The sequence below is a fragment of the Panicum hallii genome, chromosome 4, assembly GCF_002211085.1.
Source record: "Panicum hallii strain FIL2 chromosome 4, PHallii_v3.1, whole genome shotgun sequence".
Lineage (NCBI taxonomy): Eukaryota > Viridiplantae > Streptophyta > Magnoliopsida > Poales > Poaceae > Panicum > Panicum hallii.
Genome location: NC_038045.1, coordinates 20,350,360 through 20,421,350, shown reverse-complemented (window position 1 = coordinate 20,421,350; position 70,991 = coordinate 20,350,360). Strand labels below are relative to the sequence as shown.

General features: G+C 47.9%; 4 protein-coding genes across 5 annotated transcripts; 3 read left to right on the top strand and 1 right to left on the bottom strand.

Moving 5' to 3' along the window:
• Window positions 1-7,602: 7,602 nt before the first annotated feature.
• On the top strand, window positions 7,603-8,998 carry LOC112890676 (glycine-rich protein 5-like). The gene has a single exon (XM_025957524.1). It carries the CDS (start codon window positions 7,667-7,669, stop codon window positions 8,672-8,674), a length of 1,008 nt encoding a protein of 335 aa, XP_025813309.1. The 5' UTR covers window positions 7,603-7,666; the 3' UTR covers window positions 8,675-8,998.
• A 4,299-nt stretch (window positions 8,999-13,297) lies between these two features.
• Window positions 13,298-22,829, top strand: LOC112889857 (KH domain-containing protein HEN4-like). 2 transcript variants are annotated; one of them, XM_025956638.1, is made up of 7 exons: window positions 13,298-13,909; window positions 14,813-15,235; window positions 15,462-15,731; window positions 16,231-16,512; window positions 17,871-18,004; window positions 21,793-21,901; window positions 22,474-22,829. In XM_025956638.1, the coding sequence occupies exons 1-7, from the start codon at window positions 13,307-13,309 to the stop codon at window positions 22,606-22,608; spliced, it is 1,956 nt and encodes a 651-aa protein (XP_025812423.1). In that variant the 5' UTR covers window positions 13,298-13,306; the 3' UTR covers window positions 22,609-22,829. The 2 variants fall into 2 exon arrangements, 1 of the variants encoding a protein (XP_025812423.1); XR_003228215.1 differs by lacking the exon at window positions 17,871-18,004.
• Window positions 22,830-47,709: 24,880 nt separating this feature from the next.
• On the top strand, window positions 47,710-49,920 carry LOC112890896 (inositol transporter 4-like). The gene is made up of 3 exons (XM_025957768.1): window positions 47,710-47,842; window positions 48,093-48,163; window positions 48,269-49,920. Exons 1-3 carry the CDS (start codon window positions 47,710-47,712, stop codon window positions 49,796-49,798), a joined length of 1,734 nt encoding a protein of 577 aa, XP_025813553.1. The 3' UTR covers window positions 49,799-49,920.
• A 797-nt stretch (window positions 49,921-50,717) lies between these two features.
• On the bottom strand, window positions 50,718-61,775 carry LOC112888999 (protein PHOSPHATE STARVATION RESPONSE 2-like). The gene is made up of 9 exons (XM_025955454.1): window positions 61,619-61,775; window positions 60,103-60,762; window positions 53,812-54,013; window positions 53,657-53,733; window positions 53,528-53,567; window positions 53,363-53,420; window positions 52,494-52,563; window positions 51,394-51,598; window positions 50,718-51,303 (listed from the first exon to the last, which is right to left on the bottom strand). The coding sequence occupies exons 2-9, from the start codon at window positions 60,652-60,654 to the stop codon at window positions 51,284-51,286; spliced, it is 1,224 nt and encodes a 407-aa protein (XP_025811239.1). The 5' UTR covers window positions 60,655-60,762; window positions 61,619-61,775; the 3' UTR covers window positions 50,718-51,283.
• Window positions 61,776-70,991: the final 9,216 nt, after the last annotated feature.

Below are 70,991 nucleotides of genomic sequence, written 5' to 3'. Positions count from 1 at the left end.
ATAGGACACATGTAGGATAGCCGACCTCCCTCCCGGGATGTAACCCCGGGAGGCGAGGCATCCCTTCTCACACGCAATGTAGCCCAGCCCACCAAGTATATAAGGTGGAGCTGGGACTTAGAAGGCTTCGACGTTAGAGCGCGCGCACACTTCTTCCAAGCGTCCCGTTATAAGCACACAGCAATCGAACGTGAGGAACATGAAGAACACCTTCACCCTCCCCCCCCCCCACACACACACACAATGGACGTAGGGCATTCGCCCAAACTAGTCCAAATCATTGTTAGCCATCGAGCCATAGAGAAGCGGCGCTAATTACTAGCCGGTGATCGAAACTCCGACACTTTAGTACGTGTGTTGTATTGTATAGTATGAATGTAGTATATGTGAATGTCAAAGCAATTTGAACATATGTATTGTGATGGTGATATTTTGACCATTTGATAAAACACTTTGAGATATTCGAGTATATCTTGTGTGAGTATACAGAGATATATGTTTATGTTTTCAAAGAAAAGAATAAAAAAATAAGTAAATAATTATAGGTGCGGGGTGATGGCATCACCTAACAAATAGATTAACGTAAGCGTGCGTATTTCGTCAAAAAAATTATACCGGTTTATGGTGATGGCCGGTTGGCTGTGATATTTTTTCTTTTCTATTAGGCGACGCCATGACTGACACTTAAATATAGACTTTCATATGCGGATCAAAATCCGCTCCTGCAAATATACGAAAAGTAGTAGCGGATTTCGAGCCCGCCTATAAATACATTTTTATCCTACCTTAAAAATATTCTTTTAGTAGCGCTCTTGGACATCTAAAAGAACTGGGATGGCCCTAGCGCACGGCACGGTTACCTGGGCGACGTGGGAGAGAGAGCGCGGAGACCAAGTGTTGCTAAAATAACTTCTGCTTTTTTACTCCGTCTGAGCTCCACCTCAGCTGGCGAAGTCGCCAGGGCTGCTGGAGGCGGCGTACATAAGCTGGTCCAACTCTAGCTTCAAACAGGGATCAAGCTCAAGACATGGGTGCACACAGTATGGCATTGCCAGACCACCAGTGGATACTGGGCAGGCAGTGGCTAGTGGCTACCCTCGATCGCTCGGGTAGGGCCTGGCAACCTTGCCGTCGCCGGAGATGTTGACCACTGTGGCAGGGTCAGAGGCAGCGAGCAGCGGCAGCTTTTGTCATGAAACTGGTGGGCCATCAATGGATGCACTGTAGTACGTGGTATAGGGAATGAGATTGATAGGTTGTGAGACCAAATTAGTTTAGGAAATATGATAATTGAAAACAAAAATTAAATGATAATAGATTATAAAAATATTTTTAATGACAAAGATAACAACATCATCAATCTTATGTTTTAAATTAGAGTTACATCATTTTCATCTATTAATTGACAAAGGTGTAAATTTTTTGACTTAGAAAGGCTATAGTGACTCATATATTTTTTGGATGCGATGAAGTAGCACTTTTTTCACAGTTACTTTCACATTTTTGGACACCCACTGAGTGTGTTCTTGCATACACAAGTACATAGCACAACTGCAAAGCCCAAGCGTATGTATATATAAATGTTGATTTTTCCTCGCAAAAAGAATGTTGATTTTAACTTTGGTGAGAGTGAAGTAATTAATTCCTTCACATGCATCTCTCTTAAAATAGTACATACGGCTCTCAGCATTATAACTTACTACATCTCTTTTGCATGAGAAGGAACTCGTCGAGAGATCCCCGGGCATTTTTTTTCCTTCAGAAAATCATACAGCAGTAAGGTGGCTGCGTTGTAGCAGCATTAATTAGATCATACTCCCTTTATCCTAGTTGTTTCGGCTTCTAGATATATATAAATTTTGCTATATATCTAAACATAATATATATATATATATGCATAGCAAAAACTATGCAGCTAGAAAATTCAAAACGATTGATAATTTGGAACGAAGGGAGTAACTAAGGGACCGTTTGGATTCTTAGATTAATTTTTAGTTCTGTCTCAGTGATGTTTGGATATAAATTAGAAGTACTAAATATAGCCTAATTATAAAACTAATTGCATAAATAGAGACTAATTCGCAAGACGAATCCATTAAACCTAATTAGTCTATGATTTGGTAATGTTATGCTAGAGTAAACATACGCTAACAATAGATTAATTAGGTTTAATAGGTTCGTATTATCATTTATGCAATTAGTTTTATAATTAGCTCATATTTAGTTTCTTTAATTGATATTCAAACATCATCCCTTATATGGATTCAAACAGCCTCCAACTGCCGCCAGATCGGGAGAAAAGAAAAGACGCCGGTCGCCAGCGGCGGCGGTCATGCGTGGTTGGCCACCGCCAGCGGGTTGTGGATGAAGGCCGGCGCCATACGTGTTCCCTCTGTTTGCGATGAAAGGACAGCGAACGCTCCTGGGGGGCCATTGATGCCACCACTCTCGACCTCAGCTCCAGCTCAGGCGCACGCATGCTTTTCTTATTTCCGCCCCGGACACCAAATAATAGCTCGAGCTCATCATCAGAGGGTACCGAACGTGAGCGGCCCGCGCACAGCTAGCTGGATTTTAACGAGGAACTGACCACTGATGAGAGCCGCGATCGATCGATGGATCGGCCAGATTTTCCGATCCCTGCTTAATTTTTTGGAGCCGTGATCGACCTTTTTCCCCGTCACTTTTGAGCTGGCATCTGTTTCCGGTTAGACCCACTGTATCAGGAAGATGGACTGCTTGAAAGTAGCAAGGACAAAGGATATAGTACTCCATACTCAGAGAGTAGTAGTGGCCGGTAGTAGTGCAGTACTACTGTACTAGTACATACCGCCTGTAATAATAAGCTCTGTAATGTTGTACTAGTGTATACTGAGACTAGAACCATGGATGGACGTGGAGTAGTGGTCATTTCGTCTTCCTTGATGAGGCTGCAAAGGACTCGGGGGTACGGGCTTATATTTTAGTGTGTATATGTATAGTAGCTACGGACTGCGCGTACGTAAGGAGCAACGTATAAGTGTGCGTACTGGTAGATCGATCCACCGGTAGTCTGTGATCGATCTGAGTTGCACACACTCAGATCGTGGGAAAATCTATTCATTGTACAGTGCTACTGCGTGCGATTTTATCGCAGAAGGGGGCGCGGCCGCCGGCGAGCTATGGGAGGGGGAGGGAAGTGGCTGGAGCGGCTGCCGCCGAGTTAGAGGAGGGGGTGGAGCGGCCACCGGCGAGGGGTGGGAGGTGGGCGGAGTGGCCAGCGGCGGCCGGGGTGATGGTCGAGACGGCGGATGTTTAGGGTTTCGGGTTGCTAGGGTGAGGGTGGCTCCATAATCACCAACCCTAGAGGAGGAGGTTGGCGGCAACGGTGGCCCGACGGTGGTGGCAGTTCGGCCGGCGGAGGGTGAGGCGGCATAGGAGCGCTGCCGGCCCGGGCGGGGCAGGACCCTCAGTGGGCGGTGGCCATCGGCGGGGCGAGGAGAAGGCGGCAGCGGTGGACGGGCGGCGTGGTGGCGAAAGTGGTTAGCGGCAACAGCGGCGGAGGGCGGCGGTGGAGGCACCACCAAAGCCGGAGGAGGCGGGGGCACTCAACTCCTACGATTGGATCGATTTCAATCGCACGCAGTGAGGAATAGACGCACACCTCGATCGCGCCCGCTTTAATTTTTCCTTTCGAAAAGAAAAAAAGAAGAAGAAGAGTAACCCTCTCAAATCTCAACCAGCAGCTATAGTACAGGGAGTACCCTACCAAGCAACGTCCTGCTGGTCGCCCTCTCGTTACCCGCCAGCACATGATCTGATGCAAGGTGCACACGTTACGGCCGCGTCCTGGCCGCTGTACCAACCTTCCCGGTGTAACCAGACCGGCCGGTCTGCATGCGCGGGCAGCACGCGCGCAGTGAGGTACGGTGATGATGCACGTTATAGATACTCCGTCACACCGGAGTCTCGATGTATCTTTTCAGCACCCGCGCTTTCCCCATGGCCCATGTCGTAGCTACGCGCGCCCACCCGCGTGCCCGCGCCCGTCCGGCTGCCAACTCATTGGCCCCTCGCCAACGCTATGGCTGCACACGTTTTCTTTCAGCAACCTGCATAACTCTCCTCTTTTCTGTCTGTTGGATTGCCATGTGCAAAAGAAGCATCCTCAGCAGACTACCTATTACATAGGTCATTTTAAGAGCTTAGGAGGGCTCTATTCTTAGAGTCCCCGTTCCATCCTTAATAAGAAAACTTTTGGTAACTATCTATGATTCCTCACGCCTAACACTTTGTCCTGAAAGATCTGCTTAGCTCCAGAGCAGATCCTGAATCTTAAGGTTCGTAGCGTGCCAGTTAGCTGATCGGCCGATAGATGTAGCAATACCAGATGATGTCGATAGAATTTTAAACAATCTGCTACTTATCTGATACAGATCCTGATAAATAAATAATAATATAAACCAATCGGCTGATATTGGTATAGAATATTAAATTTAGGCTCGATATTTAAAGCACACATCGGTTGGGGATCCGATAAGCTTTGAGCAATTACTGAATATTTATCTTATCATAAAAATAAAGACAAGGAGCCCATAACAATTAATCTACCGTCACCACCAATCGGATCGGACCTAACCAAGACAACGTAACATTGGTAGCAGGGCGATAAATTAAAGGCTGGATCTAGCTAGATACATGTGCAGTAAACACTCAAATAAGTTCAAGATAAGAAACTATCGGCTAATAAGAACTAATCTAGTGCTTTCAATAAAGAAATCAATCTTCTGCTAACAGAAATGCAACAGATTCAAAAGATATAAGCCGATAGATCTAAACAAGGTCAAGATAACCGTGATAAATCAGATCTAGCAAGAGGTCGAACGATGCAGCCTTACAGATACGATAGGAATCGATAACTGGTAGGCAAATATACCAATCGAATGAGAGCAATCCAAGAGATCGAAACGATGCAACCTTGAACCATACCAATATAGCTAATACAGTTGCCAGGGGCAGCGGAACTTAAGACTTACCCCTTCGCTGCAGATCGAAGCAATGCAGCCCCACGTCAGGTGCTAAGTTCCGCCGGTGATGAAATCCTCGGAAAAGAGGGTGGCGATACGATGAAAGTTGTGTTGTGCTGATCAAGAGAGGTCATTTTACAATGGTCAAGGGTACATATTTATACCCTGGACTAATAACTGCTGGTTGAGTCAAACTTGTCTAACAAGAAAAATCTAAACTAAAATAAAATATTAAGATACACGGACTCTAACTTTCTTTATGTAAAGTTCTTGCTAATTAAGCTTCCTTACTATCGGCTTCTTTCCATACACTACGTTGGTCATAAAATTACCAAATTTTGGTGCGAACACTATCAAATCCCCACGCCTTCTTCCTAAATGTAGGGGGCTGCTCAACCATATCGCCCCCCACCGTGCATTGATCCATACATACATGGGTATCGAGACCGCTATGGCAGAATTTTACACAATTTCCACCCTTGAATTATCGTGATAGGCCGATTTTCAACATTTAACTAAAAAACAGACAAAAGAGTCATCCAACTTTTGAAGTCGGACAAATTTTGCACCTTGGGCAGTTTCAAAAGTAGTTTTGTATTTTTTAAAAAAATTTAGTTGGATCTAAAGAAATAGAAACTAATTTATTTTAAATTAGAAAAATATGAGACTGGTGCTAAAAGTTTTATAAAAATATAATATATTTGTTGCTGCTCTATTTGAATCTTATTTTTTTAAAAATAATAGGTATAACTATAAAAAAATAAATATTAGGAATAATAAAAAATTATAAAAAATAAATTATATGAATTTTTTAGTTTAAATTTGAATATTTTAAATTTTTATAAATGAAAAACCATCTTTGAAACCATTCAAGGTCCAATTTTACCTAGTTTGAACAGTTGGATAGCATTCGTTATCTGATTTTATATTTGAAGGTTGAAAATTAGACTTCTGTGATAATTCGAAGATGTAAACTGAACTTTTCCCATTTTCATATGGCAATGAAGCGCTCAGGCGAAATGGGACAACCAGGTAAGTAATCTTGCATGTATAGGTACATAAGTTTTATATGCAGGCAAAGAAGAAAAAAGACCACGAGTTACAATGAGCACAAAGGACCACGAGTTACAACAGGCAAAAAGGGCCACGAGTCGTTGAAAAGTAAAAGAAAAGGGACTTCTTAGATATTACCATCGCAATTCGCAAAGTTCACGGACATGGAAGATACCAGGCGAAGTTTTCGAGCTGACAAAAAAAAACACAAACAACTTTGATTTGCAAAGTGCCATTATATTGCCGTCATTTCTGAGGAGCTCCAAATTAACAAAATGGACGGAAAAGACCAAAATGCCCTTGTGTTGTAGTTATCCATTAGCATTACCTGGCTGCTGCAACCGTAATAAATTTGGGCATGACCTTTGCATATTTTTGTTTTACATGAACTCGACATTAGTAGACATAAAAATAGACATAAATAGAGGAGAATAATAATAATATATGATCTTTTACAGTTTCACACATACAAGTTCAACCATGCTGAGCAACACTCTAATGTCCAGCGACTAACCAGGGTACATATACAGGGTCTATATAGGGTCTGCTTAGTAGAGCTCAAACCAGTTCTGATTCTTTATGAAAGCTGATTCTCTGACAGAATCACGTGGCTAAAGATGATTTTCTTACATAAACTTTTAAAATTAAGATGAAGAATCACTTTACAGAATTAGGAGAAGCTATCTTTTTCAGCTCCTAACTTTTCAGTTCATTTTAGAAAATCACTTTATAGAATCAACAGAGAATCACTTCTCCCCAGAAAACTATTTGGCAGAGCTCCAATCGAGCAGGAGCTCCACTAAACGCACCCATAGTCTATCAAAACATCCAGGTCTTAAAACTTTGCGACGGTACCTTTCCAAATAAAGTTTATGAACATTGAAAAATAGGGCAGGAAGCTTTTCGGCTTTGCTGCGTGTGAAAACCACGAAACAAGTGCATATGCAGTCTAGAAGAAACTCCTCCGTCCCAATGGGGTCACAGAGAATGTACGTCGAGTTCTGACACTGCAAATCGAGGTGAACATTTCGTCGTGCACAGTACGCTGCACATTAACATTATGCACTCTTCTGCAACTGCAAGTCGATCCCATGCTTTGTTCTTTTTTTTAAGGAAAACAATGCATGGTCGAAATGCCCTGGCAAGCACGATCGGTGTGCATGCATGCACATGCACGCGTCGCCGATGGCCGCCAAACAGACGAATCCGTGACAGTTTTAATGGCAAGCCATGTAGCAGCGCCCTTCTTCTCCGTCCATCCCATCTGCCACTTTGTCGACCGACCCCTCCCGCCATTGCAGTAACCCTCTTTACTCCTCTCCCTCATCCATCCGTCCACCCACCAACCCAGCTGCACCCTCCTTAATGGCGCCACCGCCGTGGCCGCCGTCCTCCCCCATCACATGGCCAGTCCAGTGAACAGGTACCCATCACTTAATGCTCAGCTCAGCTCCTCCACCCCTAGCTTTTCTCCACTGCCGCTGCGGCTACGGCTATATAAACCGCCGAGCTGCGAGCCCACTGCACTGCACCACAACGGGCTCGAGCCGGAAGCAGCTTCTTCTTCTTCGTCAGGAGTAGCTAGCTAGCTGCTGATAGGAGCCATTATGGGGAGCAAGGGAGCGGCGCTCGCGCTGCTGCTCTGCCTGAGCAGCGCGGCCGTGGGCGCTTGGGCTCGCCCGGTCGCCACCACCAAGGACGCCGCCGCCGACGAGAAGTTCCTCTGGCTCAAGAAGCACTTCGGCAAGGGCCTCGGAGGTGGGATCGGGAAGGGTGGCGGCGGAGGCTACGGCGGAGGCGGCGGCTATGGCGGAGGAGGAGGTGGAGGGGGCGGGTATGGTGGAGGAGCCGGCGGCGGGTATGGCGGTGGCGCTGGGATGGGCGGTGGCGTCGGCCACGGCATCGGCGGCGGGTTCGGAAAAGGTGGCGGGCTCGGCGGCGGTGCTGGGCTTGGGCACGGCATCGGCGGTGGGTTCGGCAAGGGCGGCGGCCTTGGTGGCGGCTACGGGAAAGGCGGGGGGCTCGGCCATGGCATTGGCGGCGGGTACGGCAAAGGTGGTGGCCTTGGAGAAGGGATCGGCCACGGCATCGGTGGCGGCTACGGGAAGGGCGGCGGGCTCGGCGAAGGGATCGGCCATGGCGTCGGTGGCGGCTACGGGAAGGGCGGCAGCGTTGGCAGCGGCATCGGTGGCGGCTATGGAAAGGGCGGTGGTCTTGGTGGTGGATACGGCAAGGGCGGCGGGCTCGGCGAAGGGATCGGGCATGGCATCGGTGGCGGCTATGGGAAGGGCGGTGGTCTTGGTGGTGGATATGGCAAGGGCGGCGGGCTCGGCGAAGGGATCGGCCATGGCATCGGTGGAGGCTACGGCAAGGGCGGCGGCCTTGGCAGCGGGATCGGCCACGGCGTTGGTGGCGGCTTCGGCAAGGGCGGCGGAATCGGCCACGGCGTTGGCGGCGGCTTCGGCAAGGGCGGCGGCCTTGGCGGCGGAGGCGGCTACGGCGGTGGTGCCGGCAGCGGCGGCGGGGGCGGCTTCGGCAAGGGCTTCGGGTTTGGGTTCGGCAACGGCGGCGGGTTCGGCGGCGGCGGTGGCGGCGGCATTGGCGGTCACCACTGATGGAGATACGCCGGCACGTGTTTTCCGCAGTTCCAATACGTGAGCTCTACATATCTCAGAACAGATCGTGCTTTTGCAGTCGTGAGAGTGTGCAGTGCTGGGTTGGTCGTCGTGTGTGTCCTGTCCTCCGGTTTGTTGGAGGGATTTGTTCGTGCTTTTTTGTTGTATCGTTTCGTCATTAATCCGGTGATGCTGGTGCCGATCACAGTAAGTATGTACCTACTCCATGTAACGTTTCCTGAATGATTCGGGAAATATAAATGAAGCCAAGCTTTGGGCCTCGTTTAGATCGCAAATTTGTATAACATTTGGAACTTTTTGCTACTGTAGCGTTTTCGTTTGTATTTGACAAATTTTATCTAATCATGGTCTAACTAGGCTTAAAAGATTCGTCTCGTGATGTACAATTAAACTGTGCAATTAGTTATTTTTTTTACATACATTTACTGCTCCATGCATGTGTCCCAAAATTGATGTGATGGAGAGAGAACGTAAAAATTATAACATTTGCAATGCATCTAAACGGGGCCTTGGTTGAATGATTCAGAAGTCCTGCAGTACCGTCCGTGTATTTCCAGTACGTTCTTTTCAGTTCGAATGGATCGAAGATTGCTTCATCCACATTTCCATGGGGAACTACTGATCTTGTTTTATAGGCTACGCAAACGGTGCAGCATCTGCCTTGCTTATGTTTTCATTTACCTGCCGAGTCCTCAAGAAAAAGGCAAGAAAACCCACGACTTGAGCGCCGGCTTTGAATTCGAGAACGAGAAACCACTAGCGTTGTACAAACTTTCACGGCTTGAGAGAAGAAAAATATTCAAAGGGTGTGTTCGTTTCCGGGTACCTGAATTTTAGAGGGGTCACATCAAAGAGAATCTTATCATTTAGAAGTATTAAATAAAGTTTAATTACAAAACTAATTGCAGAACCCTAGTGCTAATTCGCGAGACGAATCTAATGAGGTATATTAGTCCATGATTAGCGAATAATTACTGTAGCATCACTGTGGCAAATTATGGATTAATTAAGCTCATTAAATTTGTCTCGCGAATTAGCACCTAGCTGTGCAAAAAGTTTTATAAACAGATTTTATTTAATACTTCTAAATAGCAAGATTCTCTTTGATGCGATGAGTCTAGAGTTTAGATAGCAGGAAACGAACAGGCCCAAAATACTCTTTCGTTTTTATCAATCATCTGCAAGGCTTATGAGCGTACCCTCTTCAGTACGATGCAGAGTGACAGAGCTAACGTGCCAGGAGTTCTAGTGCCTACTGCTTTGTTTGTCCATACACTAGCTGCTAGAGCCTACTGCTTGACACTTCTCAGCAGTTCTGTGCTGATCTGGCTGCTCTCTCCGTCATCCACCCCTGTTTTAGTGACAGAGTCCAGATTCGGGGCACAGGGGGCCGTCAGCCTCTGTTTGCGCTGCCTCTTCGTCTAACCTCACTAGCGAGAGCAAAGACGGCTGCCAGCGGGCCCTTCACTTCCGCTTCCAAATTTCAACAATTCTGCACTGTCATCCGTGTATTTTACAGCACGTTTCATGGGAGGCCGTTGTTTTCAGTTTGAATGGATCGGTAGACGGATGGAATTGGCCTGCGCGCTTCATCACTTCATCGACAGTTTTACTGGGAATTGCTGAACTAGTTTTTGGTAAGCGGTGCTTGCAGCATCTGCCTTGCAAATGCTACTTCACCTGCTCTCAAGAAAAGCCACAACCTGCCTTTTTCATGGCTTGTGACCGTGTCCTCTTCAGTACAATGCAGCATCAAGTCATCAACTTGTGACCGAGCTAACCAGGTTTTGTGTTGTGCAGAAACCAATCACGGAAAATTCAAGGCCGCCACCAAGATTGGGTTCACTGCTGAAACCCACTTTTGCCGAGCTTGCATTTCAAGTGAACAAATGTTGGTCTGTTCCTGTGCAGGATCCAACCAAGCTAGCTAGCCATTTGTTTCTGCTGAGCTGCAACCAAAGCATTGTTCTAAATAGTACAAAAGAAAGCATTGGTCTGAATTGGGTCCCTTATATATATATTTAGAGGTGGTAAAAGATCTTAAAATTTAGCGTAGATAATATAAGGGCCGGGCTGTTATCTTATACAATTTTAAGATAAAAATATATCAGAACCAAATTAGATTGTGAAGAGACCACTGGAGCCATGATCCATTACCACCCCTGCTTATATTGCTGCACGTGTTGATCAGCCTGATTCTCAGCATTTTGTTGTGGTTCACCTGAGAGAAAAGGGCCCTCAGAAGGCTAAGGACAAACACTGTTTAGGACCGATTCATCCTGATCTAGCTCATTGTTAGAAATGTAGACTGAAACTGTCCAAGCCTACAAGCTCCCACAGTGACTAGTCCTAGTCACATAACTAGACTTCTCGGTATTGTGGTTGCACTAACATAAGACATTTGACAACAACATGAGCTTTGTTCCTGGCATTGAAATGCCAATGAACAAGTTTTCCAAAAGAAAAAAGAATAGTAGCACTAGACTTCTAGGAACTGTAGTTGCGCTGATATACAGACATTTGACAAAAGCATGGGCATTGTTTCTTGCATTAGAATGCCAATGAACAAGTTTTCCGAAAAAAAAACATGAGCAGAGTCGAGCTGGCTCATTATCAGAGCAAGCCTTAAACTAGCTATGCTAGCTCAATAGCCACCCCTAACTCAAAAGTTTTCGATGTTAAAATTGCCAAGTTGGCATATCCAGAGTAATATTCCCAATCTCCAAATTGCATCGATCTCTAAATTTAAGCTAATGGCTTTGTACTTTCGCCTCTCCATAGACCCCCATGCTTTGGATTGGGATAGTCCCTGACTTGATCTTATTATACAAATTCTTTTCAATAGGCTAGGCGAAGAAAACTTACATGACCACGCATTTGCTCGTACCTAGGGGCCATTTTTGATCGACCACGTTCGTCGATTTAGAGAAAAAAGAACACAATACTCTCACTCATTTCCTCTACAATAATTGGGGATGGGGGATGGGCATGCATCAATCCATTGATCCACTCTTGTTCTTCTTTAACTACCTTTCCAAATTATTTAGCTCAAACCGAAAAGTTAGTTAACTAAGATGCCATCCTTGACAATAATAATGTTGAAGTCCCACCTCTCCCTATTAGGTTAAATTTTGGGTTGAATTGACTGGTGCATGCAACTCAACATGGTATTAGGGCCAGAGATCTCGAGTTCGAATCCTAGCGGGCGCGATTAAATAAAATAACTGTAGCCGATTCCAATTTTCACGTTTGAGGCCTGAGGGAGCCTGCACGCGAGGGAGAGTGTTGAAGTATAAGTGAATTGCCCACCTCTTTTTATCAGCTTAAACTTTTGGATTGAATTGGTTGGTGCATGCAACTTAATATGGTATCAGAGCTAGATGTCTCAAGTTCGAATCCTGGCGGATGCAATTAAATAAAATAATTGCAGCCGACTCCTAATTTTCACGTTTAAGGCCTGAGAGAGCTTGCACGTAAGGGGGAGTGTTGAAGTATAAATGAGTTGCCCACCTCTTTCTATTAGCTTAATCTTTTGGATTGCATGCAACTTAATAAATAATATGGATGGATAAAAGGCTGTAGATTGTCCTTAATAAGAGAAAAACATGTTTCTCCCATTGGCTATTACGGTTTCTATGTTTGCAGCTGCTTTTGTAACATTTGGTCTCATGCCATCATAAAACATGTATGCACGCATACTGCTCTTTTAGTACGTATGAGAACTTTTCGACTCATTTCATTATTGGGAATGGTACCAAAGTAGGTAGAACAGAATTTATATAGCAGTGCAGTGGATATCTAATTGATACCAGTGAAACTGTACATTGGCCATTCATACCTTGGGCAACCACCCATTCTTATTTTGTGCGCGTATGTAATTTGAGAATATCTTCCCTTTCTTTCTCCGCCATGCTCAGTAAAAAGAACTACAGTGTCGTCATTTCTCATTCAACTTTCTATTTAGCTCATAGGCTAATATTGTGCACACATGGTGGAAAAGTTTAGTGAGAATGAAAAAAATGTAGTTAAACGCCTAATGCATTTGCATCAAGTGGTCACTTATGAGTTTATATGACATTAGATAACAACATGTGGTGTTCGCTTGGTAGGCGGAAGAGAAAAGAGATATTTGATTTCTGAGAGCTAAACTTTATAGAAAAGATCATATCATTTAGAAGTATTAAAAATAGTCTAATTACAAAACTAATTGAGAACCTCTGGGCTAATTCGCGTGACGAATCAAATAAAGTATATTAATCCATGATCAGTAGATGGTTACCGTAGCATCACTGTTGCAAATTATGGATTAATTAGGCTCATTAAATTCATTTTACGAATTAGCACCTAGTGAAATTTTTTTAAATAAATTTTATTTAATATTTATAGATGATAAGAGTTTTTTATATGATAGGGTTAAAGTTTAGCCTCTCGAAGGTGCTGGTGCGTGATGAACCCAGCGAAGACAAAATGCGCTAAAGGTCGCCGCCGGAAAATCCCCAGGCTGCCCCTGGAAGCCCGCACGCAAACGGCAGCAAAACCCCCCACCAGCTCGTCCATATTCCCCACTCTCGCTCACTTTGTACTCTCGGCGGAAAACCCCACCGACCGGCGATGGCCGCGGCGAAACCCCATTTCCTGCCGCACGCCGCCTTCGCCACGGCCTCCTCCTCCTCCTCCCGCTCCCCCTCCGCCGCCGCAGATGCCGAGGCCGGCCTCGCCGTCTTCCGCCTCCTCCTACCGCCGTCCTTCTCCGACGCCGACACCATGCGCCTCTACGCCGCCGTCAACCCACTGCGCCGCCGCACCGCCGCGCTGCAGGTCCGCGTCGAGCCCCTCGACCCCGCCGCCGCGGGAGGCCGCGTCGTCGCCGCCGTCCTCGGCCCTGCCGCAACCGTCCGCCGCGCCGAGGCCTCCTCCTCGTCCGCGGAGCCCCTCGTGCTCTCGCCCGCGCAGGAGGCGCTCTTCGCTGTGCTCGACGCCGAGGGGGCGCTCTACTGCGCCGACCAGGAGGGGCCCCGCGGCGGGAAGGGCGGCGGCCCGTCCGGGTGCGCCACGTGCCTGCTCCTCGTGGACGCCGACCGGCTCCAGGCGGCGACCGCCGGCGGGGGCGTCCTGGGGAGGATCGCCCTGGAGGCCGGCGCCTACGTGCGCGTCGTGCCGTGGGAGGAGGCCGCGCCGCAGCCGCAGGGGCAGCCGCCCGAGGAGGTCGTGGAGGTATATCACCGATCTCTCTTCTACGATTTATTTAAGCTGGTAGCTCTTGATGCTTCCCTCAATTGCTATTGTGCTCCGTGCATTGCAATGCCTCCCTTTTATTGTGGGAGATGTGTGGGTTACGTACGGGACGTGAGCTCACGCGTGCGACCTAGTGCAGTGTCATGGGGATTTTAAAATGTTTCAACAGCTTTGTTTTACATGAAGGGAGAGGGGAGACATAGCTGTAACATAGACATGTGCACCTTGTTTAAAGCTGTAGCTTGCTCTTTGCTTTCGTACAAGTAGGAACTGTTGTTTGCTGTGCAACACAATGAACTTTGTGGGATGATCTGCTGATAATTGCAAGATGTGAAGCCATGGAATTGATTTATCAAACAAAGCGCATGTATGGTGTGCACAGATGCTAGCTATGCTCATGAGCTTCTTTTGTGAGATGTCCATTTTTCCTAGTGTGATTTCATTTTCATGATCTTGATCCATTTTGTTCTCATTGCATGGTTTCTTATATGTTGTTTGGTTATGTATTCTTTCATCTTATCACCTGGAATTACAGCACGAGTCCATTTCTATATTTGTTTCAATTTTGCCAGAAAAAGGTATGGACCAACTAGAAGGCTAGCTAGTATAGGTTTGTAGAATCTAGGACAATGAATCACATAGATAAGGAGCAGCCTGCTCTTGCTTCACCTAAAAACACTGTAGCACTGAGTAAATCCATTTGGCTTCTGGTTCTTTTGCTGCAAAACGAACTAAATGTAAAATGGTTAGGCACATTATCAGGGATTCCTGCAATGACCTGGTCTGTGCATAATATCATCTGACTCTTCTGAGAAAAGAATTATTGTTGTGATTTGCTACTCTACAGGCTTAGTTAGTGTCTTGTTTCTGTTTACTTTTCAGATAACTGGAGATAGGACTGCTGTAAGGAAAGCTCTAGTTGCTTTGTCTAGCTGTCTTCAAGGTGATCAGCCAGTTGACGGCTCAACAACTTCTGTTAACAAAGAAGGTTCAATGCTCCCATGGGCATCTTCAGAAGTGCCTGAGCCTAATGTGGGAATATTGTTCTCGGAGGCATCCACAGAGTTTGCACAAGGCAGTGTCCCTAAGGCTGATTGTCCAGAATGTAATACAGGACATGTTCAAAGCAAAGGTCTTCAGCAAGTTTCATTCAGACTTCTCTTGCCTACCTATCTTGCTGGAGGTTTGATTGGCAAGAAAGGCTTGATTATCAAAGGTATTGAAGAGGAAACTGGTGCTTGTGTTGATGTTGGTGCTCCTGTTACTGGTTGCAGGGAGCGTGTGATAACAATTTGTGCCCTAGAGGTTTGTTTTTGAACACTAAAAGTTCCTTTTACCATTACTATTTTCTCGTTTAGAGCCATGTTTAACTGTTTGGTAGATAAGATAAAATAACAGTTTTTGCAATGATGAAGTGTCTGTTGTACATTTCTCTATGAATCTAGAAACTTTGTTTTGCTTGTATTATACTTCTCGTAAATCATATTGTACATTTCATTAACTGTACATATTTGATTTTGGTTCCTTGCAGAGCCCAGACTCGGAATATCATATAGTGCAAAGCGCACTACTGCTCGTATTTGACAGAATGATGGAGTTGGAAAGCAACACGCGCTCTACATTTGAGAAGACATCTCAATTCTCGGCCAGGGCCCTTGTGCTCAAAAACCAATGTGATTGTTTAGTTGGTTTGGGGGGTTCTATAATCAAGGAAATGGTGAATGCAACAGGAGCAAGAATTCAAATATTGAATGATACAGATGTTCCTGAATGTGCCTCAAGCTTTGAACTAGTTGTACAGGTAAGCTTTTTTTTTTTTCTGAAACAAAAGCAAAATAAATATATGCAGCTTTGTAGTGCTTGTTTCTTCTGTGCCTTGTAATTCATTGAATTATGAACAAATAGCAGCTATTGTTAATGAACTCAACCTTTTGATTATCTGCTTTGCTCATTTGGTTTTTCTGGCACGTAGTTTGCAAACGGAATGCTGACATGTTTAAAATTTCATAAATTCGTAATTTGCACGTTGTGATTTGTTTCTCCGTACAATGAATATGATATGTAAATAAACTTCTTTTGGACAACCAGACTATAAGAACAATACAATGCAGTAGTTCTTGACTGTTATTGGTGTTTATGTTTGACATGGGCAAGATCTAAGTTTTCCATGAGTACTTGGTTGCGACCCCCCCCCCCCCCCCTTCTCAACTCATGATCTAGGCTGATTTGTGATTCTGCTTTGCTGCTGATATGTGTTGGACACCTTTGTACTTTTTGAGATTTATCTTTGCACCCTACAGATCACTGGGGAGCTAATGAATGTCAGGCATGCTTTATGCCTTGTTTGCTGGAAACTGCGTAATCATGTTTTCTGCTCCAATGGAACCGACTACAACAATGGATATATTCCCTCCTCAGGTATTGCTGAATCAAATGCAATCAGCCAGGCAAATATTTATTCAACAAGCCAATATTCAATGGACAATGCCCATAAGGTTGATCATGAACCCTCTCTCAGTTACGGAATGGACTCTGTGGATAAGACTTTCAGTTCCCTAGAGCTCAGTTCTTCAGAAATTCAGGTTACGTTTTAATAAAACTTTATTATATGCTTATCCATATTTGACTATTGCACCATATTGAAATTTCTCTTCTGTCTGGATTTGCTATATGCATGTCTATGCTTCCTGTTTAGTTGGTTGCAATTATTGTGAGTGGAAATATAGGGGATGCGGGGTTATCGAGTTTCTTGTTTGGTTCCTGAAGCTTGGGAGTTCAGGTGTGATGGGGATTGGAAGTTAGAAGATCCAACTCCAACCATTTTAAAACTCATGGGAAGGCTGGTTATTGTAGGGATTTGCTATTCAAATAAAGATGAATAATTCTTAGCCCTTCAGGGAAACTTATGCTTGCTAATTTTTTGAACTACGAATCAGATTTCCTATAATTTCCCAACTCTTTTGTCAAACAAAGTTTGAGATTAGAATTGTATACCATGGCTAGTTCCACCAGGAACTCCTGTTTTGAACTCCTGTTCCCCATATCAATTCAGGGTATGTGTTTATCTTCCATGGAAAAAGCAATGCCCAATGCCTCTCTTAGATGTACATGTCGTAGTTAGCTTCTTCTTTATCCCTTCTTTTCATATGCACACACCTGTATACAGTATACCTGCTCATTTGGGCCTTGGAATGGAATCTGACCTGCACGTTGACGATGACAGCATCATTACATAGCTTTGATCCTCACTGACAGGCAAATACATGTTGGACATATTCTCATATTTTAATCTTTCTGTTGCATGATAAATCTCCATTTTTTTTTTCATATTATGACTTCTCTTCATCCTTATGGCAACCTGATTGTTTCACTATTTCTTCTTGAATCTATAAAACTGAAGCTAAATCAGTGTGAACTCAACCACTTGTCACACAGTATGCCAAGTCAACCTAACTAATCTGGCCAACAGCAAGTCTGATTGGTAGCTGTGTTAAATTGATATGCTATTGTAGCTCCAACTTCAGTTCTGATTGATATACAATTTATATTTTCATTCCCTTGACATCTCCTGAAGTAGTGGAAAGGTGTGGTTGGGTGGGTACTTTTATGGTATATTCATTTACAGCGGTGATGATACATGGAAACTACTTACGTGGGAAGTGATAACATGTTACATGTGTGATCTATCAGATCAAATGCCCTTTTAAAGCCTTTCCCTCTCAAAATAATCATTATTTGTTTCTGAAGAAGACATTTGAAAATCTCACGCAGTTATGCGACAAAGCTTATACTTTCTGTTTCTTCAATGCTACTAGAGCTCTCCTTTCACTTGGCATGATTATACTCTACTGTATGAGTTATTTGTATTTTTGTATTGGTCTCCAGCTATGTTCATATTCACTAATTTTTGTGGCATTACTGAAAAAATATTTGATAGCAGAAACATGATAACTGGAATGCTGCCATGATCGACAATTCAGATAATGGGATTCAGAAACCTACTGAGCCGAATGACATTGTAGTCAACAATTTGAATCATGGAATTATATTTCCAGAGGAAAACAATCTTGCGAGGTATAGTGTTACCTTTGTTGTTTGTTCTCTACTTATACAGTACTGTGCTATTACCTCTGTGGCGCGCTACATCTGCGCCCGGGTGTAGTGAAAAATGAGCAAGGGTCTTCGCATTCCTCTCGACGGGTGCGAAGGGTAAGGAAGCTAGCCGAGCCAACTAAGATTCGTCTAGGTAGTTGGAACGTAGGGTCTCTAACAGGTAAGTTAAGAGAGCTAGTCGATGTAGCAATTAGGAGGCGTGTAAATATTCTATGCGTGCAGGAGACTAAATGGAAGGGCCAGAAGGCGAAGGAAGTGGAGGGTTCTGGCTTCAAGCTTTGGTACACGGGGACAACCTCGGGTAGGAATGGTGTAGGCATCTTGATCGATAAGAGCCTTAAGGATGGAGTTGTAGATGTTAGGAGGCAAGGCGACCGGATTATCCTAGTGCGGTTGGTTATTGGAGATTTGGCTCTGAATGTGATCAGTGCCTATGCCCCTCAGGTAGGTCTTAGTGAGAGCTCCAAGAGTCAGTTCTGGGAAGATCTTGATAGCATGGTTAGTACCGTGCCTATCAGTGAGAAGCTCTTCATAGGAGGAGACCTCAATGGCCATGTGGGTGCGACTAATGTAGGATATGAGCGAGTACACGGGGGTTTCGGGTATGGTAGTAGGAACGAGGGGGGGGAGGATGTTTTGAATTTTGCGTTGGCCTACGACCTGCTGTTAGCGAATACCCTCTTTAGAAAGAGGGAGTCCCATCTAGTGACCTTCCATAGTGGACAATACTCGAGCCAAATCGATTTTATCCTTGCTAGGAGAGAGGATAGACGTGCCTGCTTAGATTGTAAGGTGATACCTGGGGAGTGTGTTGTCCCCCAACACAAGCTTGTGGTGGCGGATTTTCGTTTTCGGGTATGTGCCCACCGGGACAAACGTGCCAAGATTGCGAGAACGAAGTGGTGGAAGTTTAGAGGGGAAGAGGCTCAGACGTTTAAGGAGAGGATGCTAGGCGAGGGGCCTTGGGAAGAAGGAGCAGATGTAGATGATATGTGGCTAAAGATGGCGATATGTGTTCGGAAGGTGGCCTCAGAAGTGTTTGGTGTGAGTAGGGGAGGCAAGCAGGAAGTGAAAGAGACTTGGTGGTGGAATGACGAGGTGCAAAGGGCTATTAAGGAGAAGAAGGAGTGTTTCAAACGCCTTCACCTCGACAAGAGCGCAACCAACATCGAGGGATATAGATTAGCGAAAAGGTCTGCAAAGCGAGCTGTAAGTGTAGCGAAAGGTCAGGCTTTTGATGATCTGTATCAACGGCTAGGTACGAAGGAAGGAGAGAAGGACATTTATAGGATAGCTAGGACCCGCGAGAGGAAGACAAGGGACATAAACCAAATCAAATGCATCAAGGATGGGACAGATCGACTTCTGGTGAAGGATGAGGAGATCAAGGACAGATGGCGAGAATACTTCGACAAGTTGTTTAATGGGGAAAATGAGGGTCCTACCTTCGAGTTGGACGACTCATTTGATGATACCAACAGACGCTTTGTGAGGAGGATTCAGGAGGCAGAGATCGGGGAGGCTTTGAAGAGGATGAAGGGAGGTAAAGCGATGGGTCCCGATGGCATCCCCATTGAGGTGTGGAGATGCCTGGGCGAGAGGGCGGTAGTATGGTTAACTAAGCTTTTTAACCTAATTTTCCAGTCAAACAAGATGCCGGAGGAATGGAGGAGAAGTATATTAGTACCGATCTTCAAGAATAAGGGAGATGTTCAAAGTTGTACTAACTACCGGGGGATTAAGCTGATGAGCCATACGATGAAACTTTGGGAGAGGGTTATCGAGCATCGCCTAAGAGGATTGACAAGGGTGACCCAAAACCAGTTTGGGTTCATGCCTGGGAGGTCGACCATGGAGGCGATTTTCTTAGTACGACAGTTGATGGAGAGATATAGAGAGGAGAAGAAGGACTTACACATGGTCTTTATTGACCTAGAGAAGGCGTATGATAAAGTACCGAGAGACGTCATGTGGTGGGCCTTGGAAAAACACAAAGTTCCAACTAAGTATATTACCCTCATCAAGGATATGTACAAGGATGCGATGACTTGTGTTCGAACATGTGATGGCGATACCAGTGACTTTCCAATTAAAATTGGACTACATCAGGGGTCAGCATTGAGCCCTTATCTATTTGCTTTGGTGATGGATGAGGTCACAAGGGACATACAGGGTGATATCCCTTGGTGTATGCTCTTTGCTGATGATGTGGTGCTAGTTGATGAGAGTAGGGTAGGGGTTAATATGAAATTAGAGCTGTGGAGACACACGTTAGAGTCGAAGGGGTTCAGACTGAGTAGGACCAAGACCGAGTATATGACGTGCGACTTTAGCCCGACTAGGCATGAGGATGGGGACGTTAGCCTCGAAGGTCAAGTGGTGGCCAAGAAGGATACTTTCCGGTATCTAGGATCAATGCTTCAGAAAGATGGAGACATTGATGAAGATGTTAGACATAGAATTTCAGCCGGGTGGTTGAAGTGGCGGCAGGCTTCGGGCGTCCTCTGTGACAAGAAGGTGCCACAGAGGCTAAAAGGTAAGTTCTATAGGACGGCGATTCGCCCAGCGATGCTATACGGTGCTGAATGTTGGCCTACAAAAAGGCGACATGTTCAGCAACTGAGTGTAGCAGAGATGCGTATGCTGCGTTGGTTCTGCGGGCATACAAGAAGGGACAGAATCCGGAACGAAGAGATTCGAGATAGGGTCGGGGTGGCACCTATCGATGAGAAGTTGATTCAACATCGGTTGAGATGGTTTGGACATGTACAACGGAGGCCTCCCGAGGCGCCGGTGCGTAGTGGAGTTTTAAAGCGGGGCGATAATGTAAAGAGAGGTAGAGGTAGACCTAGACTAACTTGGGACGAGACGGTTAAGAGAGACCTTAAGGAGTGGAATATCGCTAAGGAATTAGCTATGGATAGAAGCGCTTGGAGATTAGCAATTAATGTACCTGAACCGTGACCTTTGTTACTTTTTCTTTAACCCCTAAGTCTTCCTTTGGCTTGTGCACTTTTTGTGTTTCTTATTCTTGTTTTCTGTGGGTTTCATCTCTAGCCTACCCCAACTTGCTTGGGACAAAAGGCTAAGTTGTTGTTGTTGTTGTATTGATATTTGCAAGGAATTATGATTACTTTATGACAGGAATGATATTGGTACTTCGCTTTTAAATCAAAATCAATAATGTATTCTATGCATCAATGTATTACGTTTAGAGATTGATATCTGCACTATTCTTGTTTGTGTTCTTGTAACCACAAAGTACTTTTCCTGTTTAGATATTTGTTACCTAGAAGAAAATTGTGTCTCAGGAAACAAATTTAATAGTAATAGCATCTAGATTTCCAGACATGCAGAGCTGTACTTGTTTCTGTTATTCTACTCACAAAGTGGTGTTTCAACTTTAGCATTTGAGTGTAATATCTATGTAATAAACAAGTATTCTTCTGTATTTACCAGTATGATGGATACACCGTACATTTTTCCTGAAGTTTTGTTCTCAATGCACTGATAATTCTTCAATCATAAAAATCTTTACTTCTCTTCATGATTTTCTACTCTAGCATATGTACATTGATTATTACAATCAGAAGTGATCAACAAACCAGAGGTTGCTTCAACTTCCAAAAGTTTCTCTATATCTGGATTGTTTTATTGCACCATTTGCTTTGCCCATTATCAACACGGGCGAGTTGATGATTATTTTTGACGGCTAGTAACTTTTAGTAACTTGGTGATTCTGGTTTCAGGGAAGTTCAGCATGCTGCGATAACAAGAATCACATATGAAACTGCTGTTTCTGGGAGCATCCTAAATCTTGTCTATGGAGATGGAAACAACCTGGCCCAGCTTACAGAGGTCTTCCTGTGTGACTTTTTTAACCTTATATGTTTGTTATGATTGCATTATATTCGACTCAGAGATTTATGTTAAACCTTCATTGACACTTTTGAACTTTGTACGTTGAGTTATAAAAAAAATCAGATGATTTCAAGATGAAGAAAGACAATACAAAATTCAGAGATTTATAGTTGAGCCTCTTGATCATGGTTTTTTTCTTTTCTGAAGAATATGCCTTGGCATTAATATTACCAGTATTTTTTCGTTTCAATTTGTTGAACCACGAAGTGCATTGGGCTCTCCTTGATTTACAAAATTTGACCCATGAATAGAAAACTACTTACATTGCTGTTACTAGCAGTTCATAACTGATTCTTTAAAATATGGTTGGTACTTCAGTCTATTCGATTTTATACCTATTTCTTGCATCTCTGTGCTGTCTGTTCCATTATCTGATTTTGGTTTCTTATTGTTGTTTTGGAAGTTATAAAACCACTAAATTCTCTACTCTTTGTAATCCGCATATAGTTTACCATCCTAACCATTGTTTTTTGAATTTCGTAACATTTGTACTGTCCATGTGAATTCAGATCTCTGGTGCAGACATTGCCGTCTACGACCCACCTTCTGAGGGGAATGAAGCTATGATCGTGGTATCTGGACCGCCAGATCATGCACAGTCCGCTCAGCGCATGCTCGTTGAGTTGATCCTACAGGGACAATGATGAGCGACTGGAACGACCGCCAGCAGACCTTCGCGATGTCTCTTGATTGGGTGCGATAGCTAACGTTGATGGGAAATAGTAGTTCCAGACGTACACATTGCTGTTTTCCAGTGTATGGCGAGTGGTGTATACAACGATGGTGGAGAGGCAGACTGTTTTTTGTTGGGCAACTGATGTTACGATTGGAATTTGGAAAGCGTATTTAACTATTTGTCTCTGCATCTGCATTGAGAGTTTAGACCATTGCAATCAGATATGGACCCCTTTATATGTAGAAACAGTGTGCCACCTGATAAGATATCCATGTGTCCTCTGAGCAGGTTCCAGCTGCACAGATGTTACGAATGGAATAATTCTGCGGGAACCCATTTTTGGCAAGAGCATCTGCCGTGCTGCTCGATGCTTAGTTTTTTTGACTAAGGGCCTATTATCCGGGACTAAAACTTTAGACCCCATCGCATGGAATCGAACAATTACATAAATGAAGGTTAATAGGCTAACTATCAATTACATAAATGAAGGTTAATTCATGAGATTCAGAGAGGCGTGCATTCTTGTCATGCATGATACACGTCAGTGTTAATATACCGTTGCATCTCTTGAGCAGGGATGCCACCGTTGATCCAAATGCGTGCCCGTCCCGTGAGATGTAGAGATACAGATCGAAGTGGCGAGGAAGTTTCATGTGTTCCATCAGTATCTTGTGGCCCAGTGCATCCTGCGTCATCAAACAACAAGAGAAATGATCAATCTACAGAATCAAAAAGGAGTTATGTTTTACAAAATAAGTTTATGGCATGGACTGCTATGAACAGTATGGAAGGTACGCACTTTTCCCTGGTCTACCTAATCTAATAACATCGAATGAAAGCTTGGAATGTGTATATAAAGGGCACTATTCGGTATATGTGATGAACTTATGATGATGGCACAATCGACATTGAATTAACTTATCATTGCCACATAGATTACTGTTTGTGCTATAGTGGGCCATCTGGACCAGGCCAAACGGGCGGCACGAAGCACGGACCGAAAAAGCCCGGCACGAGCCCGGCCCGGCATGATGGAGCAGACCGTGCCTGGCCGCCACCCCAGCCCGTAGTGCCGGCCCAGGCACGGCCCGACTAAGGCTAGGCCCGATGACAGCCTGGTACTCTAACCTGCTAGCAGTTGCCCCCCCCCCCCAGCCGACCTGCTAGCGGTTGGCTCAGCCCACTAGCCGTTGGGAGGGAGGGCATACCCCACCAGCCGGCCACGTCCCAGCAACCGAAACCCTAGCCTCCACTCGCCTCCTCGCCTCCTCGACGCCTCGCCTTCTCGCCTCGCTCTCTCTGCTCCGCTCCCGAAACCCTAGCCGCTCTTCTTCCAGCTCTCCGGCGGCCGGTAGTGGCCACCGCCACCTCTCCTCCGCACCCTAACCGACTCCTCGTCTCCAGCTCTCACCTCGCTCTCTCCGTTCTGCTCCTACCACTGGATCTCGAGCTCACTCGTATTCTAGATCTGGAGCTCCCTCATCCTCTCGATGACTCGGTGGCCGCCATGGTGCTCCGGTGATCCGGTCTCCCAGTTTGTTGCCAATCTATGAAGCCATGAGGAACCAGAGGCTCGGTGGTTTGTTGACCCCGCGGACCGCTCTGGTGCTCCGGTCTCGCAGCAGGTAGAAGTCAGACCCATTTCCTTGGTCTTGTTCTTGTGTTCTTGCTCTGGCGCTCCTTCTCGTGGTCTCGTAGATCCTGGTGCCCTGGTCCTGGTGCTCCATGTCGCGGCTGCTATGGTGCTCCGGCTGCGCAGATCGGTTGCCGATCTGTGAAGTCTTGAGGAACCAGAGGGTCGTTTGGTCGTTGACCTCGTCGACTGCTCTGGTGCTCTGGTCTCGCAGATGGTAAACCCTATTTCCTTAGTCTTGTTCTTCTATTCTTGTTCTTATGTTCTTGTTCTTTTGCAGGCTGTTGAGGGACCAGAGCAGCGGCGATGGCCGCCGCCGACGAAGGGCACTCCATCAACTATAATCTTCGTATGATGGGGCTCCCTAGAGATGACGAAGAGGACCTTGTGGGGGACTAGGAAGCCCTGTTCGGTCGCAGCAACACCTTGCCAATCAATCTTGCTGCTATGATGGTGACGGTGATGGCGCGGGTGCTGCGGATGGTGCTGGTGCGGAGCCCAACATCGTGACCACCGGCACCAAGAGGAAGCACCCGTGCACCTCTGATGTCTGGAATGATTTGGACAAGGTCTGCAAAATTGTGGACGGTAAGAACATTCGCTTCCAAGCTGTGTGCAAGCATTGCAAAACTGTCTACTCTGGTCTGTCTTCCAATGGTACTGGTCATTTGCAACGGCAAAGAGAGAGATGTGATGTTAGAAATGCTAAGTCTCGTGAGTCTCGTATGTCTCAAACCATGATCCAATTTAACCTTGATGGTAGTGTGCGTCATTGGGAGTATAATGCCGAGGTTGCTCATACCCAGCTTTGTCGTTTGCTTGCTAGACTTGATCTTACTATCTGTTTGGGTAAGACTGATGCTTTTGAGGAGTACATTAGGATTGCCCACAACCCTAGATTTGTTCCTTGTATGGTCTGAAGCAGGCGCCTCGTGCTTGGTATAGTCGATTTGCTGCACACCTGCTCTCTTTGGGGTTCGCTGAGGCAAAGTCAGACACCTCCCTATTCATTTATCGCCGCGGGACTGACATGTCATACTTACTGTTGTATGTGGATGATATTGTCCTCACTGCCTCCAGCCCGGATTTCCTTCGTTGCATCATCTCTGCCCTTCAGAAGGAATTATCCATGAAGGATCTTGGTGTCCTCCATCACTTCCTAGGTGTGGCTGTCCAGCAGCGTTCCGAGGGCCTCTTCCTTTGACAGCGGCAGTATAATCTGGATGTGCTTGAGCAAGCTGGCATGACTGATTGCAAACCCTGTAGTACCCCTGTCGACACTCATTCTAAGGTCTCCTTCACTGTTGGTGTACCTGTCAGTGATCCCACTCAGTACCGCAGCTTGGTTGGTGCATTGCAGTACCTCACCTTCACTCGGCCCGACATCTCTTATGCTGTTCAGCAGGTGTGTCTCCACATGCATGACCCTCGGGATGTTCATCTCTCCGCAGTTAAGCGCATCTAGCGCTATCTGAGAGGGACGCTAGGTCACAACCTTCTTCTGCGCCCGTCCTTAGCCTCAGCTCTGCTCATCTACACGGATGCTGATTGGGCTGGTTGCCCGGATACTTGCAAGTCTACTTCAGGCTACGCTGTGTTCCTTGGCGACAACCTGGTGTCATGGTCCTCTAAGCGGCAAAACATTGTGTCCCGCTCCAATGTTGAGGCTGAGTGTTGGGTTGTGGCCAATGGCGTGGCTGAGGCTTGCTAGCTTCGTCAGTTGCTGCAGGAGCTGCACAGTTCCTTGACGAAGAGCACCTTGGTCTAATGTGATAATGTCAGTGCTGTATACCTATCAACCAATCCAGTTCAGCATCAGCGCACGAAGCATGTCGAGATCGATCTTCACTTCATCCGCCAGCGTGTGGCTATTGGTGATGCTCGTGTTCTTCATGTCCCGACGATGTCCTAGTTTGTTGACATCTTCACCAAAGGGCTTCCCACTTCAGTTTTCTCTGAATTTCGCTCCAGTCTAAACGTCTGCTCTATGGACGTTCTGACTACGCCGGGGAGGGGGGGGGGCGTTAGAGAGTTTATCTCTTTCCTTGTTTAGGTGATCCCTTCCCTGTTTAGGAACGGTTGATTGTTTCCCGTCTAGCTATTTCCTTGTGCGCCTGATCGCCCAGATCTCCTCCCTAATCTTGTTTCTATAAATCAGGTAGAGGATGATCCTAGGTAGAGGTCTATATATTGTACTCCTATCGTTAAGTTGAATGCAAGCAATATTCGCGCTATCAATACACATAGACACAGCACCTTTAGGACCATCAATTCAATGCGCCCTTTCAATTTCCATGGATTGGCAATCATTTGTTTTGAAAACAATCATATATTGCAATACTACTGCCTTCATTTCAAATTATAGGTTGTTTTACCTTTTTCTAAATACATATCATTTTCTATGCACCTAGATACATATTATGTCTAGATATATAGGAAAAAATTGTATCTAGAAAAATTAAAATAACCTATAATTTAAAACGAAGGAGGTAAAATATAAGAAAACCAATTTTAGAGAGCTCTATCTCTGGCGAAGCTCCTAACTATTACGAGTTGAAGAACAAGACATAAATCAAGTAACTAAGAACAATATAGAAGTAAGAGTAAAATCAATAGCAATTTGATAGAAATAAAGAACATTTTGTTTCCTCTCTTTGGACACACGTTATCAGCATTTGTAATGAAACCAAAAAGGCACATACGCATGATGTATGCTACGTAACTCTTAGGAGTCGAACAACAGGACATCAATCAAGTAACTAAGAACAATGTAGGAGTAATTCAATAGCAATTTAACAGAAACGGAGAACATTTCATTTCGACACACGTTATCAGAAGTTCTAACAAGAAACAAATTGACACTACGGGAAACGGTGACTTTGCCGAGTGTAAAAAACACTCGGCAAAACTCAAAAAACACTCGGCAAAGGCTTTGCCGAGTGTTGCACTCGGCAAAGGGCACACGGAAGAGAGATTGTCGGCAAAGGGTTCTTTGCCGAGTGCATTTCGTCGGGCACTCGGCAAAGTCTTTGCCGAGTGCAAAGCGCCGCGCTCGGCAAAGTTTAAGCGCCGTGACGGAACAGGGATATGACGGCTGGTTTGCCGAGTGCCGAGCGTTTGACACTCGGCAAAGGATGTCACTTTGCCGAGTGTTAGATGCACGGCTCTCGGCAAAGGATGTCACTTTGCCGAGTGTCAGATCCGCAACACTCGGCAAAGGAGGTCCCTTTGCCGAGGGTCAGATTCACGGCACTCGGCAAAGCGACCTCCTTTGCCGAGTGTCTGATGCTAAGCACTCGGCAAAGATTCTTCACTCTTTGCCGAGTGTTTACACGCGGCAAAGATTCTTCACTCTTTGCCGGCAAAGATTCTTCAGATTTCCCATTTTAATCTGTTTTTTCGATTTCATCCACACATATACATATATATCAGAAAACATTATATCATCACAAAGAACACCAATATCACATCTATATCACAAATATCACATATATACTACAAACACAATTGATTCACATACATATCCCAAAGTTCACACACGTACTATTATTACAGATCATAAATATGCATGTCTCACAATATAGTCCACAGATGTCCAAAAACATAAAAAGTCTATCGAAACAGGATAAGTGGTAAGAATCATGATCAAGACCTCCAATCCGGCGACCTCCATACCGGCGTAGTTGGAGAAACATGAGGGTCATTTGAGGCCGCCGATTGATTCTGCAAAGAGGAGAAGTGATCACATGTATGAGACAAAATAAGTAAAGGTCAGACATGGCTAAAACTTATCCATACTCACAGGAGTAGAAAACTCCGCAGGAGGTCGAGGTGGTGTAGCGAACAACGAAGGTGGTGGAGCTACACCCGTTGCGGCACCAAGAGTCTGCATGTAGGCAAACATATCCCTCATCCTATGCTCGTTCTCCAGACGTAGCCTCCTCTCTTCTTCTAATTCGGCCTACAAAATTTTCACTCCAATGTTATGATAATACAAAGAAATGGTATACAATAATCAGTGAACGACGAATAAGAAATGACCTGGAGTGCCTGTATGCGGTACTGTGAAGTGTCTTACCGAGGTTGTATGCCTGGGCTCGCACTCGTGCTCCTTGCTCTAATCTGAGATAGAGTAGGAGTAGAGGACGAGTCGATTGCGCTGTCGGCAATCCAATACCGCCCATAATTCTTACCTCCTCCAACCCTCATGACGACTTCTCCGTCAAGGTCCTCGGTGGCCGGATCAAACTCTGGACCATGGACCTCCCTTGCCATTGTTGTGTACGCATTGAGGCGGGTATGGACCATGGGGTTGCTGTATGCCTCGGGCCCGTCCTCCGGATTGTAGTTGACGTCAGACGTCGCCTTGCCCTTATGGGACATAGCATATGCCTTCAAGAGGCCGCAAGGCTGACCACCATGTGACGACGACTGCAACAAAACAAGCAAGACGATTAAAAATCATGCATAATTGAGTGTTACATTAAATAAATTCATTCGCGTACCCATGCTTCTGCGTATCCGCTGAGGCTGCGACTGCCTTGATGGTGTGTTGCACGTGGCATCAACAAACGTCGCTCCCGACAAGCATTGTGTGACTCCTCCCACTCGTCGGAGCACCACTTCTGCACCATCTGTCGCCAGCACTCTTGATGCCCGAGGCACCAATAAGGAGTCGTCTACAGGGCATCAAGTATTTGAAATATTCGAAGATGAAATTAAGCCTGCTTAATGTAAACCAGAATGCATATTAATTTTCTTTATTTACCTGCAAATACTGCTCCTCAGTCAAAGACATGGTTCTTGCTTCCATTTTGGTGACCCTCTGCCCAAGAACGTTGCCGTGAAAACTAATAATGGCCTGGATACGCGCCTCATAGTGCATATCCACGACTCGCTTCTTACATACTTTGGTGGCCACCACATCAGCTTTGTCCTCAAATCCATGCTCACATCTGAAGAAATCCTGCATGGAAACATGGAAACACGATGTATACCATTCATTTTTTTAAGAATGTGAAATGAATGCAATGTATTTAGCACTTACCCACAGCTCTTGTTTCACCCGCTCCGCCTTGTTGTTGAATACCCTGCCATCCCGATCTTCAGCATCAGGGGCGGCGGCGTAGTGGTCGAACGTATAGGCTGGCTCCGTCACTCCACCGTACTCAACCAGGCCAGGGAAGTGTTTCCTGCACAGAAGACCGAGGATGCCATTGACGGAGCGTTTGTGAGCAGCACCTGCACTCTGCACAATCGTCCAGGACCTGCACAAATGATTAAGACCTCTTAATAGTTTCAAATTTGAATTTGAACATATAACAAGAAGAAGAAATGAAAATATGAAAAGTTACTTACTTTTCCCCTTCGGGTCGAATCAACGGGCGCCTCTCACGAGGTATCGGTCGTCTAGGGAGACTGGCGGGACCTGTACATGTGATTAAGAAAAATTGTTAGTTTCAACTTTGATTATGAACATATAACATAAAGAAGCAATGAAAACATATAAAGATTCTTACCTCGCAAGTAGACGCTCGACGAACCAGAGGCACCAGAAGCAGAGGCGGTCTGCTGCGCCTCGTCCTCCTCCTGCACCTCCTCCTCCTCCTCCTCCTGCACATGCCCCTCCTCCTCCGTAGCGTCTTGCTGCCCCACCTGCGCCTCCTCCTCCTCCGCCTCCTGTGGGGGCACCTGCGGCGTCCCCCTCCTCCCCCTCCTCCTCTCAGACGGCCCAGATGTAGCTGACCTAGCCCTCTGGTAAAGCGACCTAACGGTCCTCAACCCACTGCCTACCATCTTTGTTCAATCACCTGCAATTAAGAAGAGTAAAGTAATTAGTACATATAAACAAGAAGTACTTAGAAAGAGATGCAAAATAAATTAAACATAAATGCATAATAATATAGTATTACATTGATTAAAAATAATCTTCATAATCGGGATTAGCTGGATCATAAGTCTCATCATCACTATCAATCAAATCATAATCAACAGTATCCGAAGGATCAACGTCATCATTAGCATTGCCTAAATATAATCGTTCTAGCATTTGTAGTTCTTTCACATTTTGGACCTCATCCTCCTCCTCATCAACAACCGTTTCAACATCCATTCTGTCCGCTTCGGTTAAGTCTATCTCAAATCGCCCTTCTAGCCCCTCTTCTTGAAAGAATTCTCCGTCATATGTGTTTGGGTCTAAATTGTAGTCTTCATCGTTTGGAACAGGTACTTTACCGTGCGGTGATACCTTGTGCACAATATACCAACCCTTAAGATGCTCTTTGGTTTGGCACGCATATGGGAGATAATAAATTTGTCTAGCCTGTTGGGCCACAATATACACATCGTCTCCAGGGAAGACGGAATCCTGTCGAATTTCCACTAGTCCAAGATTAGAATATGTCCGTCTCGTTACTTCAGGATCAAACCAATGACATTTGAATATGACAGGATTAAGAGGTTTGCAACCATAAAAACTGAGTTCGTATATTTCTTCAATTCTTCCATAATTCTCGATCCCATCAAGGCCAGGAGTAAAAACTCCAGTATTTGTGGTCTTTCGATTAGGTCGACTTGCCTCGTAGCTTGCTGTACAAAAACGATATCCATTCACGTCATAAACAGAATATAACCTGACTCTAAGGGCAAAGCCATCGGCTACCTGTCTCAACTCAGCATTCATCGTATGGCCCTGCATGTTCAAGCACATTTGATCATTGTATGCCTCGTATATGGGACCAACTTCAAATGACAAACTAAGTACAAGCTAGATTGCACGGTTACCTGCTGTTTGAACCAATGAATGAAATCGGGCGCTCCATTTCCAGCACCCTGGCTAAAAAGGGTATCACATTCCTGTTGGGTAGGTTCCCTTGATCGATGCCAGAATTCATGAATAAATTGCTTCATGTACGGCACCACCTCGTCAAGGTTGGTCAACACATATAGCATTATCTGGCCCCACTCTTGATGTGTCAATGTCTTGGTGGTCGAACCACTTGCACTTCCGAGTTGCCCTAGGAAAAGGCTGAGGTTCGAGTCATTTTCACTAGCATTGTAACGAGGGGGTGGATTGTGCACACTAGGGAGGTTGTCACCATAGTATGTTGTTGTGAAGTTCGACACCTCCTCCAGAATGTATGCCTCTGCAATGGAGGCCTCGATTTTACATTTATTTCCACATTTCTTCCGAAGAACCTTTAGAGACCTCTCGATTGGATAGCACCAACGACCCTGAACGGGCCCCCCCATTCGTGCCTCATACGGGAGGTGCAATATCATATGCTCCATCGGATTGAAGAAGCCGGATGGAAAGATCTTCTCCAACTTACAGAGCAACACCGGTGCAACTTTCTCCAAGTCTGCCACCACGGTCCGAGATAACTCCTTGGCACAAAGCTGGCGGAAGAAATAGCTCAACTCTGCAAGCACTAGCCAGACATGCTCAGGGACATATCCTCGAACCATCGCCGGAAGAAGCCGCTCAATCCATATGTGGTAATCATGACTCTTCATCCCTAAGACTCGCATAGTAGATAAGTTGACCCCCCTACTCAGATTAGCTGCATACCCATCAGGGAACATCAACCTCTTTATCCATTCTAGTACTTCCCTCCTTTGGGGCTTGCTCAATACGAAATCGGCCTTAGGCCTTCTCCATGTCTTTCCTCGACCAGGAGGCTTCATCTCTAGGTTCGGTCTATCGCATAACATTGCTAAATCCACTCTAGCTTTAACATTGTCCTTTGTCTTACCGGAAATGTCCATGATTGTTGCCCAAAGTGCCTCAGCGACATTCTTTTCAGTGTGCATCACATCAATATTGTGTGGAAGGAGAAGATCATCATAATAGGGGAGCCGAGTCAAGCCTGACTTATGAGTCCACATATGTTGCTGGCTATATCCCACAAAGCCACCTTCTGGATTCAGCACGAGGCCATCTATCTGCTGACGAACTGCGGCAGTAGTCTTCATAGGAGGTGCAAGGTCTGTCACTACGACACCTTTCATAAAGTTTTTGATGTCTCGTCTGAATGCATGATCAAGAGGGAGGAATTGCCGATGTTTATCAAACGCCGAATACTTGCCACCCTTCTGCAACCAAATGAACCTAAGACCTTCCTTGCATACTGGGCATGGATACTTCCCGTGAACACACCAAGCGCTGAATATCCCATACGCCAATAGGTCATGAAGGGAGTATTGGTACCAGACATGCATTTTGAAGTTTGTCTTTGTAGCCCGGTCATATGTCCATACTCCTTCCTCCCAAGCACGGAGCAATTCATCAATTAGAGGCTCCATGAACACACCCATGTTATTCCCCGGGTGTCCAGGAATAATCAACGACAATAATATGTTTTGTCGTTGAAAGCATATGCCTGGAGGGAGATTGAGGGGGATAACGAATACTGGCCAACATGTGTATGTTGCAGCCATCATTCCATAAGGATTGAACCCATCTGTTGCCAGCGCAACACGTACATTACGAGACTCTCTGGCTTTCTCATGATGAATGCTATCAAAGTGGGTCCATGCTTCACCATCGGACGCATGTACCATCTTATCACGATTGTATCGTTTTCCATTTTTGTGCCATGTCATCTGTTTTGCGTATTCCTCTGTCATGTATAACCGCTGGATCCTCGGTATGAACGGAAGATGACGTAGGATTGTCACGGGGATGTCAAGCTGCCTCTTCTGCCCATCACCAGAGTCTACCTCCATGAACCTAGAGGATCCACACCTTGGACAATACTTTGATTCTGCGTGTTCTTTCCTAAACAAGACACACCCCTTCGGACAAGCATGTATCTGGTCATACGGCATCTTGAGTGCACGAAGAAGTTTCTGTGCCTCGTACATGCTCTTTGGAAGAATGTGACCCTCCGGAAGTAGGCTGCCAATAACTGTCAACATACCATCGAAGGCGTCTCGGCTCAGGCTATACTGCGACTTTAATGCCATTATGCGTCCAATGGCATCCAATTGAGAAATCTTCATCTGTCCATGAAGGGGTTTCTGTGCCGCGGCAAACATGTCGTAGAAGACCTTTGCAGTTGCCTCTGGCTCCTCCTCTGTATGTCCTTCAACAAATTGTGCCTCGTGGTAGTCATGTAACATTTCCGCCACCCCGGCATCGGCATCATAATCCTCGACACATTGCCTCACACCTCCTCTCTCATACGATCGGCTTCACCGTGGAATACCCACTGGGTATAGCCTGCCGTAAATCCATTCAAACAAAGATGTTCCCCCATGACCTTCTTCGTTTGTCGTTTCCTGTTTGCACATTTGCTGCATGGACAGAAAATTCTACTCGCTCCTTTAGCAGCTTCGCCAAACACCCGTTCCAAGAAGGACTCGGTCTTGTTGATCCACTCATCAGTGACTTGACCCCGACTTAAGTGGCCAGTGTACATCCAGTCACAGTCCTCCATCCTCTAACATATGCATTGGAAAGTAATATCAATTTCACATGACAATGCATTAACACTCTGTTGCCTAAAAGATGACTAAGGGACTAAAGTTACAAACATTGCGATCTCCTAGGCTCCTACGCTATGTTAATATATTTAATGGTCCAAAATGGTACCTGTCTCTACTTCAATACAAACAAACCATAGCAAACATATTCGCAAGTACACATGCATCATCTGGCGGAACATTAATGGATTAACGGATGCAGTACCTGCGGCGGCCGGGGGCGTGGCGGGGGCGCGGCCGGGGGTGCGGCCGGGGGCGCGGACGGGGGGGGGGGGGGCGCGGCGGGGCGCACGGGGCGCGGGGGGGGCCGAGGGCGCGCGGGGGGTTACACCTAAAAAGATCAATTTGTTAGAACAAAACAACTCACAATACTCTTAATGAGACAACAGTCCATAATATAGATCAACAGATCAAGGTAGCTAGATCTTATACAACGCAGCGCTACCCACAGTTCCCGAGATTTTGCTTGTGACATCGATGCTCCTTTGATTCTTGAGACCTCCCACCCCTATGAAAGCAACAAATATTCTGCGTGGTTTATGCACCTCCCCCTCTCTACCGTTTCGAAGGTGGAGCACAGATATATAGAGGCCACTCTCTCTCTCGTTACCTGCTTTCAAGTAGAGACGTACACAGACACATAATGCACCATCCATCCCCCCCACCTCAATGTAATAAGTGACACCACAGATCAAAAATCAAACCACCTTTCGAAATAGCAGTCCATAATATAGATCAACAGATCAACTCACTATAATGCAGTACCTGCGGCGGTCGGGGGCGGGCGCGGGGCCGGGGGCGCGCGGGGGCGCGTGGGGCGGGGCCGGTGGCGGGGGCGGGGGCGGGGGCGGGCTGGGGGCGGGGGCGGGCTGGGGGCACGGCCGGTGGCGGGGCGGGGCCGGGGGCGGGCGCGGGGCCAGGGGCGCGCGGGGGCGCGGGGCGGGGCCGGGGGCGGCGGCGGGGGCGCGGGGCGGGGCCGGTGGCGGGCCGGGGGCACGGCCGGCGGAGGGGGCGCGCAGGGGCGCGGGGCGGGGCCGGGGGCGGCGGCGGGGGCGCAGCCGGCGGCGGGGCGCGCGGGGCCGGGGGCGGGCGCGGGGCGGGGGCGCGGCCGGCGGCGGGGCCGGGGGCGGCGGCGGGGGCGCAGGCCGGGGGCGGGGGCGGGGGCGCAGCCGGCGGCGGGGGGCGGGCGCGGGGCGGGGGCGCGCGGGGCCGGGTGCGGCGGCGGGGGCGCCGCCGGGGGCGCGGGCAGGGGGCGGGGGCGGGGGCGCAGCCGGCGGCGGGGCGCGCGGGGCCGGGGGGGCGGCGGCGGGGGCGGGCGCGCGGAGCAGGCGGCGGGGCGCGCGGGGCCTTCTCCGAAATTTTCGTTAAGTGCTGTGCGTGGGAGCGAGCTAGGAGCGGGCCGCGTATATTGAATAGCTTTGCCGAGTGCCAGATCGGCGGCACTCGGCAAAGTCAGCTCTTTGCCGAGTGCCGGATCAGAAGCACTCGGCAAATTGATGTCTTTGCCGAGTGTCAGACGTGGCGGCACTCGGCAAAGAAGGAAAATAATGAAAATTTTTTTGTATTTATTGAAAATTAAGCTACAAGTCACTCGAAAAAAGGAAAATAATAAATGAAAAAATTATATTCACGTTATTGAAGGATGCGTTGAGAGGTTATCGAGAAAAAAATCAGAAATTTCAAACTTGTGGTCCACGAAATATGACGACGAATTTCATATCCAGTTATTTTAAAAATGTATAAAAAGCAAATATGGTCGGAAAATTATGAAATTTGTCGAGATTTAATGATATCATATGGGGAAGCTATGATAAAAATATGACGAGGTTTCATGGAAGTTAAAACATACGATGCTTATAAATTGAAAGTTCTTCAAAGAGATATATGATTTCATGTGACATCCGATTAAGTGTTAAGCATCATAGATGTCAAACTTTCACGAAATTTTATACAAATTTTATCACAATGTCCTCACATGATAACATGACATCTCGACAAGTTTCAAAATTTTCCGACCTAATTTATCTTTTATACAATTTAAACACGACTTGAACATAATTTAGTTGCCATGTTTTGTGAATAGTAGGTTTGAAATTTGTGGTCCTTTCTTCGTTGAGGCCTCAAAGCATGCTTGTTAACATGAATAACAATTTTTCATACATTTTTTCCACTATTCAAATGACCACGCAGTTCAAATTTGAATTATTTAGAAAATTCACTACAATGAAATAAATTATCGAAATATACCAAACAATTGGATAAAAGAACCTAAATTACATATATTGTTCAGGAGACTGTAGGAATACAATAGAAAAAATTTTAGACAAATTAAAGAAAAAAAATTTGTATATTTTGCCGAGTGTCTGGAAAAGGCACTCGGCAAAATCTCTCTTTGCCGAGTGTCTTGGACCAGACACTCGGCAAACAGTCACGGCGTGACCTACCGTTACTTCCTGGCGCCTTTTTGCCGAGTGTCATCCTTTGCCGAGTGCATGACACTCGGCAAAGGATGAGTTCACCGTGTGTTGTCCTTTGCCGAGCGCCCGACACTCGGTAAAGGATGAGTTCACCGTGTGTTTGACTTTGCCGAGTGCGGCACTCGGCAAAGGGTCTCTTTGCCGAGTGCCCGATATTTTGCACTCGGCAAAGCGTTCGGCACTCGGCATAGTGCTGGCTTCCGGTAGTGTGAGTATGCTACGCACCTCTGGGAAGGAAATGTAGAGTTGTAGGCAGTCGGCGTCACTGAAATGCTAAAGCACGGGAGGTCGAGGATCATGTGGTCCTCGTCGTCGTAGAGCTCGAACGACAGGGAGACCGTGAAGACGCCGGTAGCCCGTGAGGCCGCGGCCTGGACCCAAGCAGTCAGCCGCGGCACGTCGAGGTTGGCCGCGTTGGAGATGGTGATCTCAAGAAGAGTGTGCGTGGTGTCACCGGAGCCCTGCAGCGCGCCGTCGACGAGGTCGTTGAAGCGCATGTCCAGGGTGCTGGCGTCCCGGTCGCTGAAGCGAAGCTCCGGGAGACGCGTCCAGAGAATGCGCCAGTTGGGGGAGAGGACGCAGGTGCGGATGGCCTCGACTGTGGGGAGGCTGAGGAGGACCTTCAGGAGGAGATCATCAGGACCGAGCTGATGAGGTCCCTCCCAACACCGCCCGGGCTTTGCAGCGGGCAGGCCTTCACGTCTGAGTTGCCATCTTCCACCATGATTATGGATCAGGGCTACCTTGATTTAGGGATATGGAGAATGGAAGATTAAGAAAAAAAATTACAAAACGTTGTTGATGAAAATCAAACTTAGATAATAGGTAAGTTGTATTTAAAGATATTTTTATTTGTTGATAATCACGGTCCCAACACTGTCGTTGCCGGTCTCAAGCCCGCGATGAGAAAATGTGGAGGGTTGTGTTAGGTTTGGCGAACCAGCGTAAAAATCAGCCACTCTAATGGAAATGAAACCCATAAGAAATTCGTTGGGGCGTAACCCTCTTGGCGACGCGCTACATCAGAACCCGGGTGTGGTGTTAAATGGGCAAGGGCCGGGTCGTCATCCCCTCAGGGGCGCGTCGTATCGTGATCCGGGTACGATGATAAGTGAGCAAGGGTCGGGTCGTCGCAAGCTCTGTGGCGCGCTACATCTGCGTCCGGGTGTAGTGAAAAATGAGCAAGGGTCTTCGCATTTCTCTAGACGGGTGCGAAGGGTAAGGAAGCTAGCCGAGCCAACTAGGATTCGTCTAGATAGTTGGAACGCAGGGTCTCTAACAGGTAAGTTAAGAGAACTAGTCGATGTAGCAATTAGGAGGCGTGTAAATATTCTATGCGTGCAGGAGACTAAATGGAAGGGCCAGAAGGCGAAGGAGGTGGAGGGTTCTGGCTTCAAGCTTTGGTACACAGGGGCAACTTCGGGTAGGAATGGTGTAGGCATCTTGATCGATAAGAGCCTTAAGGATGGAGTTGTAGATGTTAGGAGGCAAGGCGACCGGATTATCCTAGTGCGGTTGGTCATTGGAGATTTGGTTCTGAATGTGATCAATGCCTATGCACCTCAGGTAGGTCTTAGTAAGGGCTCCAAGAGTCAGTTCTGAGAAGATCTTGATAGCATGGTTAGTACCGTGCCTATCAGTGAGAAGCTCTTTATAGAAGGAGACCTCAATGGCCATGTGGGTGCGACTAATGTAGGATATGAGCGAGTACACGGGGGTTTCGGGTATGGTAGTAGGAACGAGGGGGGGAGGATATTTTGAATTTTGCGTTGGCCTACGACCTGCTGTTAGCGAATACCCTCTTTAGAAAGAGGGAGTCCCATCTAGTGACCTTCCATAGTGGACAATACTCGAGCCAAATCGATTTTATCCTTGCTAGAAGAGAGGATAGACGTGCCTGCTTAAATTGTAAGGTGATACCTGGGGAGTGTGTTGTCCCCCAACACAAGCTTGTGGTGGCGGATTTTCATTTTCGGGTACGTACCCACCGGGACAAACGTGCCAAGATTGCGAGAACGAAATGGTGGAAGCTTAGAGGGAAAGAGGCACAAACGTTTAAGGAGAGGATGCTAGGCGAGGGGCCTTGGGAAGAAGGAGCAGATGTAGATGATATATGGTTAAAGATGGCGACATGTGTTCGGAAGGTGGCCTCAGAAGTGTTTGGTGTGAGTAGGGGAGGCAAGCAGGAAGTGAAAGAGAGTTGGTGGTGGAATGACGAGGTGCAAAGGGCTATTAAGGAGAAGAAGGAGTGTTTCAAACGTCTTCACCTCGACAAGAGCGCAACCAACATCAAGGGCTATAGATTAGCGAAGAGGTCTGCAAAGCGAGCTGTAAGTGTAGCGAAAGGTCAGGCTTTTGATGACCTTTATCAACTGCTAGGTACGAAGGAAGGAGAGAAGGACATTTATATGATAGCTAGGACCCGCGAGAGGAAGACAAGGGACATAAACCAAATCAAATGCATCAAGGATGGGACAGATCGACTTCTGGTGAAGGATGAGGAGATCAAGAACAGATGGCAAGAATACTTTGACAAGTTGTTTAATGGAGAAAATGAGGGTCCTACCTTCAAGTTGGATGACTCATTTGATGATACCAACAGACGCTTTGTGAGGAGGATTCAGGAGGCAGAGATCGGGGAGGCTTTGAAGAGGATGAAGGGAGGTAAAGCGATGGGCCCCGATGGCATCCCCATTGAGGTGTGGAGATGCCTGGGCGAGAGGACGGTAGTATGGTTAACTAAGCTTTTTAACCTAATTTTCCGGTCAAACAAGATGCCGGAGGAATGGAGGAGAAGTATATTAGTACCGATCTTCAAGAACAAGGGAGATATTCAAAGTTGTACTAACTACCGGGGGATTAAGCTGATGAGTCATACGATGAAGTTTTGGGAGAGGGTTATCGACCATCGCCTAAGAAGATTGACAAGGGTGACCCAAAACCAGTTTGGGTTCATGCCTGGGAGGTCGACCATGGAGGCGATTTTCTTAGTACGACAGTTGATGGAGAGATATAGAGAGGAGAAGAAGGACTTACACATGGTCTTTATTGACCTAGAGAAGGCGTATGACAAAGTACCGAGAGACGTCATGTGGTGGGCTTTGGAAAAACACAAAGTCCCAACTAAGTATATTACCCTCATCAAGGATATGTACAAGGATGTGATGACTTGTGTTCGAACATGTGATGGCGATACCAGTGACTTTCCAATTAAAATAGGGCTACATCAGGGGTCAGCATTGAGCCCTTATCTATTTGCTTTGGTGATGGATGAGGTCACAAGGAACATACAGGGTGATATCCCCTGGTGTATGCTCTTTGCTAATGATGTGGTGCTAGTTGACGAGAGTAGGGCAGGGGTTAATATGAAGTTAGAGCTGTGGAGACACACGCTAGAGTCGAGGGTGTTTAGACTGAGTAGGACCAAGACCGAGTATATGATGTGCGATTTTAGCCCGACTAGGCATGAGGATGGGGACGTTAGCCTCGAAGGTCAAGTGGTGGCCAAGAAGGATACTTTCCAGTATCTAGAATCAATGCTTCAGAAAGATGGAGACATTGATGAAGATGTTAGATATAGAATTTCAGCCGGCTGGTTGAAGTGGCGGCAGGCTTCGGGCATCCTCTGTGACAAGAAGGTGCCACAGAAGTTAAAAGGTAAGTTCTATAGGACGGCGATTCGCCCGGCGATGCTATACGGTGCTGAATGTTGGCCTACAAAAAGGTGACATGTCCAGCAACTGAATGTAGCAGAGATGCGTATGCTGCGTTGGTTCTGCGGGCATACAAGAAAGGATAAAGTCCGGAACGAAGAGATTTGTGATAGGGTAAGGGTGGCACTTATCGAGGAGAAGGTGATTCAACATCGGTTGAGATGGTTTGGACATGTACAACGGAGGCCTCCCGAGGCGCCGGTGCGTAGTGGAGTTTTAAAGCGGGACGATAATGTAAAGAGAGGTAGAGGTAGACCTAGACTAACTTGGGACGAGACGGTTAAGAGAGACCTTAAGGAGTGGAATATCGCTAAGGAATTAGCTATGGATAGGAGCGCTTGGAGATTAGCAATTAACGTACCTGAACCGTGACCTTTGTTACTTTTTGTTTAACCCCTAACTCTTCCTTTGGCTTGTGCCCTTTTTGTGTTTCTTATTCTTATTTTCTGTGGGTTTTATCTCTAGCCTACCCCAACTTACTTGGGACAAAAGGCTAAGTTGTTGTTGTTGTATAATCACGGTCCCAATCTCTTAGATCTAGCCTCTACCTCTAGGGGATGTGAGCTGCCTGTTATCCGGATTTTGCACGGAGTAAGCCGCCGGTCACTGCCTCGGAGTTACTCTGCATCTGCGTCGTCCAGCCCTCCACACTACAACGAAAAGAGAGGGGAATTGGGGAAAAGGGTAAGGGATTTGGGAATCCGGGAGGGGAGTTGGGAAAACGGAGCTAGGCGATGGGTACTCACCATGATTAGGCGGCGGTGGGGTGGAGTCACTGTTGGAAGCCTAAGCGCATAGGGATATGATCTGCCTGTTACCGGGATTTAGCGCGGAGGAAGCCGCTGGTCACCGCCTCAGAGTTGTCACTCCGCATCGTGCCGTCCACCCCTCCACAATACAACGGAAAGAGAGGGAATTGCCGGAGGGGTTAGGGATCTGGAACCAAGAAGGGAATTGAGGAAAACAGGGTTGGACGATAGGTACTCACCATCATCTAACGACGGGTTGGGTGGAGTCGCAGCTTGGAAACCCAAGAGCATAGGGATCACCGGGCATAAACAAGGAAAGTAGGCGGAGGAAGTGGTTCGTCGATGGTGTGGGTGATACCAAGGATGTAATGGGTGGCGGATGAGGAGACGACAACATGGAGGAGATTTGGAAAAGGATTTAGGTTTTGGGGTGTGTTCATTAGTTTAAATAGGTGGGGAGATAGGGGCGGAGATGAATGGGCTTGATCATGCAACTGCACATAGGCTCAATCAAAATTTCAGTTCTGCATCCACTCCAAGTTCAACATAACGTATCCTGGGGCCTAGGAATCCAACCAAGTCAATCATTTCTAGCCCATGCTATCACTAGAAGCTGTCCCAAACAGAGCCTATGGTATCTCTGCTGGCCCCTAACCTTGTATCTTACCTCTTGATGTTGTACCTATGTTGGGTTGATGCCAAATTATTGAATCCATATCAACTCTCACGAGAGCCCAGATGATTGCTAAGTACTGTTAATAAGGCTACCGACCTATTGCATTACAACCACCCAGCACATATGGTTTCTTCATGCATTCTCCATGGAACATGGTAAGAAACTCCAAGTCCTAAGTTGTTTCCTCGTTAACTTCGATGAGCCTTTTCAAAATCTCATGAATAGCTTTGATATATTTTATCTTGGTTAAAATGACTAATATCCAATTCATCATAGAACACATTCATAGCTTGATCATTGATATGAATGTTTTCATCATCAATTGCACTAAAACTAGACTCATAAGAATTACAAATCCATTCATAATTCTTCATAGTTTTCCACTCATTACATTAATTAAGATAAACCATCATTTTAGTTTTTCAATTGTCATAACTCATAATCATTCCCATCAAAGTACAATAGCTTTTCCTAATGAACATTGTAATCAATTATATCTAGCCACCATCCTATTCTAGGATAGTTAAATCCTTATCAAAATAGAGTCCCATCTTCAATACCACTTGTAGAATCAAGGATACATACTAGAGGAGGTGAATAGGTGGTTTCAACTATAACCACAACACTAGGAAAATTTGATTAGTAAACTAGAGAACTCCTATTTGAACACTAGGTGCACTAAGTGAATGTTTACAACCTACGGTGACGACAAACAATTCAATCTCTAGAAATAAAATAGCTCAAAGTACTTTGAATAAATATAATTTGAACTCAAGAAATAACTGAACACGAGATATGAATTTTTATCCCATGGTATCAAAAACTTGTAGGCATGACCTAATCCACTTTGACATGGCAACCACTCTTCTAACAAGGCACAACTTGATTTGAACTGGCCTTCACTACTCCAACAAGTTAAGGCAATCATAAAGTATCCCAGAACAATAAAAAGTGATTTCACAGTTTTTTTACGAGCTCAATGTTCCATAACCTATAAGTTTTCTATGATTGTTACAACTTCCTCAGACAAGATCTTCTATCAAGGCTGCAACCTCAAATAGTAATGAGTAGATGACGATGTTTGCTGGAAGACACTTAATTATCACAAATCTGAAACTCTTGACGAAATATGCTAGGATGCTTTCTCTCAAGAATACAACATCAAAGCAAAGAGAGTGGCAGAGGGATGAACAAGAGCTCAAGTATGTCAAAGATGCTTTCCAAATGGCCAAAGAGCTTCCCACAAGCAGGGGGGAGGTTTTGACAAAGCCTCCCTCTGGCTATTTTTGCAATAAACGTGATATAATTTACGTACCTTTGTTCATAATATTTATCTTACAATGGATTTGTTCTTTTATATGCAAAAATCCAAACTTAATGATATGAATAGATCTATTAAGTCGGATAGAAAACTTTAGATCAATTTGTTGCCAATCTCAACTGAGCCCAGCCTACAATCCTCTTAGGAAAAGGCTACAATGTTACCATGTGCTTCTGTGGTTGTGGCTCATTGTAGTTTGATTGAGTTACACAGAAAGCTTGGGCATCTTTTGTTGCTGATTGTTTTGACCGGCGGTCAGATACTTAGATCCCGGTCTGTGATGTGGATTGGACCTACGTGGGCATAACGTCGGGTAACATGGGCCTATCACTCTCTAGAGGGGTCTATCGCTTTCTAGTTTAGTTCTAACCACATGCATAGCAAGTAAACCATGTATCTCAAGGGGCATGCTAATTGCCCATAAATTAGGCTCCGTGATTTCCGACCAGATAATCTTTCCGTTCGTTTGCTTCAGCGTGAATGATGGCCCCACCACATTCTTCTTTTGGCTCCGCCCCGCCAGGTGCCAGCTCACGTCAGCTGTTCTGATGTATACCTCTTATCCATGCACCCTACCAAAGAAAAAAAATATTTCCACATTGCAAAGAAAAAATTCAATAATAGAAGTTATGGAAAACTTTTCAAAAAGGGGTAAAATTCGGAAACAAAATTATGGTACAAAAAATTATGATTAAGATTCCAAAGAATAAAAAATGTTGGAGAAAAACTTTGGAAGGAAAAAAAATTGCAGAACAAAAGTTATAGAGAAAAATTGGAAACAAAATTTATACGCACAACGAGGAAAACTACAATGGAGCCCCACCACTTGGACCGGCCGGGAGCTTGTCCGAGCCCGCTGCCGTGCCAGTGACGTGAAGCTCACCCGGCACGCGCGCGGCAGACCGGGGAGGAATGCCTCCGCCGCGACGGCGGCCAGGGGCGGAGGGCCTCGGCGATGGCGGTGTGGTGGACTAGTGGTGGAGGGCCTCGATGGCGGCGGCATGCTGGCGGATCGGGCGCGGAGGATGGGCAGTGGGCGGTGGCACGATGCAAGCGCGTGAGAGGGGAAGATGACTTGGCCGACATGGGGAACCCGCAAACAGATGCTGACGGATAAAAAAAGTTTGTTATCCTATCCTTTCAACCAAATATAAAATGGAACCGCTCCGTACCTCCAACCAAACACCTCTATATAGAAACCATTCCTTTCTAAAAAATAGGGATGGAACCACTCCATCCTATGTCGCTCTCCAACCAAATGCTACCTTATTGTGTACTAGGTAGGTCGTAGAACGTGGAACCTCTGGACACACATAAGTACGGTTATTTTTGCTATAGCCCTTATATCGAAGGTTATTGCCATAAGTTTTCATGTTGTCTCATCTCGCAAGTCGCACATAACCTTAAACTGAAGGTTACACACCAAGAGCTTTTTGATACCTCGACTCACCCGTAACCTCCGACAGTCCATTCCGGAGGTAATGATCCCCAACAGATAGAAAACTTTAAATCACTTTGTTGCCAATCTCTGGATTCAATTGAGTCCTACAATGCTCTTAGGAAAAGGCTACAGTGTTACCATGTGCTTTGTGGTTCAACCATGTACATAAGAGGCATAACACTTTTGGGCGGTGGTTAGACCATGATGCGTGATCGGTTAGACCACAATGAGTTTGAGTGAGTTGCACAGAAAGTTTGGGCATCTTTTGTTGCTGATGTTTTTGACCGGCGGTCATATCCCACTCTGTGACATGGTTTGAACCTACGTGGTCACAACGTCAAGTAATATCGGCCTAAGCTATCACTTTCTAGTTTAGTGTTCTAAATAGCGAGGCTATAGCGGCGCTATAGCGCCTGGAGAGGGTCGCCGCAACGGGATTTAGCAGCATTTAGCGCGCTATAGCGGGATTTTGGATTGCTACTGCTAAATTCTATAGCCCGCTATTTAGAACCAAGATAGCCCGCTATTTAGAACCTTGGTTCTAACCACTTAGCTAGTAAACCATATATCTCAACCAAAGCAATATGTGAGATGGACACTTTTCAGATTGCTGGCACACCAAAGTATCAGGAATATAAGTGTCGGTGTTTCGATCGCCGGCTAGGCTTTGTTGCTTGATGGATAACAATCGAAGGCAAGAATTTAGACTGGTTCGGGCGAATGCCCTATGTCCAGTGTGGGGTTGTTCTTTGTGTTCCTTACGTTTGAATGCTGGGTGCTTACAACGGGATGCTTGCAAGCGGCGTGTGTGTGATTCAGCTTCTTCAGCCTCTTGCGAAAAAGAACGAGAGTTCGTGCTATTGTTTATAAAACTTTTCACCGTCTAGCTCGAACTGAACGCGATGTAAGAAGGCCCAGCTCCGCCTTATATTCTTGGTGGGTTGGGCTACAATGCGTGAGAGAGGGGTGCCTCGCCCCTCGGGGTTGACATCCTGGGAGGAAGGTCGGCTATCCTACACATATCCTGTTTGGGGCCCTTGGTCGAACGTGCCCCGCCACTTCTTGAAGCCAAGTCCGGTCCGCCCGGTCCTGCTGCACCTGACATATCCTTGGTCTCGATCACCTCCCCCATGGTAGGGGATGGTGCCGCCATACTTGCGGCATGCCCCTCCTAATGCGCCGGGGGCGGGCCTCGCCTCGTGTTTGGTTAGCAGGCCAACCTCCCTCGCGGTGGTCGGGAGGTCGGGCGCCTCTCACCGTTGCTGTTGGTCCGAGGGGGCCCGCTAGCTCGGCATGCCCGCCTCGCCCTACGCCGTCTCGTCGAGCTGATAGAGAGGGGCGTGGCCGGCGTGAGCGCCGGCCGCGGGGTCATGATGGCCCGGCTGACCAGGGGTGTACCCGCCGGTCCTCCTATCCGTAGGCAGCGCCCCTACCCCGGCTGTCGGGCAAGGGGGCGCACATGCACATGCTGTCGAATATGGCGTAATTAATGCTTCCTCACACCTTCCTTGAGAGATCTTGAGATCAGGCTCCTTCCCGGAGTCGTCTCGGGTTTCCTGACCCCACAGATACGTAGTGAATCGGGAAGGCGCCACATGCCTAGAGTGTTGTGGTCTTTGCGGCTTTTCCTAGTGATGGACCGGTGCCGACCGTGCTCCCGTCCCGACGGGTCGAGCCGCTTGATAGCGACCGGCTAATCTGTGCTTAGGCTTCCGAGGGCTATACTTTGGGGTACCTGTGGTACTTAACCCTGTGTCAATAAGTGTTTTTTCCAACAAAAGTATCAGAACTGGATCTGAGCCAAGCGGCTCTCTAGCAGTGTGTTCTAGGCAGATCGTAGAACGTGGAACCTCTAGACTCGACACACGTCAGTACGGTCCTAAGCCTAAGAAGTCTGCTAACAAAGCTCTCCACGTATGCAGATTAATCCCCGGAAATAGGATCTCGGTCGTCCTAAATTTGGCAAACTTGACACGCGGCTGATGGACCGATCCTCTCGGCTAAGGCCAGTTGTAGTGGCAGGAGACCGGCCGGCGACAACACTCGTTCCTGATGCCTCTCGCGTTGAATATTCCCGGTCCATCCTCGACGACGCAACAGAGCTGGGAATCTCCGACGGGCGATCAGCCGCCGGCGCGCCATTGCGGCTGCCATCGTCGCGCGAGAGTATTGCATAAGCTGGCGACCAAGGGGGTCGCTGTTCCGGCAGGAAACAAGCACCTGGTCGAGTTTGAGAGGTGAGGATTTCCCCGTTCCACAATTAATAATGGTCCATAATTTTTCATCAGGCGCATGATAGGAAGATCAACTTAATTATTTTAAAATTTTCTCAAGTGTAAAGACACATGACTAACCTGAGCCGGAGCCGACCCATATGCATCCTAGGGAGAACCATATCCTTGCTGTTGTGCCATTACCAACTTGTTCACACTTCGTTAGTCCTGCAAAGTATCTGACACTGTTGATAAAAAAATTAGAAAAAGGAATTCAATTCGCTAATATTTTGTATTTAAATGATCCATTCCATTTTTACCTATTCAGAAGAAATTATTTTCTAAGTATAATCTAATTTGATGTCCAAATCTTGGCAGCTTGTGAATATCCATGGTTTTGTGTCATAGGGCTAGAGCATCGTGGTTACCTATCTTAGGGTGATCATAACGGGACTGAAAAGTAGTCCACAGAAAATTAACAATTGCTCAAACCTGTATAAATACATTGTGCAACCAATCCATATAATAGTCCATAGGAAAAGGTACATGCACGTGGACAGCCCATAACGAATAAACATTAATCTCTCTCTCTCTCTTACTTATTACCTCTCTCTCCATGCTTGCTTACAACTTGCTAGTTTCTTTCACTTTCAACATTGTACAACTGGTAACCATACCAACTAAAGGCGGAGTGGTGAAGGAGGTGGGCAAGCAGCGGGACGACAGCGAGGTGGTGGGAACACCACCGGCCGCGGGCATGCGCAAGATGGCCGCTAGAGATGCCGGGAGTGACAATGGTATAGTGGTATGAGGTTAGTGCAGCTGCGGTGGGTGGTAGCGAATCCTGGTGACGATGGGAGAATGAGGGTGGCACTGAACTCGTGGGGACGAAGAAAAACCATCGTTGCTGCTGCGAGAGAAAGACGGTAGGAAAGGTAGAAGACGATTGAACAATATGAAATAAAATACAAACAGTTGGATCAACATATGCTCCCTCAATTCAGAAATATTAGATATATCTTGACTAAAAAAGGTCTTACAAAGTAGATTTGATCCTTAATTTCTCTTATAATATATTGTAAATTGCTAAAAAAACTCAATATAATTTCAAAACCACTTTGAGTGCAAATATATATGTGCAAAGTTTATACACTAAATATACATACAGTTTAACCAATATTGATCAAAGTTTGTAAAATTTGATTGTTCTCTAGTTAAAATACGTCTTACGTTTCTGAACAGAGGGAGTAACATGTACCATACATGGCCTGAAGAAAAACTCCAAAATTCAGGCACCTCCCTAAACTACTATGTTCTTCGTGTCGCTTGCTACAATTTTCAGGATTTTAATCCGTGCGGCATGGAAGGTGGTATCCACAAAGCAGAGAGCAACGAGTTCAGGGACTTGCTCTACCTGACATCAAAGCAGCCCTTCATACTGCGCCTCGCCTTCTCGGCCGGCATCGGTGGCCTCCTCTTCGGCTACGACACAGGTCCGTCTAAACTCTCAACTTGCTTGTGCTCCAGGAGGTCAGAAATTGATGCTAAACGCATTGTTATGCTAGGAATTGGTCAGAGGTCATGATGTCTTAACTAAAATGTGTGCACAACTTAATTAGTTTTTGGAATGATGAGCAGAGTTGATCAGTTGATTTCTTTCAGACAGAAGGACCCATTTCATCTGCCTCTAATGTTCAATGCAACTAGTCTAATCCATTTCGTCCTGATTTCTTCTCTACGCAGGCGTCATATCAGGAGCTCTCTTGTACATTCGAGACGATTTCGAGGAGGTCGAGAAGAGCACCGTGCTGCAGGTTCTTGCTTCGATTCTTGCTCTTTCAATTCCTCGCGGTTCACCAGCAGCCACGAACAAATCAACAACCTCGAGAGGGGAAGCTAACCGTGGGATGCTGCAACAGGAGACGATCGTGAGCATGGCGGTCGCGGGGGCGATCGTCGGCGCGGGCGCGGGTGGCTGGATGAACGACCGGTTCGGGCGGCGGCCGTCGATCCTGATCGCCGACCTGCTCTTCCTGGCCGGCTCCATGGTCATGTGCTTCGCGCCGGCGCCCGCGGTCATCATCGTGGGCAGGGTCCTGGTGGGCCTCGGCGTCGGGATGGCCTCCATGACGTCGCCGCTCTACATATCCGAGGCCTCCCCGGCGAGGATCCGTGGCGCGCTGGTCAGCACCAACGGCCTGCTCATCACGGCGGGGCAGTTCCTCTCCTACCTCATCAACCTCGCCTTCACCAAGGTGAGCGGGACGTGGCGGTGGATGCTCGGCGTCGCCGGTGTGCCGGCGCTCCTCCAGTTCCTGCTCATGCTCGCGCTGCCGGAGTCGCCGCGGTGGCTCTATAGGAAGGACCGGAAGGGCGAGGCCGAGGAGATCATGCGGAAGGTGTACCCGCCCGACGAGGTGGAGGCGGAGATCGAGGCGCTCCGGGTGTCGGTGGAGTCCGACATGGCCCAGGAGCGGTCCCTCGGCGGCGCGGGCCTGGCCGGCACGCTCCGGAAGGCGTTCGGCAGCGTGGTGGTCCGGCGCGGGCTCACCGCCGGCGTGCTCTGCCAGGTGGCGCAGCAGCTGGTGGGCATCAACACCGTCATGTACTACAGCCCGACCATCGTGCAGCTCGCCGGGTTCGCGTCCAACAGCACGGCGCTGGCGCTGTCTCTCGTCACCTCGGGGCTCAACGCCGCCGGGTCCGTGGTGAGCATGTTCTTCGTCGACAAGGCGGGGCGCCGGAGGCTGATGCTGCTCAGCCTCGCCGGCATCGTCGCGTGCCTCGCCATGCTCAGCGGCGTCTTCTTTGCCGTCGACAGCCACTCGCCGGACGTCAGCCCGGCCGGGACGGCGCTGTTCGGCGCCAACGCCACGTGCCCGGAGTTCGCCGTCGCCTCCACCGCCGCCGGGGCGGGGTGGACCTGCACCCAGTGCCTCCGGGCCGCCTCCGAGTGCGGCTTCTGCGCCGACACAGACAAGCTCCTCCCCGGCGCGTGCCTCGCGGCGTCGGACGAGGCGCGGCGCGCGTGCCGCGGCGCCGCCGCCGGGCGGCGCGAGTGGTACACCCGCGGCTGCCCGAGCTCCTTCGGGTGGCTGGCCCTGGTGGCGCTGGGCGCGTACATCGTGTCCTACTCGCCGGGCATGGGCAGCGTGCCGTGGCTCATCAACTCCGAGGTGTACCCGCTCCGGTTCCGGGGCATCTGCGGCGGCATCGCGGCGGTGGCCAACTGGACGTCCAACCTACTCGTCACGCAGACGTTCCTGAGCCTGACGCAGGCGCTGGGCACGGCGGGCACCTTCCTGCTCTTCTGCGGCGTGTCGGCGGCGTCGTTCCTGCTGCTCTTCCTGCTGGTGCCGGAGACGAAGGGGCTGCAGTTCGAGGAGGTGGAGCAGATGCTGGGGAGCAAGGACTACAAGGCGTGGAAGAAGTTCGACCCCAAGGCATAGGCTAGCGCTCTTCTTGACCACAGTAGCTATAACTAGGGCGTAAAGTAATCCGGTTAGACATTTTGGACAATATATAGGTCATAGTTTTTGAGGTGATTTGATGGTCATTTTGGTTAAGCAAAGAGGAGAGAATCCAAATGTTCATGCTGAGTTGCTTAGGGTGTGTTCGTTTCCTCCCCTCTAAAGTTTAGATCCGTCACATCAAAGAGAATCTTGCTATTTATAAGTATTAAATAAAATCTGTTTATAAAACTTTTTGCACAGATGGGTGCTAATTCGTGAGACAAATTTAATGAGCCTAATTAATCCATAATTTGCCACAGTGATGCTACAGTAACCATCCGCTAATCATGGACTAATATACCTCATTACTAATATACCTCATTAGATTCGTCTCGTGAATTAGCCCTGGGGTTCTGCAATTAGTTTTGTAATTAGACTTTATTTAATACTTCTAAATGATAAGATTCTCTTTAACGTGACACCTCTAAACTTTAGAACCTAGGAAACGAACACACCCTTAGTTTACTTTCAACACATGAATTTTAATCGCTCATATTTGTGCTTTGTGATGGTGAGTAGATAGTTTACAAAAAAATTAAGTGTTTGGTAGCCCGTCAGTACATAACTTTTTTTTCTTATACATTATTAAAATTAGTTTATATTGAAGCTACAGTTTATTTGCACATGAAGGTTATGGTGCTAAAACCTACCGTATCACCTGATAATGACACCGATGCCATCCACACTGCCTTCACGAGGCACGCAGTGACTGCTCATGCCTCAAAGAGATCGTACTGCGACATGTTCATGATTTCAAATTCCATAGAAATCACTGGGTTCATTTTTGGTATGCATCTATATCCAATACTATCCATATAATGCATTCACAATAGATTCTGGGTTTCACATCCAGTAGTAGGAAAGATGCAACTAATATTGATGTAGCCATGTTTGTCCATATTCGAACAGTTCACCCCAAATGCTCTGCTATCATCCACGAGCACAATTCTCCACCACAGCGATCATCCAACAGAAGATATGGAGACTGAACCGAAGTGCGGTCCATGTTTCTCGTACAAAGGTAATACATCCTCGATCATATTTGGGTACCATGCTATGTTCTAAACAAGAGAGGTGCTGAAGATTATTGTAAATACTTGGATTAGCCCATAATCAAATGCCTAGCAGATCCTACCGGATCCCTAACAAAGGAGAAAAGGCAAGAATGTCAAATTCCTGACAATTGTGCTTGCGCTGTCTTCTGAACCCTACATTATCCACGTAACACGGGGATTCATCGGAACCGTGATGGTGGGTACTGTACAACTAACGCCTAGTTACACGCACTTGGCCAGGCTTTGCAAAGTTGTTTATATCTGTTCCCTCGAGAGGACAAAAAACGACTTGACTTAAGCTTGCAAACAACCAGTCACAACATCAAACCCATTTCATGGTCAGGTTGGGGAGAACCTGCTTGCAACTTCATTGGGTATCACCTGATTCTGAAACAAAAGGCTGGAACCATCAGTTATCTGTGCCTCATCATAAAATCGGTATCACCGTAAGCAGAAGCCTTTCTTAGATGTGCATACCTGTTTGCTTGGTTAGTCCATTTTGACTGGTTTCTGGAACTTCCTTCACAGCAGCAGGTTCTGGAATCTCAGAAGATAACTTCGATCCTTCTGCTGAGGTTGAAGCATCAGTCGCCTTTTCTGTACCTGGTATACACTGCTGCTCCAGCATCATTTGAAGGCATTTCCCTTGTTCCTCAATTCTTAACTGCAAACTTCTTTGAATCTGCAGTCCAGGTAATGATAGAGGAAACATGAGGGTAAAATTCAGCAAGACACAGTATGTCGTGGACATGGTTACTAGTCATTTTCCAGGAACATAAAAGCAATAAGACTGCACAAGGCTATTGTACAAATTTACTGTATGTTGTTCAAGTTCATCAGAACTACTCCCACCGGAACAACGGACTGTTTGCTAGCTCAAATTTGAAACTGAAGTGGTTAGTGGTTACCAACAGGGATGCACAAGGCAGCATAGCTAAACCTAGCATATTTTTAAAAGTGTAAAATTGTAAAACTCATTGCCATATAGTGCTTACTGCTTAAGGCTTTTTGCCCAATGAACCCACTACTACCATACTAGTTTTGCCTAGAAAAAGATGCAAACCATAAAGAAAATGGAGGTTAAATTTCCTCACCACTCTAACATGTTACTATGTACATATGTACTTCCAAGACTTGGCTAAATAACAGTTTATTGCACAAAAAGTATTGTTTTTAAAGATAGCATTACTATTACCAATATGACTTCAAAAATAGAAGTAAATTAAAACATTCGACCATGTTAGACGAGGGGGTAAATCCTCTCCTACCGCTCATGAAAGCCCTTGAAAACAAAAAGTATTGTTTTTAAAGATAGCATTACTATTACCAATATGACTTCAAAAATAGAAGTAAATTAAAACTGTAGCAGGCTGATGGGAGAATAGTTTTGCATGTGAAAGTTGAATTCATAATCAGGCATCATTGAGTTACAAGATCAAGTTGCAAAGAAAAAGAATGGTACAATACAGTAACTGCATGTACCACCAACTCTGAATTACACAGATTTTAGACCCTGCTGACCCTCACTCCTTCAGACATCAAAATCAAAAGCATTAGAAGAGCAAGTATAATAATACCTCAAGCTGTTCATGAAGTCGCTTTTGAAGTTCCAACTGGAGACGAAGTGCTTCAGTGAGATCAAAACTCCTGCAGTACAATAAAAGAACTAATTCTCAGGAAACCCTAACAAGAACTAAGTAATTTTGAATTTCATATAACTTGGCTAGAATGTTAACAGGTTCCCATCTAAAAATAATGGCAATTGCAACAAAACAAATGTCAAACAACCATAATTACAGAGGATGCTGCAACTGTTTATCAGAAGCAACTCTTGTAGCACAACAGAAGAACTGAAGTTCAGAACCCCATAACTAAGTAATTTAGGATGGCCATACAACTTGGCTAAAATTGCAAACTATTCCATGACTAAAAGGTAAAAACAATAAACAAGAAAAGAGACTAGCCGTTGGAATAAAGGGCAAAAAACTGTTATTGTTGTGGACACTGCAGTGACTGCAATATTCATCAGATGCAGTTATGTGTCGGACAAACATAGAACACATCCAATCCAAGGTAAAATGTGTGAAACTAGATATAGAACTTAGATTCACTAGGGAGCAGGAATATGAAGTCCATGAAAATCTGTTTACATACAGCTCGGAAACAGTGTTGAAAATGGTTGCGACTTAACCAGGTTGATGTACAGACAAAATGTCATCTGTGAATGATAATTTACCTATTAACTATTTGTACTTTTGTTCCTGCAAACAATAAATGTCGGTGCTATCATTCATATTTTTGCTGAAAATATGATTGTGACAATATGCAGGCTTCCAGATCAGGCATTTCATATGAAGTAAAACACAAGCTGTACAGTTTTCACACTGTATTGACATCAATAGCATCAAAACAAACTAAATGAGTTTCATGCGAGTTACACGCTTACCCTTTCAGATCAATAGATGGTATATCTTCTTTTGATGCTACCTTCTTTTCGGAAGACCCTGAAAATTTGAAAAATTTCAAATCGCTGAACATGGTAAAACTCTTGAAGAAATTGCAGCAAGAAATACAAAGAAACAGAACACATGGCAAGAGGAACATGTCAGACCTTCAGATAATTCTGGTCTGTATCGAGCTGTTCTGTACTTCTGAAAAATTAAGTTACATCAAAATCAGATAGATGATATTTTATTTTCCTATTTTCAGTAATAACCCGCAGTAGGGCTAGCTATCAGACCTGAAGGTGACTTTTTACATGATAAATGGTCAAATTGTCTGCCTTCATCAGCTTCAGCACGCCCTTAGGAGTTGCTTCTGCAATAGTTTAAGAGTAATGTCATAATGAAAATATTCAATCACGGTAGATAGTAGTTGTCTTCAAACAATACGCACTTTCACTGCCACCAAGTTGATTGACAGCATCTACGAAGCGCTCATGAAGTTCAGGAGTCCATCTCATGCGTGCCTTGGCAGTATTGGAACCAGCACTGGGTGAGGGTGCCACAACTGCCAAAGGTTCTCCAGATTGAGATGAAACTGTTTGTTGGGTAGCTGATTGCTGAACTGAGACGGATAATTGTGCAGGTGGTCCAACCTATGTGAAGCATAAATTAAGCAATGCCCAACCCCAAGTAAAACATATAGAGCTGAATAAATTCGCATAAAGATTTATAAACAAAGAGCATAGTGCAGTTTAGATTAGCAAAGAAAAGTGAACTAGCCAAGACAAGATTGACGCTTTCACCGGAAATTGAATGTTGCACAAAATGAGAAAATTATGCCTGATTTCAACTTCAATATGAATTTCTAAAAATCACTGAACTCAACTTGAATAAATTCATACAAAATTCTGCATGTTGCATTGCTAAAATTGAACCCCAACGCAGGAAAAAGTACAAGCAAAGCAACTTGGCCATTTGTGTTCTTGTCATTTGCAAACACAATAGTTCAACCCAGAAAACCTGGAGCATGCTTCATTTTCTTACAAAACTCCTAAATAGGAGATTGTACAAAAATGAAGCTAAAGCCACTAGTGCATCATAGCCAAGTCTGTCTGAGATCACTTGAGATGATTCAGCTGCACACTAGATGCAGCTTAGTCATTATGCTTGTTGCTAGGTTATAACTTAAAAGCAACCAAGAAAAATATCAGGCAGCTCCTGACACCATTTCAACTTGTGATGCATACTGCCATATCCATAATCTAGCATCTGAGGACACTCTAGATGTCAAACAACAAGTCGGTATAAAGACACCCCAATTAATAATTGTTAGAATATAATTGTGACAGCCCATATTGGGCATGCGGCCCATTGGCCTTGTATATTGTAACCCTAGCCTATTAGGCTATATAATGAAGGTCACCCCCCCCCCCGATTAGGGCGTGCGGTGTTTCTCTACATGGTATCATCCCTAATTACCGATCCCTTCCTTCCGCTCGCTTCTCCTCTGCCCGTGCGCCCTCCCCCCTCGTCGCACGCCACCGCACCGCCTGGCCGCCGTCCGGTAGCAGCATCGCCCTTCCCGTCCGCCTGCTACGACCGCGTCGCGCCTTACCGCGCTGCCGCGCGTCTTGCTCCGCGCCGCTTCAGGTCGCCGCCCGGCCGCGCCGCTTCAGGTCGCGCGCTGCCATCTTGGTCGCGCGCCGCCGCCGCCAGGGAGCCACGCCGCCTCTCCACCAGGAAGCCGCGCCGCCCCCGCCAGGAAGCCGCCTTCCCCCGTCCGATTGACTGCGCCATGACGTCCTCCACGACTTCCTCGGCCACGTCCGGCGTCCTGGGCTCCGGAACCGCCGGCGCTTTTGGGGACGGCGTTGCTCCACCCTTCTTCGCCGCCTACGCCTCCGTCAACGTGAAGCAGCACGTCCCGATCAACCTCAGCCTTGAGCGTCCCAACTACTCCAAGTGGAAGGCCTTCTTCACCGCCCTCTGCGGCAAGTACAGACTGCTCGGCCACATCGACGGCACGGCGGCCGCGCGCCCGGCTGACCCCTCGTGGTCTCAGCCCGACGCCTGCGTTCGCGGCTGGATGTACGGCTCCGTTGAAGACCCTGTCCTCGACCTCGCCATGGAGCCCGATCAGGATGCCCGCGCGCTGTACGTCTCCATCGAGGCGCTGTTTCAGGCAAACCAGGAGTCCCGCGCCGTCGTCCTCGAGCAGGAGTTCCACAACCTGTCCCAGGGCGACCTCTCCGTCGACGCCTACGCCCAGCAGATGAAGCGCACCGCTGATGCGCTCCGGGAGGTCGGCCACCACATCTCCCCCGCGCAGCTCGTGCTCAACCTTCTGCGCGGCCTCAACTCCCTTTTCGCCACCACTGCCGACATCATCGCGAACACCTCGCCGCTCCCCGACTTTAAGTCTGCCACCAACATGCTCCGTGTCAAGGAACTCCGCCTCGGCACCGAGCACAAGGAGGTTTCGGCCTCCACCCTCGTCGCCTCCACCGCCTCCTCCTGCACGTTGCCATCCTGCCGGTCCACCTCCAACAGTGGGGGCGGTAGCAAGGGCAAGGGGGGCAAGGGCAAGGGCGGTCGCGGTGGCAATGGTGGCAGCAGCAGTGGCAACGGCGGCGGTCGGCGCAACCAGCAGCAAGGCGGCGGACGACAGGCTCCCCCGCCGGCTGGTCCTTGGGTCTGTTACAACCCTTGGACCGGTCAGTGGGCTCCCCCGGGCGGCCAGTGGCCTCCTCAGCAGCAGCAGTGGACGCCACCCGCACCGCCTCCACAGCAGGCACACACTGCCTTTGCGCCAACGCAGTTCTCCGCCGCGGGTGGTCCTCCAGGCTGGAACCCGGCCGGCCTGATCGCTGCCCTCAACCAGTTGGCGGTTCAGGAGTCTTCTCCCTGGGTAATGGACAGCGGAGCGACATCCCACATGTCCTCCAACGACGGTATACTTCTTTCTCGTCTCCCGTCACCACCGTCCTCCATTACGGTCGGTAATGGGCAACCCATTCCTATTTTCGGTCGTGGCACATCTCTTTTACAAATAGCTGATCTTCCCTTTCATCTTGATAATGTTCTTGTCGCTCCTCAGCTTACTCGTAACTTGTTATCTGTTCGACAGCTTACTCGTGACAATAACTGTTCCATTGAGTTTGACGCCTTTGGTTTTTCTGTTAAGGATCTCCAAACCAAGACGGTCCTTCTTCGGTGCAATAGCAATGGGGATCTCTACACCATTCCACATCGCATGCCTCCTCGCTGCCATGTCGCCATTGTCTCCCCGGAGCTGTGGCATTCCCGCCTTGGTCATCCAGCACCAGTCGTCATCCAGACTCTAAATAAACTTTCAGCTATTCAGTGTAATAAAGCAGCTCGCCACATTTGTCATGCTTGCCAACTAGGCAAACACGCTAAGCTGCCTTTTGCTAGTTCAGCATCTAGTACCTCAGCACCATTTGAACTCGTCCATTGTGATGTCTGGACCTCTCCAGTTTTGAGTATTTCTGGCTATAAATATTATCTTGTGTTAGTTGATGATTTTACACATTATTGTTGGACGTTTCCTCTACGCCAAAAATCTGAAGTTCATGAGCATATTGTTCAGTTTATTGCTTACGCTCACACACAATTCAGCTATACTGTGCGCTGTTTTTAGGCAGATAATGGCACGGAGTTCCTTAACAATGCCACTGCTACCTTCCTGGCTGGCCGCGGCATCCTTCTTCGCACCTCGTGCCCCTACACATCCGCCCAGAATGGCAAAGCTGAGCGGATGCTTCGCACACTGAACAATGCTGTTCGGACACTTCTGATTCATGCCGCCATGCCTCCCTCTTACTGGGTCAAAGCGCTTTCCACCGCTGTGTTTCTTATCAACCGGCGGCCTTCATCGTCCATTCATAACGGTATTCCCTATCATCTTCTTTATCGCAAGATGCCAGATTACTCACTCCTTCGAGTTTTTGGTTGCCTGTGCTATCCAAACATCAGTGCCACGACTCCCCACAAACTGTCTCCTCACTCAGCAGCGTGTCTTCCTCGGTTACCCTCCTTCCCAGAAGGGCTACCGGTGTCTTGATCTTTCCACTCGCAAGATCATCATCTCTCACCACGTTGTTTTTGATGAGACTCACTTTCCGTTTGCGGCTTCCAAGCCCCGACCGGATTCGTTTGATTTTTTGTTACAGGACATACTCCCCGCGCCTGCCCCGTCTACCTCAGACGCTCGGCACACGCGGGCCTCAGTCGTGCCGGCTTCATCTACCTCGGACGATGCCGGCGACCCTGTCGGGCTGGACCCGGCCATCCTGTGGCATGGTGCTGCCTACCCGCTGCCCCAGGTGCCCCGGCAGGCTGCACCTGTGCTGTCAGGTCCTGCACCACCCGGTGCCGGTACCGGCGCCCCGACTCCTGACGCCAGGCCCCGGCAGCGGTTTGGTCTTCACTACAGCCGTCGTCCGCTCTAGCCCCAGCTCCACAGCAGCAGCCGGAGGTTCCACAGGCCCCGGAGCCGCCGGCAGTGGTGCTCTCGGCTCCAGCACCGCAGGCGACAGCGGCCCGGTCTCCAGAGCCTCCTGCGCGGGAGACTCGTTCCCGGACGGGCTCCTTGCCGCCGCCCATGCAGCGGTACGGCTTCACTGCGGCAGCCTCCAGCCTGGCGTCGCCATTGCCAGGCAACACTCGCGCCGCGCTCGCCGATGCGAATTGGCGCGCGGCGATGACTGAAGAATACAAGGCGCTCGTTGACAATGGCACCTGGCGTCTCGTTCCTCGCCCGCCTCATGCCAACGTCATCACCGGCAAGTGGGTCTTCAAGCACAAGTATCGTGCTGACGGCTCCCTGGCTCGCCATAAGGCCAGGTGGGTCGTTCGTGGCTTTTCGCAGCGGTACGGCATCGACTACGACGAGACGTTCAGCCCGGTTGTCAAACCGGCCACCATCCGGGTCGTCCTCAGCATCGCCGCTTCTCGCTCCTGGCCGATCCATTAGCTGGACGTGAAGAACGCCTTTCTTCACGGCCATCTGAACGAGACGGTCTACTGTCAGCAGCCGCCCGGCTTCGTCGACCCAGCCGCTCCTAACCACGTCTGTCTCCTGCAAAAGTCCTTGTATGGGCTCAAGCAGGCGCCCCGGGCATGGCACCAACGCTTCTCCGGCTTCGTCCAGCAGTAGTCTGGCTTCAGTGCGTCGACCTCCGACACGTCCCTCTTTGTTTACAAAGAGGGCGCCGACGTCACCTACTTGCTGCTCTACGTCGACGACATCATTCTGACAGCCTCGTCGACCAGGCTCCTTCGTCACATCATCGAGCTCCTTCATTCCGAGTTCGCCATGACAGATCTCGGGGATCTTCACCACTTCCTCGGGATCTCTGTCACGCGTTCCTCTGACGGCCTCTTCCTCTCCCAGCATCAGTATGCTGCGGATCTGCTCCAGCGCGCCGGCATGGCTGAGTATCACTCTACGGCGACTCCTGTAGACACTCATGCCAAGCTGTCAGCTACGGACGGCACCCCGGTGGCAGATGCCACTCAGTACGGCAGCCTCGCCGGAGCTCTACAGTACCTCACACTGACTCGTCCGGACCTCGCCTATGCAGTTCAGCAGGTGTGCCTCTTCATGCATGACCCGTGAGAGCCTCATCTTGCGATGCTCAAGCGCGTCCTGCGGTATGTCAAGGGCACTCTCTCCACCGGACTTCACATCAGCACAGGCAGCATCACCAGCTTGACTGCCTACTCTGATGCCGATTGGGCAGGTTGTCCAGACTCTCGGCGCTCTACTTCAGGGTACTGTGTCTTCCTCGGCGACAACTTAGTCTCCTGGTCCTCCAAACGACAGACTACGGTCTCTCGTTCAAGTGCGGAGGCTGAGTATCGTGCTGTTGCGCACGCTATGGCTGAGACTTGTTGGCTTCGTCAGTTGCTCCAGGAGCTCCATGCACCCATTTCTTCGGCGACGATCGTCTACTGCGACAACGTCAGTGCTGTCTATATGACCGCCAACCCAGTTCATCATCGTCGCACGAAGCACATTGAGATAGATATTCACTTCGTCCGTGAGAAGGTTGCTTTGGGACAGGTCCGGGTGCTTCATGTCCCATCGTCTCATCAGTTCGCGGACATTATGACCAAAGGGTTACCTGCACAGTTGTTCACTGACTTTAGGTCCAGTCTTTGTGTTCGTGACACTCCCGCTTAGACTGAGGGAGGGTGTTAGAATATAATTGTGACAGCCCATATTGGGCATGCGGCCCATTGGCCTTGTATATTGTAACCCTAGCCTATTAGGCTATATAATGAAGGTCAACCCCCCCCCCCCCCCTGATTAGGGCGTGCGGTGTTTCTCTACAATAATCCTTTCTTAGTCAAAGTGTAGTAAAATGTAAAAATATACAGAAACTATTTGGCTTGCAGATCACTTGAGGTGAAGCTGTTTCAAATTTACAAATATCACCACTATCCTTGAATTGATATGGATTAGTAAACAAGCTTTCTAAGACTTCCAAGTACACTAATTTATGTATCACATATAGAATATAAACAAAAAAGAATGGCAGGCAATAAGATTGCAAAGCATCTGTTCTGGATAACAATACGACTTATAGAACATCAACAGTATGATTGCAGACTTATTGGTCCATCATCAACTAGCTGACAAGGACCAAAACTCAATGAACCAACTATTCAGTTAGGTAAGGATTAGCACAAATGAGAGTTCGCGTTCCATGTTCACCTGTTGAGTTTCTGCAGAAGCAGGGTTATCAACAATGTCCTTCCAATCATCATTCATAAGTTCAGTCCACCATTCAGTTTGCTTAGTAAGATCATCTGAAGCTTCAATAGAAGTGCTCCCAGTCAAATTATTCCCACCAGGGACATCACCAGAGTATCCAAGAATGCTCTCAACTGGATCAGAACACCAGGCTGGTTCAACATCACTAGGAAAATCAGTTAAGGATGGTCCAAAGCCTCCATACTGTGATCCATAACTCAATGTTGAAGAACTTGCAGTAGTTGGTGCTTGGGAATTGTAAGGACTGGGATTGGAGTATTGCTCAGGGTTTGAAACCGAAGAGAACCTTACAGCCGGGGGCGAACACAAAGGCCCGACAGATCCAGTACTCGAGTGAAACTGGCTGCGGATAGGAGCAACAGCGGTTTGATGAGGTGCATCCGGAAGCCTCAGGAAGCTCTCTTCCAGAGATGCCGGTATAGAAGGCAGAGATGTTGGCACAGTTACAGGAACTCCAGAAGTGTAGAGCTTGTTGGTGCTTAATCTCTCCATCTACAAATGTGCACAAACCTCAGCTACCACCAATGCAATGTTCCTCCAGCGTATAATGCCCTTTCTGTCTTGACTTCTGAATATGCTCCTCGCCTAGGATTATTGCATCTGCAATAAAGTAAAACCATTTTTTTGTCACAACAAGAAATCCTTGATCTCATAAACTTGAAGGATAAACAAGAAACTGATGAATCAAATTTCGTCAATCCACCTCTGGAGTGTTTCCATAGAAGGTAAACACTAAATAGTCAAACCAACCTACATGTACATGGCTATTGAGGCAAATACAGCTGGCCAGCAACTAGTGTAGCGTGTATCGTGTATATATGCCTACTAACCAGACTACAGGACCATTTAGGCTATGGGGAAAAAAATAAGTGAACACCTTACACGTTCTCAATCGCACACCAGTTCTGGGTCCTTCCATGGTAGAAGGGAAGACCACGACACAGAGGCTGATATTCTAGATGGTCAAATAAGTTGTTTACTCCGACAATCGACAATGATTCTGATTCTTCGTCATGGCAATATAACAAGTATGCTAGTATCTCAACTATTGGAAGTACATGCCCAACGCCTAAATTCTCCCAGGACAATCTCAAAAACACTGAGAATTTCTTTTCTATCTTTTTTAAAAAATACTACTCAAAGCGCCACGTAATGGAGAACACTCCAAATTCCACTCCCCCACGAGCCCACGCTGGAATACTGCCTTGGCTAATTTCGCGCCTCGTAGGAATCCACCCGCCAATCTAAACCTAAGCTAATCGCAGCACGGTGGACGCGCCAACGCCCCAGCCACGCTACACAAAGCCCGAGACTCCCCGCGCCAATTCCAGCCAGACGGAACCCAGCAGAAGCAGAATCTAATCCCGATCCTAACCAAGCGCGCAGAGGGCGACGGGGAGCTCGGACCGAACCGAGCCCCGGCGGAACTCGGGCGGAGAGAGAGATAGGGCCTCACCTCCGCCGCGGCGGCGCGTGGTGAGATCGACGAGGACGAGGAGGAGCTCGCGAACCGAATCCCTCGCCTTGGCCTGGCCTCCAACACAGAGAGAGAGAGAGAGGGGAGGGTGGGGAGGGATGAGATGTGAGGGGGGAATGGCAGGCGGCCTTTCGCGTGGTGGACCGCCGCGCCCACCCGGCCAGGGGGACACCCCGCACGCCACCGACAAGCGGGGCCCGCCTCGCGCGGGGCCGGGGCCGCCGTGGGCGGGGCTAGAGGCGGCGGCGTGCGGGCGAGCGGTTCGCTGCGCCGATGGGAAAATGATTCTGTCAACTTGGGTGGGGCGGGAGAGCGAGTGGGCCGGGTCCAGGGGACGAAGCGTGGGCCGGCCGGTGCGGGAGGGGAGGTGGGGCCGTGCTGGCAGTGGGCGGGGGTGCAGTGGGCCGGGCGCGGTGGGTGGTTGACGGGTGGGGATGCGCTTTTGGGTTCCGTCTCGGCGTCCACAATTGGGACGGGCCGAGGAGGCAGACCGGAGCGGGAGGGGAGGGAGAGCGCGCGGAGGCAAGTTGTTGCGGCGGCCAGGTGGGCCACCGCCGGCGATGCCACTTGGACGATGGGTGGTCAAGGTTCACCACTGCGTTGCCTTGCAATTTGTAGCTTCTACAACTTCTAGCTTGTTTTCCCAAAAACTCTGCTTTTTTTTTGTTCCTTGACTTGCTGCAAAATGCTACATCAGCCAGTGGTCCATTGGAGCTGCTCAAACTTTACAACCCACAAATGAATAGTACATTCCACAAAATAGAAAACATAAAAGATATTGATTCCTCACGGTTGAAGCCCTCGTGTAAGCTTGCGTTACTAGGCCACTTTATAAAAAAAATCCCTATATGGCATGTCTGCATGTGCTCTAGGCAATCTTCACGTAAACGGTAAACGCTAAAACGCTCAGTGGGGACTATGTAGCGTGCGTGTACATGGTATTACACGGGTTTGTACTACATTGATAAATATAAATGTTGTAACATGTATATATGCTTAAAAATAACTACAATAATGATGAGTTAAAAAATAATTTCAAGTGAGAAAGCCTACAGGACAGTTTTGCATACACCTTGCGTCAATTAAAATTGAATCTTGAAGAAGACCCACCAATGATATGTTCTTTTTCCTAAACAGTCACCCTAAACAGCATGCTACTCACACGTTTATGATTTTTTTTCCTGCCGTAAAGCGCTCGTTTCGTCCGTGCACACGCCGCGTAATCCGTGTAATACCGTGTACCGTGTAATATACCATTTATATCCTAAACCGCACGCCTACCCATCGTGTAATGTTTACACGACATGTACACATTAAGTTTTTTAGTAGTACACTTAGATGAATAATAGAGTTGTACCTACTACAAGGCAGCTAATGATAATAAGTATATCAACCTGTTTGCTAAAATGACTAATTTTGAGGTCCATGTATTAGATCTCATCTCAAGAATTACTCTTTTGCCTTATATGACGTTTTTCAGTAGAACGCTTAGATCAATAACAGAGCTCCTCTGTGAATGCCAAGCATCAATTTTCGGTACTGGGGTTTCCGGGAAGAGGCACGTGACCTCATGGGGGCGATCGAAATGTGCTTGAGCAGCTGAGCTTACTGAAGACCAGTGATTTTCCCATTCCAAACCCTAAACAGGGTACAGTAGTTATATATATGGGCCTCTATGGGCCTCTATACACATGGGCTCAATATACTCCAACACCCCCCCCCCCGCAGTCTGAACAACCGGCGCAGCAGTGTTCAAGACTGGGCAACAAGAAAATACAAATAGAGTACAAAGGGCAAATACCCCCCCGCAGCCACAACTAGCCACCGGCTACATTGAGGCTGGATCGAAACTCCGAGAAGGTCAAGGAGGGCAGCCCCTTGGTGAAGATGTCAGCAAACTGGGAGGTAGTCGGGACATGGAGAACCCGAACATCGCCGATTGCGACTCTGTCGCGCACGAAGTGTAGGTCGATCTCCACGTGCTTCGTCCGCTGATGCTGGACGGGGTTGGTGGAGAAATACACGGCGCAGAAATACACGGCGCTGACGTTGTCACAGTAGACGAGCGTGCTCTTGGCGAGCGGGCTGTGGAGCTCCGCCAAGAGCTGTCGTAGCCAGGACGCCTCCGCTACGCCGTTAGCGACAGCCCGGTACTCCGCCTCGGCACTGGAGCGAGAGACAACCGGCTGCCGCTTGGACGACCAGGAAACCAGGTTGCCGCCCAGGAAGATGGCGTAGCCGGAAGTGGAGCGACGAGTGTCCGGGCAGCCAGCCCAGTCAGCGTCGGTGTAGACCACCAGCTCAACAGAGGACGAGCGGTGAAGTACCAGGCCGAGGTCCACAGTGCCACGGACGTAGCGGAGGAGACGTTTCAGCGCAGCAAGGTGTGACTCCTGGGGATCATGCATATGGAGACAGACCTGCTGGACAGCGTAAGTGAGGTCCGGCCTGGTGAAGGTGAGGTACTGCAAAGCACCAGCCAGACTCCGGTAGGCAGTAGGATCAGCCACCGGATCACCCAGATCAGCGGACAGCTTCGCCTGAGTGTCGACAGGAGTGGAGCAGGGCTTGCAATCAGTCATCCCAGCCCGCTCCAGGATATTGAGTGCGTACTGCCGCTGGTGCATGCGAAGACCAGATGGGCGAGGCTCAACACTGGTGCATGAGAAGACCAGATGGGCGAGGCTCAACAGTGACGCCCAAGAAGTGGTGGAGCTGACCGAGATCCTTCATAGCAAACTCCTGCTGCAGAGAGGAGATGACACTCTGAAGCAACTGCTGACTAGAGGCTGTGAGCACAATGTCATCAGCGTAGAGCAGCAGATAGGAAGTCTCATCCCCACGGCGGTAGACAAAGAGAGACGTGTCAGACTTGGCCTCGGTGAACCCCAATGTCAGCAAGAACGTGGCGAACCGAGAGTACCAAGCCCGAGGAGCCTGCTTCAGTCCATAGAGAGAATTGTTGAGCCGGCGGACCATATCCGGACGACTCGAATCCACAAATCCCGCTGGCTGAGAGCAGTAGACAGTCTCTAACAGAGTGCCGTGAAGAAACGCATTCTTCATGTCCAGTTGGTGCACAGGCCAAGAGCGCGAGAGCACCAGCAAGAGGACTGTGCACACCATAGCAGGCTTCACGACTGGGCTGAAGGTCTCATCATAGTCCACACCAGGCCGCTGAGTGAACCCCCGAAGAACCCAGCGAGCCTTGTAGCGCTCCAATGTGCCATCAGCCCGACGCTTATGCATCCAGATCCACTTGCCAGTCACCATATTGCAACCAAACGGACGCGGCACGAGGTCCCACGTCTGGTTGGCAAGAAGAGCTGCGTACTCCTCTTCCATCGTGCGACGCCAGTGAGGATCCGCCAAGGCGTCGCGGACAGAGGAGGTTACCGGAGAGACCCGCGGCTCTCCCTCGGCGGCGGAGAGAGTTGCGGCCTGAGACGCCATCCGCCGAGTCACCATGGGATGGATATGCCAAGGATCCCGATGGATGACTGGCGGGTGGTATACCTCTGGCTCGGCTCGAGAGGGAGCCGGAGGAGGCGGCGGCGGCGACGGCTCCGGCGTCAGCGTCGCAGGAGCCTCTGGAGCAGGAGGCAGCGCCAGTGTCGGCGTCGAACGATGCCGGTACACCTGCACCGGCTCAGCGTACCGCTGTGGTGCCGTTCTGAGGAGAGGTATACGGACAAGACATAAGCAGCTGAATATCCCGAGACAGGAAGGAGGACCGGGAGGTGGAGTTATCAAACTCCTGCCCGTTGTCACACTGGACGGCCTTAACTTGGAGGCCGAACTGAGTGGAAACCCATGCAAAGAAGTGGAGGAGGGTGGGGAAGGTCTCAGACTTGGCACGCAAAGGAAAAGTCCAAGAGTAATGAGAAAAATCATCAACAATGACCAGATAATATTTATAACCAGACATGCTGAGTACAGGAGATGTCCACAGGACACAGTGAATCAGAGCAAAAGCATGCGCAGCATGCGAAGAAGAAGAAGAAAACGGAAGTCTAACATGACGACCTAACTGGCACGCATGACAGAGGTGCTCAGCAGGAGCCTTAGTACAAGGAGCATCAGTACTACGGCTGAGCTGAGTCAAAACGTCGCGGCCGGGGTGACCAAGCCAGCGGTGCCAGGTGGTGGAAGAAGGTGTCACGGCAAAAGTAGCAGACAAAGAAGCCGAAGGTGAGGCAGCGGAAGCAGGAAGCCGAAGGGTGTAAAGGGGCCCCGGGCTGTCACATCGAGGGAGTGGACGCCGGGAAGCCGAGTCCTTCACAGTAAGACCAGAGGAGTCAAATTCGATAGAATAGGAGTTGTCAGCAGTAAACTGGCGAATAGAAAGAAGGTTGTAAACCATTCGAGGAGCAATAAGAACATTAGGAAGACGAGGAGCGGAACCCACGGCGGTGATAGGAAGGCAAGACCCATCACCAACCATGATAGAAGAAGGACAAGAGGGGTGTGGAGGTCGGACAGAAGAGAGGATACCGGCATCAGGAGTGGTGTGGAACGAGGCACCCGAGTCGGCGATCCACTCGGTGCTGGCCGGTGGCGTCAGTCCCATGGTGCTAAAGGAGTGCGCTAGAGTGGCCTCGTCCCACCCCCCAGGCCAGGTCGGCTGCTGGCTGGGCTGAGCGGGCGGGGTCCAGGACGTCGCGAAGAGTGGAGCAGCACCTGTGAACATGGCCGCCGGCTGGAGCTAAGGACGAAGCCCCCCTGCCGGACCCTGGAATGGCCACATCGAGATGCGCCCAGACCATGGGTTGCTGAAGGATGGCCAGGGCGTACCTCCAGGGGCAGGGGCAGGAGCGGGAGCCGGGGTCGGCACGCCCTGACGGCCCCCATCGGTACCGATACCCCTAGGAGCAGGGCCACCAGTGCCACCACCACCACCCCGTTGCCGGCAACGTCCATGGCCCCCCCTCCTCCGGTCGGCCCGGCGGGAGCAGCACCAAGGAGGGAGGTGGCAGGAGCAGTGGAGGAGGCCGGTGGAGCAGCAACAAGCGCGGCGGGGTTGGGCGAGGAGAATCCGGGCGCGAGACCCCTGGTGATCTCCTCAAGGGCGAGGTCATCCTGGACCTGCAGGAAGGTGGGAAAGGGCCTCTAGCGGGCGATCCAGCCCTTCAGGTGGTCGTAGGTGCTGCTTAGGCCCCGTAGGACATTGAACACCAAGACCCAATCGGACACCGGATCCCCGAGGTCGTGAAGAGCATCAGCCATGCTCTTCATCCGCTGGCAGTACTCACCGACGGAGAGGTCCCCCTGGAGAAGGTGTGGAAAGTGGCGTCGAGCTGGAGGGCGCGGTACTCGGCGTTGCCGAGGAACTGCCCCTCGAGCGCCACCTAAGCCTGCCGTGCAGTGCCGCCGTGGGTCCTGACGAGGTCCTGAAGATCTAGGGAGATGGTCCTGAAGATCCAGGACATGGCGACGCTGTCGAGGCGCAGCCACGCCACGTCCCGCGCCTCGATCGGCGAGTCAACGAGGACGTGGTCGTCAAGGGCGTAGCAGCGGAGGGTGAGGAGGACCTGGTCCCGCCAGCGGCCGTAGGAGGAGGACGCGGGGTCGAGGAGGACGGAGACCAGGGCCCTGATGTTCTGGACGCCGGTAGCCTGGAGGTGGAGCTGGGCGACCATGGGGTCGGTCGGGTCGTACTGGGCTCCAGATCCAGCGGGCGGGGCCTGGAAGGAGGAGGAGGTGCCGGGCTCAGGGTCGACGAGCTGGCCGTAGGAGATGCGGAGGTAGCGCTCTGCCTCGGCGACCCGGAGAGCGAGGGCGTCGGCCGTGGCGCGCTTGCGTTCCCAGGCGAGGGCTGCCACACGGACCCACTCCTGGGCCGCCGAAGCCTCCGACTTGGCGGCGAGGAGGGCCGCGGCGAGAGCGGCGTCATCCTGCTGCCCTCGGAAGGCAGCGGCGGAGAGCGGCGCATCCTCGGGCGCCATCCCGAGGCCAGACCGTGCGACACCGGGCGCTGCATCGACAACGGGCTGCTTGCCCGCAGTGACAGTGGCGCAGTGGGCCACAGCGGTGGCTGGATCAGCGCCCGCGGCCGGCAGCAGCTACACTGCGGCCTGCAGGGCGGTTGGATCGGCGCCCGCGGCTTGCACCAGCTGCGCAGCGGCCCGCAGGGCGGCCGGATCGACGGCGGCCCACTGCTGGGGTCCCGCAGCCCCGGCGCCCCCGCCAGCAGCTGCTGCGGCAGCGGCGGCGTCGGGCTGCAGGGGGCCCAGGGTGGTAGGAGGCTGCGGCCGCGGCCCCTGCGGCGCCTGGAGCTAGAGGAGCCGCGGCACCTGCGGCGGCGTGCGGTGGCCCCGGCGGCGCCTGGAGCAGAGGACCGGCGGCGCCCGCGGCGGCGCCCACGGCCGGCACCCCCTCGAGGACCAGCGCGGGGGCGGGAAAGCCGGGCGGCGGCGGCCGGGCGCCGGCGGCCTAGGCGCCCAGATCGGCGCGAGCGGGAGCAGAGAAGGGAGAGGAAGAGGAGAGGGGAGGGAAGGAGGAGAGGGGAGGAGGAGGAGGGGCCGGCGGCCGGCAGCGTCGGCGGGCTGGAGGGTGGAGAGAGGAGAGAGAGCAAACCTAGGCTAAAGATACCATGAAGACCAGTGATTTTCCCATTCCAAACCCTAAACAGGGTATAGTAGTTATATACATGGGCCTCTATACACATGGGCTCAATATACTCCAACACTTATAAACTTTGCAAAAATCAGCAGATTTCTATTTAACTAACTCAAGATTGGGTTCATTAATATGACTTCACTGTATAACAATCGATCTATTAGCATATACCTAGGCAATTGACTTTACAATGCATGTAATGGTAGTTCTTTTAAAACAGGATATCATAAGGTTAAGTACGCATCATGTTTAGAGCTTGCAACCAACATTCTATTTGTCCAGGACCCATTAATATGATCAACAGTTACTTAAACCTATCATGGAAGACACTTTTCAGATACTACTGTTAACCTATTTGTTTGATCTGTCAGTTACGAGTCACCTCAAATAATTTATTGCGTTTATAGTCTGAATTCCGGGAGCTCATGTTATACAAACTTTGTACAGGACTATTGTAGAGTTTGACGAGATCTTCAACTTCTTAGTTGAAGTTTTATTTGATTTGAAGCTATATGTATTTCAAAATACTTTGACCAAATCTTTTGACATGGATAAAACTCCCAATTGCATTACTGATGAAATATATGTAGCATGGGAATGGGGTATCCACGAGGGGGAGATTGTGCATTTGAAGCTTCGGAAGCTGCGCTTGCGTGTTTTATGCGGCAGGGTCTTGATATTTTTTTGGCTGACTATCTATTCTAGTTCGTGGATTATAAGGATGGTGTGGTGCTTTAGATAGTTTTCCAGATTTTATTAGCTTTAGGTAAGTTCCTGGATTTCGTTGAATCTTCTTTATGAAAAGACATTATGCCATTACTAGTAAAATAGTCCTTCCCTAAAGAAAAGGTGGAACCAAGAAGCTATTAGAACATGAACTTAGGGGATTTAGGGATTAATTTTTTATCCGGATCATATCGGATGTTTGATACCAATTAGGAGGACTAAACATGAGCTAACTACAAAACTAATTGCATAAATGGAAACTAATTCACGAGACGAATCTATTATGCCTAATTAATTCATCATTAGCATATATTTACTGTAGCACAACATTGCCAAATCATGGACTAATTAGATTTAATGGATTCGTCTCGCAAATTAGTCTCCATTTATGCAATTAATTTTATAATTAGCATATATTTAATACTTTGAATTGATGTTCAAATATCCAATATGATGGGACTAAAAATTAGTTCGGAGGATGCTCTTAACTAGGGTACGACAGATAACTCTTTATGTAATTTGTCTCTTCTTTGGTGCATGCGGACATTGAATTTATTTTTCTTTTTGAAAATATTCAGAATTAAACATATAAATTTAGAAAAAAAATATGAGGACACGAACCCAAATAGTTAGATTCAACGATAAGGAATCTAACTAGCGGAGCTTCGCTCAATTCCTACATCGAATTTTTTGCACCGGTAATTTACAACCTTCCTTCCCATTTGCATTATGCGTGACCAGATGGTGGGATTGTGCGTTATAGTAACACTAACCAGTACTACTGATCCTTTAGTACTGGCTAGTGTTACCATTCGATACTAAAAGTCTCCATAACTTTTCATGTACCCGGAAATATCGGATTGAGCTGGACCCGATACTAATACGTTCCAACTCAATCCGATATTTTGGGATCGACCATAGACCATTTTCTAGTAGTGAAGATACCTTTCCTTGAAACAAAAGATTATGTTGCTACTTCCTTTTACCTAAATTGTCACCTTCACATTCTGATTGGAGTTTTGCGTATTAAATTTTGCTATGTTCTGCACAAATCCTACGTCCATCCTTTAACCCCAACTACAAGAACAACATGTGCCAAGAAAATAATGGATCCAACTGCTAAGTGTTGCTTCGATGTAGAAGTGCATTTTCCGTATTATCACAACTGCAACCAACCCCATTACCGCCAGGTCCAAACCCACTTACACAGCCGGTTTATAATCACCATGGGTTTGAGATACGAACCCCGGTTATAACTTTTTTAAATAAATAAAAAATTATAACAATGTGAAAAATATTTTTTATACTGAGCACCTACAGTATGAGCAACCATTTCAACATCTATTGCATCCATAGTGAATGGATATTATTATTTTATATTAGCTTTTCTAGATCATATATTAAATTTTTAGATGCTTAAACAATCTTAAATAAAAAATGTTGTCATCTATAAAGTTTTATATCTCATCAAGACAACTTTTATGTTGATCCTTTTCTATCTAAGCTTGTTTGATAGGCCTAAAAATTATATTGAATATTTCAGTATATAAACAATTTTAAATGAAAAAACTATCAATTACTCCCTCCGTCCCAAAATACAGCTACTTCTAACATTCAAATTTTATCTTATAATATAGCTATTTTTAAGTTCTCAAGTGAGTTTTTTATGCCAATCTAAAATATCCCTCAACGCATGCAAATTAATTATAGCATGCAAATATGCATACAAGCTAAAATAGGAAAGCCATATTTATTCTCTTAATTAGTGCATGGTAACTAAAAAAGAGTAATATAGATTTTTACTCTTCATCCTTAGTCTGTTTGAAAAACTTTAGAAGTAACTATATTATAGTATAGAGGGAGTGCAAAGTTTTAGAGCTCATCAAGCTCTATAGTTTTGATATAAAGTTTTCCATTTAGAAAGGAATGGGGACTTATACTGTTGGCTGCGGTTCATAATACGAACTTGAGGTAAAAGTTGTCATCATCGCCGTCTCAATTTTACGCT

Bases quoted from the DNA above. Each gene is read 5' to 3' on its own strand.
- LOC112890676 (XM_025957524.1), top strand. From the start codon at position 7,667: ATGGGGAGCAAGGGAGCGGCGCTCGCGCTGCTGCTCTGCCTGAGCAGC.
- LOC112889857 (XM_025956638.1), top strand. From the start codon at position 13,307: ATGGCCGCGGCGAAACCCCATTTCCTGCCGCACGCCGCCTTCGCCACG. The intron at 13,910-14,812 runs GTATATCACCGA...TTTACTTTTCAG, and splicing joins CGCCCGAGGAGGTCGTGGAG to ATAACTGGAGATAGGACTGC. The intron at 15,236-15,461 runs GTTTGTTTTTGA...GGTTCCTTGCAG, and splicing joins TAACAATTTGTGCCCTAGAG to AGCCCAGACTCGGAATATCA.
- LOC112890896 (XM_025957768.1), top strand. From the start codon at position 47,710: ATGGAAGGTGGTATCCACAAAGCAGAGAGCAACGAGTTCAGGGACTTG. The intron at 47,843-48,092 runs GTCCGTCTAAAC...TTCTCTACGCAG, and splicing joins CCTCTTCGGCTACGACACAG to GCGTCATATCAGGAGCTCTC. The intron at 48,164-48,268 runs GTTCTTGCTTCG...ATGCTGCAACAG, and splicing joins AGAAGAGCACCGTGCTGCAG to GAGACGATCGTGAGCATGGC.
- LOC112888999 (XM_025955454.1), bottom strand. From the start codon at position 60,654: ATGGAGAGATTAAGCACCAACAAGCTCTACACTTCTGGAGTTCCTGTA. The intron at 53,568-53,656 runs GTCTGATAGCTA...TTAATTTTTCAG, and splicing joins ATGTAAAAAGTCACCTTCAG to AAGTACAGAACAGCTCGATA. The intron at 52,564-53,362 runs GTAAGCGTGTAA...ATTGTACTGCAG, and splicing joins CCATCTATTGATCTGAAAGG to GAGTTTTGATCTCACTGAAG.